General features: G+C 39.3%; 3 protein-coding genes and 3 pseudogenes across 3 annotated transcripts; 2 read left to right on the top strand and 4 right to left on the bottom strand.

Annotated features, from left to right (window-relative positions):
* Positions 1-23,644: 23,644 nt before the first annotated feature.
* Positions 23,645-25,781, bottom strand: LOC109154215 (annotated as a pseudogene).
* Positions 25,782-27,519: 1,738 nt separating this feature from the next.
* On the bottom strand, positions 27,520-28,104 carry LOC109154190 (GDSL esterase/lipase EXL1-like). The gene is made up of 2 exons (XM_019302038.1): positions 27,856-28,104; positions 27,520-27,744 (listed from the first exon to the last, which is right to left on the bottom strand). The coding sequence occupies exons 1-2, from the start codon at positions 28,079-28,081 to the stop codon at positions 27,578-27,580; spliced, it is 393 nt and encodes a 130-aa protein (XP_019157583.1). The 5' UTR covers positions 28,082-28,104; the 3' UTR covers positions 27,520-27,577.
* A 5,579-nt stretch (positions 28,105-33,683) lies between these two features.
* Positions 33,684-38,983, bottom strand: LOC109154214 (probable protein phosphatase 2C 14). Its single transcript, XM_019302051.1, has 3 exons — positions 38,871-38,983; positions 33,872-34,004; positions 33,684-33,776 (listed from the first exon to the last, which is right to left on the bottom strand). Exons 1-3 carry the CDS (start codon positions 38,981-38,983, stop codon positions 33,684-33,686), a joined length of 339 nt encoding a protein of 112 aa, XP_019157596.1.
* Positions 38,984-43,554: 4,571 nt separating this feature from the next.
* On the bottom strand, positions 43,555-50,231 carry LOC109154213 (annotated as a pseudogene).
* Positions 50,232-52,814: 2,583 nt separating this feature from the next.
* On the top strand, positions 52,815-54,014 carry LOC109154212. The gene has a single exon (XM_019302050.1). The coding sequence runs from the start codon at positions 52,815-52,817 to the stop codon at positions 54,012-54,014; it is 1,200 nt and encodes a 399-aa protein (XP_019157595.1).
* A 14,404-nt stretch (positions 54,015-68,418) lies between these two features.
* Positions 68,419-69,122, top strand: LOC109154186 (annotated as a pseudogene).
* The last annotated feature ends 2,967 nt before the right edge of the window (positions 69,123-72,089 follow it).

Raw genomic sequence — 72,089 nt, 5'->3', positions numbered from 1 at the left:
GAGGTACAGGTCTTTCCCAATTAGGAATATCCTCTAAAAAATGGCGTAGCCATTCAGCCTCTTCACAGCATTTGTCCAAGGCTATCAGCTCAGATTCCATCGTGGATCTAGTTATCACGGTCTGTTTAGAGGATTTCCATGCAACGGCTGCACCGGCTAGTGTAAACACGTAGCCACTCGTGGACTTGGAGTCCTTAATATCGGATATCCAGCTAGCATCGCTATACCCTTCAAGTACAGCAGGATATCTCCCATAGTGCAGTCCAAGGTCTCGAGTATACCTTAAGTATCTCAGAACCTTCACTATTGCCGTCCAGTGCATGGCACCGGGGTTACTCGTATATCTACTGAGTTTACTAACCGCAAAGGCAATATCCGGCCTAGTACAACTCATTAGATACATCAAACTACCAATAACCCGAGCATATTCTACTTGAGAAATACACTCCCCGTGGTTCTTGGTTAGGTGAACGCTTCGATCTAATGGCGTCCTAGTCCCTTGATGATTATCCTTGTTAAATTTTTCAAGGATTTTATCAATATAATGTGATTGACTTAACACCAGACCATCAGGTCTTCTAATGATTCTAATCCCGAGGATTAAATCAGCCAAACCCATATCCTTCATGTCAAATCTCGTATTTAACATGTTTTTGGTAGACTTGATCATTCGATCGTTACTGCCAATGATGAGCATGTCATCTACGTATAAACAAAGAATGACATAACCGTCTATCGTTTCCTTAACGTAGACACATTTGTCACTTTCGTTTATTTTAAACCCATTAGTTAGCATCGCATGGTCAAACTTCTCGTGCCATTGCTTAGGTGCTTGTTTTAAACCATATAGCGATTTAACCAACTTACACACTTTCCTTTCTTGGCCCGGAACCACGAACCCTTCGGGTTGTTCCATATAGATTTCCTCATCTTGTTCGCCATTTAGGAAAGCGGTTTTAACGTCCATTTGATGAACTTCTAAATTCCGCAGCGCGACTATAGCAAGTATCATTCTAATGGAGTTTATTCTCGTCACGGGAGAATACGTGTCGAAGTAATCAAGGCCCTCGCGTTGCCTGTAACCCTTGATTACAAGCCTAGCCTTATACTTCTCGATGGAACCATCGGGTTTCATCTTCCTTTTAAAGACCCACTTGGATCCTAAGGGTTTACTACCCGGAGGAAGATCAACAAGTTCCCAAGTGTGATTCTGTAAAATAGAATCCACTTCACTTTTAATAGCCTCTTTCCACATTGGTCCTTCTGTAGAAGTCACGGCTTCTCCGTACGTTCGAGGCTCGTTTTCTATCAAACAAGATAGAAAATCGGGTTCATTTTCTAATAAACAAGTTAGAGTACTCGAATCGTACTCCAACAAGTAAGTTAGAAAATCAGGACCAAATGATTTTCCAACTCTCGCCCGCTTACTGCGTCTCGGCTCGAGCTCGGGTTCTCTCCCGGATTCCCCACTATCATTATCCATAGCTTGGTCAAACGTTCGTTTTGACGAACTCGGTCCCTCGTTGGACCTACAAGGAAATACATTTTCAAAGAAAGATGCATCCCTTGATTCTATTATCGTGTTCTCGTGTACGTCCGGATTATGGGACTCGTGTACTAAGAACCGATAAGCACTACTATTATGTGCATAGCCAATAAAGATACAGTCCACCGTCTTAGGACCTATCTTTACTTTCTTAGGTGTTGGCACCAAAACTTTGGCAAGACACCCCCACACTTTCAGGTACTGGTAGGAAGGTTTCCTACCATTCCACAGCTCATAAGGAGTCTTATCAAGCTTCTTGTGGGGTACCTTATTTAAAAGGTAATTACTTGTCAAAATAGCCTCACCCCACACATCTTGAGGTAGGCCCGAACTTATAAGCATCGCATTCATCATATCTTTCAATGTACGATTCTTTCGTTCGGCAACACCGTTCGATTGAGGTGAGTAAGGTGCAGTACGCTCGTGTATGATACCTACACTAGCACAGAAGTCACCAATAGGTGCTTCGTACTCACCACCTCTATCGCTTCTAACTTTCTTAATCTTACGATTAAGTTGGTTTTCAACTTCATTCTTATAAAGAATGAATTTTTCCAAGGCTTCGTCTTTGCTTTTAAGCAAATACACATAGCAATAACGTGTGCTATCGTCGATAAACGTGATAAAATATTTATTACCACATCTCGTTTATATCGATCTAAAATCGCACAAATCACTATGGATTAATTCTAGTGGTTCAGTTTCCCTTTCAACCGATTTGAAGGGTATTTTCGCTAATTTTGCCTCAACACAAATTTCACATTTGTTATTTCTGTTAATTTGAAAATTAGGAATATGGTCCATGTTAATTAATCTACGTATAGAATTATAATTAACGTGAACTAGTCTACCATGCCACAAATTGGAAGACTCAAGCAAGTAAACGGAAGTAACTTTGCTCTTATTCATGATAATAGGCATTACATTGAGCTTAAAAAGCCCATCAGTTACATAACCTTTGCCTACAAACATTCCTAACTTAGACAAAACAACCTTGTCTGACTCGAACACCATGCGAAAGCCATGTTTGTTCAACAGTGAGCCAGACACCAGATTCTTCCTCAGCTCCGGAACATACAGTACGTTGTTCAACGTCAGTTCCTTCCCGGAAGTCATCTTCAGAACCACCTTGCCCACGCCTTCCACAGCAGACTGAGCAGAGTTTCCCATCCAAACCTTCTCGCCCTCAACGGTCTCAAAGGTGTTGAATATTTCTCGGTTGCAACACAAGTGCCTTGTTGCACCAGTATCGATGAACCACTCTCGTGGGTTAGAGTCCACGAGGTTCACCTCGGTCACCATAGCCGAAAGGCTAATCTCGACCTCCTTCTGATTGCTTTCCTCAACCATGTTGGCTTCAGAACTCTTGTTCTTCTTCTTTGGAACTTTGCACTCAGAGGACTTGTGGCCAGTCTTGCCACAATTGAAGCATTTTCCATGAAATTTCTTCTTGGTAATGCCTCCTTTCGGTCCTAGCTTTTGCTTGTCCTTCTTGTTCTTCTTGGAGCCTTTAGCATGCTCCACAACATTGGCCTTAGCGCCAACAGTGACAGAATTTCTGCCATCATTCGTCCTGTTCCCCTCCTCAATTCGGAGTCGCTGGATCAGGTCCTCCAAGTTCATTTCCTTTCGCTTATGCTTAAGGTAATTCTTGAAGTACTTCTACCCCGGAGGTAACAAGTGGACAACAGATCCCACTAGGAAGGCTTCACTCAACGTCATGCCCTCGTCACGAATTTAATCAAAGATTAGTTGTAAATCTTCAACCTGACTTAGCACGGTCTTGGAATCAGCCATTTTGAAGTCAAGGAATCGGCCAACCACAAATTTCTTTGCGCCGGCATCCTCACTTCGATATTTATGATCCAAGGCTTCCCACAGCGCTTTCGCTGTGCCAATCTTGCGATATACATCGTATAACGCATCACATAGTCCATTCAGGATGTAGTTTCGGCATAGGAAGTCCGAATCCTTCCAATAGCCAACTGTCATCACGGATTGGGCATCCTGTTCCCTTAGTTCAGGAACCTTCTCGGTCAAAAATCTCGCCAAGCCGAGAGTTGCTAGGTAGAACAACATCTTTTGTTGCCACCTTTTGAAATTCGATCCAATACCGGTGAATTTCTCCGGTCTTTCGGCCGAACCACTCGGTACCGTAGGTACCCGAGTCATGGGAATATATCCCTCGGTGCTCCCACCATCTTGTGAACCAACGTTCACTGGTGTAGCTTGGGAATTAGCAACATTATTGCCATTCCCACCATTGTTGTTCTCAACAACATTCTCCTCCCCGAGAGCTGGCAAAACTAGATTCTCCATTTCTTCTAGGAAATTAGAGATAAACAACAACAGGAAATGGATATAAGGTTTTAATATTGTTGGGTAATATGGTTGAAAATTCCCAAAAATAATAATCCTACGAAAAGATTAATTTTATATGGGAAAACAGAAAAGCTGGGAAGGAAAAGGTTGAGTGTTTGGGTATAGGTTTAGCACGAGTTCGAACACGAAGTTCTTTTCCTTAAAACCTTATTTGCTACCTCCCACAAGTGCTAGGAGCGTTGTAGCCTAGGTTTCCCAGGATAAAACGGGCTACAATTCCTTGTTTAAGCACCTAAACAAGGAACCCGGCAAACAAAGCAAAGTAGAGAACACTAGTTGGTAAAGAAGAGAGTAGAAGCAGAGTTTTGAGAAGCTGAAAGCTACTGGAATTCCTTTCGTTTTCGTACTGTGTAAAAAGCTACTGCTCTACCTCTCTTTATATAGGGATGTTGGAAGGGATAGCATTCAACATGGCCTTTAATTGGTATTAAACCAATTGTATAACACCTGTAACGGTCAGCCACTAAGTAGGATTAAACTCAAGAATTTAAAATTGGAATTAAAACAGTATTAATTCCGTAAAAGATGAGTTTAATCTAAACAACAGGCTGAACTTTCGGGTTTTATACCGTTGGGGTGCAGGTTCACACGAGAGCACACGGACCAGGCAACACGAGAGTACATCTCTCGTGCGCACTGTGGTGCAACCCGAGAGTGCACTACTCTCGTGGTCACAGATGCACGAGAGTTGTGCTCTCGGTGCACCACAACCTCTCTTGCTCCTCTGTAGCACGAGAGTAGGTGCTCTCGGTTCGATTCTGGCCGAACCAAGTGACTATACCAGATGGAAAATGATATCGAAGTTAGGCATAACTTGGCCCGCAAGGCCAGCCCATTTCCGGACGACAATCGTGCCCGCTAGGGGTGGGAATAGGCCAGGCCCCTTGTAGGGGCCTATGTCTTGGCCTAATTAAAGCCTAGTTAGGCCTAGCTCATTTAGTAAAAAAGCCAGGCTTGAACCAATTTCAAAGCCTATTAAACTAAACAGGCCAGGCCTATATATACCAGGCTCGGCCTTCAGGCCTACAGGCCTGGCCTATATATATATATATATATATATATATATATATATATATATATATATATATATATATATATATATATATATATATATATATATATATATATATATATATATATATATATAGAGAGAGAGAGAGAGAGAGATAGAGAGAGAGTGAGAGAGAGAGAGAGTTAATTCCAGCATTGGTCCTCCGATTATCGTGATTTTCCACAATTGGTCCTCGACTTTTAATTTGGACAATTTAGACACTTGACTATTAAAATGTTTCCAATGTTAGTCCTTCCGTCACAAGCTGGTTAAGTAGATGTTAAATGGAGGGGTAAAACCGTCTTCTAACATGCTCTGCATATAATACCATTAGTTCTCCTTCTCTCCATACGCGATAAATATATTCTTGCTAATTAAACATCACTTCTTATAATGGCAACAAAAAAGCTTGCATTTTTACGAGTTTTTAGGAGAATGGAATCACCAGAAAATGGGTTTCGTATGAAATGAAAATTTGGGCGATGAAGATATATAGATCGAAGGAGGAGCTAGGGTTTAGTGTGGCAAGTCGAACTGGAAGGAAGCTCAGCTCGAAAAAAATTAGAATGGGTACCCGAAATTCAGGCAGTGTTGCTTCTTATCTTAGTACTTTGCGAACTCCGACAATACTCTCTCAATGATTCACTTCCTTTAATTCAAAAGCCCAACCACAACAAACAAAACAACAATGAACAATTTTAATGGAATTGTAAAGCTAAATTGCTGTGGACAGTAATAATTTGTTGGAGGTTTTTATTTGGGTGTTTAATCTTGCCTTCTGCTAGTAATTAAGGTGCTAGGTTTCTGTGACTACTATCCCTAAAAGCTACTGTTTTGAATTACTTAATAAATATTTAGGTAAGATGAAAACCAAAACCCACAGCACATTCAACTCCAATCCAACAACACAGTGATGTACGAGGTTTACAGAAATTAGAACAAAAACCCATCGGACTTCAGAGCAATAATTAAACAGAAGAAAAAGGACAAGAAGAGAAGGTACTCGTCGTCAAACATAAGGTGGCGTTGGACAGCGTCCATTTAGCATCAGTGATGGTTTCCCCCATGACGGCGGCGGCGCGAACAGAGTGTGTTGAAGCTCCGCAGTGGGGGCGGATAGGCTTAATTGAAAGAGAAGAAGCTGCGAAGGAGGGTGATGAGAGGAATGAAAGAATTAGCAGAATAAATCGTTGTTCGCCGACCGGAATGAAGAACACCTTTGCCGAGAGGAATGATGTGAGGATAAATACGGATTATACTCTAAGCAGGTAAAAAGACTTCTTTACCCCTCTATAACGTCCATTTAACCAGCTTGTGACGGAAGGACTAACATTGGAAACATTTTAATAGTCAAGTGTCTAAATTGTCCAAATTAAAAGTCGAGGACTAATTGTGAAAAATTACGATAGTCAGAGGACCAATGCTGGAATTAACTATATATATATATATATATATATTCTATTTTATACTTAATATTTGTATATTTACAATAAACCCCAAGTATATATTATTTAAATATACTAAAGTTTTGTATACTTATGTAATTATGTATTAGTTTTATATTAGGTACATTTCTTATATTATTTAGATATACTAAAGTTTTTAAAAAGTCTTAACATGTAGGCTTTAATAGGCTAAGGTAGGACATATTTTGAAGCCTTTTTTAATGACCTAAATATTAGCCTGGCTAATTGCAGGCTCAGGCTTGAACCTAACAAAAAGCCTACATACAGGCTCAGGCCCAGGCTTTAGATTTTCGTAACAGGCCCAGGCCTAATTTTCCACCCCTAGTGCCCGCCAGGCTCAGGCCCAGGCTTTAGATTTTCGTAACAGGCCCAGGCCTAATTTTCCACCCCTAGTGCCCGCAGGTGCCGGCGCACGCGAGCTCGGGCTTGAATCAAGCCTTTTCGATCTCCTCTAGTTGAATTTTGATTTGCACCCCCCTCCCCCCGCGTGAGAGAGCCTCTATGCTATACAAGCTTGAAAAGAGCTCATGAATATAAGGGGGGCAAATCTTGTTTCCAAACCAATGTGGGACAAAGTCCTACATTTTCCCTTCATTTCCCAACTTAAATGGGTCTACTTTGAGAATCAATATCTCATTCACCCATTATCCGTTTTTGAGCGTACAATATATCAATCTCTTCGTCTTACTACGAAGAATTCGAATCCACTTTGACCTGACCCAAATCGGAAGTGGACCCCACTGATAATTGTACCACAAAATAGCCACTTAATATGCCATTTTAAGCTAATTTTTCCAACATCATTATTACCATACATCTATATTTAACATATCTTTTTCCTATTTTTTAATTATCATTTTATTAAAATCATTATATATTAATTTAATACTTAATTATATTTTAATTAAATTTCTATGAATGATAAAGTATATATGTGTGTACAAAATACATATATTATTTGTATATATAATTCAAATTACATTTCCAACAATCCCCCACCCATTCAAAAAGGAAGGCTACAATCAACTAATTAACAAAATTGTCTGAGCAATACAAATGAGTTGATCTTAATGTCAGTGTTCAACAACTTGAACAGACATGTAGTGACACTGAGTAATTTTCTTTCCGAGAGTGTTGTGAATCTTGAACTCACAGATTAGAGAAATTTTGAACTCTAATTCACACACCAACTCAAAAAGCAGGTTCTACGAAAGTCAAACTCTTTGACTTGTATGAATATCCTTAGTATTTAAGTGTGTTGTGTCTATCTTAATATAGCCTTCTCCTTGAATATATGAAGGATCATAATTTGTTGTTAATAGCTCAGAAAAATCTTTGCGTCTCAACTCAGAATTTGTGGAGAATTGTTGGAAAATTCTGAGAGAGAGAAATTTGTTTGGTCCAAATAAACCATACATATCCATCCTTTTGCCATGTGTTTACTCTTGCCTAATTCTAAGCAAAATGTAAGGCCACAAATCTCATAGATTTGTTAATTATTGCTGATGTGCGTTGACGAGGTGTGAAGCAGCGCAAACGTAGGTAGTCTTGTGGTTGTAAGCAACATTACTATATAAAGGCTTTCTACTTTGTTAACAAACACACTCAATAATCATCTTCATATCCTCCTTTCTTTAATCCCTCTGTGTCATCGTCTAAGCAAAGTCAGGTTCACCTGCGCTATAGTTGGTGCGAACTATTAAGGTAGTGTTATTATCAATGTTGCAAAAAACGTTAGGCGCCCCCTAGGTGCCAAGGGGGCGCATAGCGCTTAGGCGCCGATTTTTTTTATTTTTTTATTTTTATTTTTTTTAATTAAAAAAATTAAAATTAAAATTATTCAAAATTTAGTACTAAAACATAAGGTTTCCATAGTTATTTCTTAGAAACTATTTACAAAAGTGGTTGTAAAATTGTTCAAAAGATTCTTTAAACCATCTAAATACATAAAAAACTAAAATTAAGAGCTAAAGAAGCATTTTTTTGAGAAATTAGTGGACCAAACCGCCAAAACTTTTCGGACATTTTAAACAAAAAAAATCGCTAGGCGGCCGGCCGCGGAGGAGGCCGCCGAGGCCATTCCTCGCGGCGGCCTCCTAGCGTCTAGCGCCTAGGCGCGATTTTTTCAACAATGGTTATTATAACACGGCACAGACTTCCTTTCAATCATACACCCATAGTGTCCATGTTTATATATATATATAGGGGTGATCACATATGGCCATGTTATTAGGTGTGGTCATATGGTCAATTACAAGCCATTAGATTAGATAGATCCAATGAATCACATTAATTAAGATTCTTCCAGTATTTTCGCGCACATTCTCCTGCCCAGCGAACTGCAAGGGTAAACTCGTCATAAGGCACTGGAATAGGAAAAATCACATTGCTGTGTGTTTTATTTGTGTAATTGGTGCATTATTAGCATTACTATGGTGTATTTGTAGATTCCCATTGGTGCCAAGTTCAGGTGCGGCAACGCCTTCCCGTGTGGTCAGTGCGGCCACACCAATTTTTATACAAATATACACAATCCATGTTATGAAATGCAAAACAAAAAAACATACACAAATTAGGTACTCATCACCGAAAACGCGTCATTAGATATGAATAAATACACTATACAATGTTCGGGAATACACTATTGGTGTGTTTCACTGTGGTGTATTTTATTACACTATTGGTGCATATTGTCAACACTATTGGTGTATTTTAGAACCCGGCCGCTATAAATGGCCACTGTAATTATCATAACACCCCCACACGCGAAAATTCTCAAATCCTCAGAATTAGCCACTGCCGTTAGATTAAACTGATTCAACGATACTGATACGACCACACCGCCACACCTAATGACATGACCTCATATGAGCGCTCTTCTATATATATATATATATATATATATATATATATATATATATATATATATATATATATATATATATATATATATATATATATATATATATATATAAAGGATCAAATAAAAAGTCTCATTAGGTTAAAAAAAAATGCGGACAGTTTACAGCCAAAGATGAAATCCAAATCAACCGTCAAAATTGAATTTTAATTAAAAAATGCGCGGTGTCATATTTGTAATTTTGAGTAAATAAGTCAGCTTGTGTTTTGTTTTCGAGTGCACATTTGTCCTTCTTCGAGTGCACATTTTCTCTTCTTCAAGTGCATACTTTTTTTTCTTCTAATGCATCACTTTTATTCAGTACTTAGTTTCTATTTTGAGTGCACATCTTTGTGCCTTTGAGTGCAAATCTTTTGGCCTTCAAGTGCACGTTTTGTAGCCTTCAAGTACATGTTATCATTTCTAAGAGTGCATAATTAATTTCATTCAAATTTTTCCTTTTAGTGTCCTTTTTTTTCTCCCTTACCTTCAAGTGCTCAATTTAAGGCCTAAAAGTGTATGTGTGTCTTGTAATTTTTTTTTTTTTTGGACTAGTGCACAGCAGCAACACAGGATATGCGAAAAGAAGTCATCAACAGCACCTTCCTGAACAAGCAATCGTTATACCCTACACCACGACGCGCGTAGCACTGTGCGCCGCGCGCCTCCCAAAACGACGTCGTCTTGGGGTCGTTTTGGGAGGCGCTGTAGGAAGTTGTTGTGATTATGTATATTCGTTCACACAATTATGTATATTTGTTCATACAATTATGTATATTTGTTCATACAGTTAAGTACATTTTCTATACAATTATGTACATTCTTTTTATACAATTATGTACATCCGAATCAGAAAATTTGTGTGTATTATATTATGTTAAGAGTTGATGTGTATTATGTTAAAAGTTTATGTTTATTATGTATTATGTTAGATTATGTGATTTATCTTTTAAAAAGAGTACGTATATTTTGTTATTGGTAGGGAATACCCCGACCGACATGCCACGTGTTATATTCTTGTTTATGTAGGTTACAGGTCGGATATTCTTGGAAGAACCCGATCGTACCCGACCGGTGGAGCACCCGACCAGCGTCTTCAATTCCCGATCGATAGCCCTTAGTCGAGAGAGTTGAGAAGAGGCATGTGGCAGCGTTAGGCGCTGACAGGCAGGGCTCGCGGGGTGAAGACCCGTGGTTGCTACGTGGGCTACATGCCGGCCGGCCGGAGCTGTGTCTCTGGCCTAGCGGCTATAAATACCCACGGCGACAACAATGTGGAAGACTTTTGGAACGATCGATAGGCTATTTACAGAGTATCCCGACCGCAGTCAGTCGGCCCTCGGAATAACCACTTAGATTGTATTAGGTCCTCTTACACGAGCAATAAAAGATTTACTTGCTTTACTTGATCGTGTTGTTACTTTAATCGCATTACGTGGAATTAGTACTATCATTTTGGCGCCGTCTGTGAGGACCCGGGCAAGAAAGCTATCGTCTGGCGAGCACCGGTTCCATCTTTCACCATGTACCCATTGGCATACAACCTTTTAGGCGACGATCAAGCAGATACAACGAGCTCATCTGATCATCAGCCTATTCAGTATCAAGGTCAGACCGTTGACCTCAACCTCAACCTCTCACCACCTCATCCAGCAGCACAATACTCGGCCGCCCAGCAGCCGGTCAGTTATATCCAACCGAGATATCCACCACCATATCAACAGTTCCAGTATCCCGGGCAGTACCCTTACCCGGTCCCGCCTCCACAATATGGATATTGGCTCGGTCAACCGATGTTCTATACGCCACCGACCGGTTATCCCCCCTATACGCCTGCGTACACGGCTCCAGCCCTCGCTCCTCCGATTTACCCGATCGTCCAGACCGACCCGGAGCTTCAGCCCACTTCCCGAGCTAGGCGCTCGGCTCGTTCGAGGTTGGGATCGCAGGGTGCCGAGGCCATGGAAGTACCACGGCAGGCCCAGCAAGCACAACCGGAGATACATGCCCAGGCGGAGGACTCTGAGGTCGAAACCAACCGGGCAGTAGCATTTGAGCGGCTCCGTCCAGCAATGCGGCAACGATTGGGACCACAGGACCCGAGCCGGCGCTCAGTCGATTTGCCGATGCAAGAGGCTAGCCAGGAGGGTTCGTCTGCGCATAGTGGGTCGAAATCACACCGTCGACGACGCGCCCGGGAACTGACCCAAGCCCAAACGGCTGAGCTTAACGAGACCCGAGGACTGCTCAACAACCTCCAGGCGGAATTCGCTCGGTTTCGAAACGAGCACGCAGTGAGGCTCCCGGTCGATCAATCAGCCTCCTTATTGAGGACACCCTTCACGGCGGAGATAATGGCCCAGCCATACCCGCTCGATCTACAAGTCCCGGGGAACAAGGGTTATGATGTCGTAAGGACCCTGAGGTCCATGTCAATGCCTATTACGGCAACATGATGATGATGGGCGTGTCAGATGCCGTGATGTGTAGGGCTTTCTACTCCACGCTTTCCGGTCGGGCGGCGGAGTGGTTTCGAACGTTGCAACCGGGTTCCATCTCTGATTTTCCCACCCTGGCGATGAAGTTTATGCGGAAGTTTGTTACTTCCAAGATAGTGAGGAAGCCCTACATGTACTTGGAAAAGGCCAAGCAGCTGGAGGGGGAGAGCTTGTCCGAGTTTCTGGTCAAGTGGAAAGCAGCGGTCGGGGAGGTTGAACCGATGGATGATCTTACTGCCATCCATATGCTCCATATTTCCCTCCAGGCCGGCTACTTATGTAACACCCTGTGTTACGGCCCATAAACCAATTAATCATTTATCCAGAAAGAAGGATTAAATCTCATTAATTAATTAGGAAAGGTCCACCATAAGCCCATGGACCCTTATCCCTAAATCCAACCCTAAGTCCCATAGGAAATAGAATTAACTAAATCCATGCTATTTAGATCCTAAGTAGGATTATTAGATACATAAATAGGGACATAGGAGACACCTAGAGCTCACACCACAATAATCTCTCACCACACAAGAAGTTCCAAGAATTCCCTTAGGAGTAATCAAGAAAGAAGAAATCTTAAGGAAAAGACCCTTCATAGCCAAGGAAATTAATTAAGGCTAAGAGGTAACCCATGTCTCAACAAAACCTATTTTCTTCGCTATAATCTCCTTCCTTGGCTTCCTTCTATATGCTTGTGTCTTGATTAATTCCTCTATGCTATTTGTGTTATATTCTTGATGATTGATAAGATGATTTATGAGTATTCTTGATAATCTTGATGATCTTGATGTTGAAAAGAGGTTCTTGATATTGATGTGATGATTCTTGACAAATCTTGATAGTTCTTGATGTTAAAGATAAATTGTGATTTTGATGATTTGGGAGGGATTAGAGCCCTAGGATGAATTGGGAATTTGTGTTGTAATGTTCTTGATATATAATTGGGTGGGACTTCGCATGTACGGGTGTTGTTTATGTTTAGAAGTCGTAATAGGATGAGTTATACGTGATTCTTGCTTTTGATCCATTAATTGACTACGTTGTGTCATTAATTGCGTTTAAGAGTGTCTAAGCATGGTTCTGGGTTCCACAAAGGATCCCGGGGCGTAATTGTGATAAAAGAATCAGTGGGGGGTAGGAGGGGGTAGGGGTACCCGCCACCTACCCGCTGCCCGAAGATCACCGTCGGGCAGCGGGCAGGCGCCGGGCAGGTGTCCGCCCGCCGGCAACCCACTGCCGGGCAGTGATCTCCGGCGGGCAGCCGGCGGGTGACCCTCCACCCACCGGCTACCCGCTGGTCCGTACCCACCTCGGGTCGTTGGCTTCTTCGTTTGATGTTTCCCTGTTCCCCGTGGTGTCCCAACGGACCTCGTTTGTCGTGCTTGAGTCTAGTTTGATACTTTTGGAACCGTTCGTAGGATAAAAGAGTCTTAGGGATTGCATGCTAGTCGAATCGGTAACCCGTTGACCTAGGTGGAAGTCGTATGAACCCCTTAGGACAATTCTTAGAATGTGAATGATCACACGCAAGCTTAATTATATGTCTCCCCTTCCCAATGTGTTATTATGTGCTATTATATGCTATTGTGTGTTATGTGATGCATGATTCCCCAACTTGGTTGTGATCAAGTTGGCTATACGGGCAGTTGAATGGGCTGAGAACCATCCCAACTGTTAACCAGGCCGGTTAAGATCGGTCAGGTATATAAATATTATATAGGGCTGCGGTCCACTATACGGGCAGTTGAATGGGTTGAGAACCATCCCAACTGTTAACCAGGCCGGTTGAGATCGGTCAGGTATATAAAGATTATATAGGACTACAGGTCCACATGGGCCTCGGTGATATGAACCACTGACCTGGACGCGCCAGGCGGTGTGTAGGGCCAATAAGCCGAGGAAGGCTGTAGTCCACCGACCTGAGTAATCAGGTGGTGTGTAGGGCTACGGCTGGCTACGATCCACCGAGTAATGGGACAGCGGTGTGTAGGGTCGTAGTCTCCGAGGATCTTCGCCCACCGACTGAGTCCCTCAGCGGTGTGTAGGGCTTGATCCTCTACGGTCCACCGACTGTACGCATCAACGGTGTGTAGGGTCGTATGTCCCCCCTTGTAAAGGGGATCACGGTCCACCGACTGTGCGCGTCAGCGGTGTATAGGATTGTGGTCCGACGTTGAGTTCGTCAGCGGTCCTCTATGGGTTGGTTGCGATCAACTCCCTTCATGCCACGGTATGAGGTAGGGTGCTGCGAGGCCGTGTTAATGCTATACGCATTAACCCTCATGTTCGGGGCATGCGATTGGTCCCGTGGCGCCAGCGCAGTGTGATTGAGTGTCACAAATGATGATTGAATGATTATTGAATGATAATTGAATGATGATATGATTGATGTGGATATAGACTGTGATCTTAGTTGCATATTCCTTATGATGATCCTCCTTAACTATTATTATTGATTGTGTGCTCACCCTATTTGCTGAGTCCGTTCCTGCTTTTAAAACTAGTGTCTCTTAAGTATATATATCTTCCTGCTTCAAAACGATTTTCGTATATCTATATATATCTATCTATAATGTATTTCAACGCGTTGGAGTGGGTTACCGGCATCATTCGCTGAACAGATATATTTGCCTTTCAGGCACAGCTGATTAGTTCCCAGAGCGCGCTAGAAGAGCTTGGAGTAGATAGATAGTTTTCCTTTTTGGCTTGCGTGCCATAATGATGTATCGAGGATAATTAGTTAGTTTAGCCTGTGCATCTGAGTTCTCCAGCTCAGATGTGGCATAGAACCCCGCACCCTTATGTTTAGTAATACCCTATTTTGGGATTTAATGAGAATTTACCTTTATTATATAAGTCTTAAAAGTTTCAAAATTTCGGGGTGTTACAACTTATATCAGGATTTCATCCTCCACCCCCGACCACGTATGAAGAGGCCCTTCAAAGGGTAACAGATTACGCTAACGCTGGAGAAGCGAATGCCGTCAAGAGATCGCAAGAGGTCGGGACTTCATCCCGTAAACCCACCGGTCGGGCGGAGCATCGATCGGGTGATGATCATCCCCGACCCCGCACCCGGCCTGGCGAGTTTACGGCTTTGAACCGATCCGCGGGTGAAGCCATGCAGTACGCTCCGTCCTGCAATCTTATTCGCCTCCCTCATCCCGGACAAGACGGACCGGACAAGTCTAAGCACTGTGCTTATCACCGTTGCGCCGGGCATGACACGGAGGAGTGCACACACTTGAAGCAGCTATTGGAAGATTTGCTGAATCTGGGAAAGCTGAACAAGTGTGTGGGTAAGAGAGAAGAGACGAAGAAGGAGACCAATCGGAGAGATCATAGGCGTTCTCACCACCGCTCAGATCGCTCCGATCGATCAGATCGGTCGTGTCAGGACCGCAGAGACCCGGATCCTCCATCTAGCAGTCGACCGGCAGGAAAACCGACCATCCATGTAATCTTTGGCGGTTTGGACGATGCTTCCCGACCGAGGGAGAACTGCCCGGTGGCGATCGTAGACTCCCGTGATACCGGGAAAAGCCAAAAGATGGAGCCTATAACCTTCACCTTGGAGGACCAACCCAACAGTGGTGACCACGGATTGGAAGCCCTCGTGGTCACGATCGACGTTAACGGGACCGATGTCCAAAGAGTTATGGTGGACACAGGGAGTAGTGTTAACGTCCTTTATTTGGACGTGTTTGAAAAGTTACATCTGGACAAAAGCGAGCTGATTTCGGTCGGTGTACCATTGTCAGGATTCACCGGGGCTCTCGTTCGCCCCGAAGGAAAAATAACACTTCCGGTCGAGATTGGCACCCCGTCGAAATCTGTAAAGACCGAGTTGGAATTTGTTGTGGTAAATTTGCACTGCTTCTACAACCTCATCTTGGGCCGACCCACCATCATGAAGATCGGTGGGATAATTTCAATGTCTCATCTGTGCATGAAATTCCCCACCCCCAATGGGTTCGGTGTAGTTCGCGGAGATGTTCAATCCGCAAGGAAATGTTACACCTGGGCCGTCAACAAGCGTGGTACTGGCACGTCTTCCCGGGTGAACACGATCGTGAAAGAGGCTACCAGTGACCGGAAGGAACAACCCGAGCCTTCCGAAGAGATCGAAGAAGTTTCGCTGTCCGAGGACCGACCGGACAAGAAGATCAAAATTGGCCGGGCCATTACCCCCGAGCTACGATCAGAAGTGCTAGCAATTCTTCGTGAATTTGCTGATATCTTTGTGTGGGGGCCCGAGGACATGCCCTGGATCGACCGTACAGTAATCTGCCACAAACTTGCCGTAGATCCCGCGGCCAAGCCGGTCGTCCAGAAGACGCGGCACTTATCTTCCTATCGCCGAGAGTTCGTCAGAGAAGAGGTCAAGAAAATAACGGCGATCGAGCACATCCGACCGGTGATCTATCTCGAGTGGGTGGCTAACATTGTTTTGGTTCCCAAGCCCCCAACGTGGAGGATGTGCATTGACTTTACTGACCTCAACAAGGCCTGTCCGCTCGACCCGTACCCACTCCCGAGTATTCATCAAATGGTCGACGAGACGGCCGGGGCTGAGCTCATGAGCTTCGTGGATGCTTTTAAGGGTTATCACCAGATAATGATGCACCATAAAGATGAGAGTAAGACAGCCTTCGTGACCCCGGATGGGCTGTACTGCTACCGAGTGATGTCGTTCGGCCTTCGCAACGCATGAGCAACATATCAGAGGATGGTCAACATGCTCTTTGCGGATCTTCTAGGCCGAACGATGGAAGCGTATATAGATGATATGCTGGTCAAGAGTCGGGACCGATCCGACCACACTCGGGACCTCCGGGAATGCTTTCAGATTATGAGGAGGTACCAGTGGAGATTGAACCCGACCAAGTGCACATTTGCGGTTCAAACAGGGAAATTTCTAAGCTATATGATGACCAAAAGAGGGATCGAGCCCAACCCGGCCAAGGTCAAGGCTATTCTTGATATGCAACCACCCACCACTATTCGGGAGGTTCAACAGTTGACCGGCTGGTTGGCAGCTTTAAGCCGTTTCCTCTCCAAGCTAGCCGAGCGCGCTCTACCGTTCTTCAGGGTATTATGCAAGGTGAACGGATTCGTCTGGGACGATGAGTGCCGAGCAGCTTTCGATGAGTTGAAGGAATATCTCATGTCACCCATCGTACTATCGAAGCCAGAGCTCAGAGAAGAGCTAGACGTGTACCTCGCCGTATCCGATCGAGCAGTAAGCGCAGTCTTGTGCTGAACTGATCCGGAAGGGATCCAGCGACCAGTGTACTATGTGAGTCATGCGCTCCATGGTCCCGAGCTCCGGTACTCCCGGCTAGAGAAGGTCGTCTATGCTCTATACATAGCAGCAAAGAAGTTAGCTCCCTATTTCCAAGGTCGAGCCATTCGAGTGTTGACGGATCAGCCAATCGGCCCAGTTCTCCGAACCATTTCTTCTTCAGGGCGCTTAGTTAAGTGGGCGCTCATGTTGACTCAATATGCTATTGAGTACCAACCATGACCAGTGATAAAGGGTCAAGCGTTGGCAGACTTCTTGGTCGAGTGCACCGCTCGAGAGGCGCAACCCCCTGAGGTCGAGGACCCCGAGGCGGCGTGGTGGTCGTTGGCCACCGACGGATCAAGTAGCAAAAAGAGAGCAGGAGGAGGGGTCGTGGTAACGAGCCCGAAGGGTTTCAAAGTATATTTTGCGTTGATGTATCAGTTCCACCCGACCAACAACGAAGCCGAGTACGAGGCCTTTGTCAATGGCCTACAATGCGCTCGGGATTTTGGGGCTGAATACATCCGAGCTCAGACTGATTCTGCACTCGTGGTCGGGCAAGTCCTGGGTGATTATGAGGTAAATGGTGAGCGATTACAGGCTTACCGGGACCTTGCCATGGAAAAGCTCACTTTGTTCCGGGGGTACACCGTTCGACATGTTCCTCGACTAGATAATGCTGATGCGGACATCCTGTCCAAGTTGGCCCAAGATGCCCCGGAACATATGTCAAAGATTGCTCGGATCTTGGTGATCCCGAGGCACAGCATCCACCGATTGCCGGTCGCACCCATCCAACCTGCGGAGGACACATGGATCACGGATCTGATGGAATACCTCGAGCACGGTCGGCTCCAAGACGACCCCCAACGTGGTCGGAAGGCCAAGCTTAGAGCTCCAAGATGGTCGTATGGAGGCCCGCTCATGCGTTGCCTGACCGCGTTTGAAGCTGATCTGGTTATGAAGGAATTGCATTCGGGCATCTGCTCATCACATCAAGGAGGCCGATCGCTAGCTCGACGTATCATGTTGATCGGGTATTACTGGCCGTCTCTTCAGCTAGATTGTGAGAAATTAGCAAGGGAGTGCGAGACATGCCAGTTGTTCGCTCGGATGCCCGGACGACCGGCTACATTCTACCAGCCGGTCACGGCTGCAGTCCCTTTTGCAAGGTGGGGGGTGGATATTTTGGGGCCATTCCCGCAACTATCTGGACGAAGGAGATTCGTTATTGTCGCCATCGACTATTTTTCCAAGTGGATCGAGGCCGAGTCATTAGCCACGATCACTTCTCAACAATGTGCTAGGTTCCTTTGGCGCAATGTCATTTCCCGTTTCGGCGTGCCCGTGCATCTCATCAGCGACAACGGCCGCCAGTTTGTAAGCCAGTACTTCCAAAACTTTCTTGCCACGATCGGGACAACCTCTATCCGGTCGTCGGTGGCTTACCCTCAGGGAAATGGACAAGTCGAGAATGCTAATAGGACAATTCTGGAGGGTCTGAAGAAGAAGTTGCACTCTGCCGGTCGTAGCTGGGCCGACGAGCTCCCTTACGTACTATGGACTTATCGGACGACCCCGAGGGAGGCAACGTTGTAGATGCCGTTCGCGCTAGTTTATGGGGCTGAGGCTCGTCTCCCGATCGAGGCATGGATCCCGACCGATAGGGAGCGATCTTACAATGCCGAGGAAAACGAACACTCCATGGTCGTGGATCTCGACGGAGTCGAAGAGTAGAGAGAGCTAGCCGCTCGGCGTATGGCCGAGTACCAGAAAAGAGTGAAGAGCTCGAAAGATGTTCGGGTTAACCCTCGGTATTTCCAAGTTGGAGACTATGTTCTACGCCGTCGAGAGGCAAGTCAACCTTTGGAAGGGGGGAAGCTAGCTCAAAATTGGGAAGGTCCGTATATCATCACGGTCGTCGTGCGGCCGGGAACCTACCGGGAGACAGATCGAGGGCACGTGGAACTCTGAGAACCTCGTCCTGTTTAGGCATTAATCTATGTAATTTTAGATGGAGTAGGGGCTTAGACCTGCGAGTGGGCCCGTCCATCGTTTCTTGTTTATATATTTGTAATTTGTTAACCGTCTGCGAACGCGAGTTATTAATGTATATACGATCGGTGATTGCTAGACCGTTTGCATACGGCGGCCCGATCGGTTTTTCAAATTGTTCAAGCATGAAGTAGGTTGTTCTAAATCTGCTTCACCAACCAGTCGTGCTCGGAATCTACCCGATCGAAACTCGACATCAGCAGAAGAAGAGGGGCGTTTCGCCCCACACAACACCTCTCCCTCGGTCCCGATCGATAGGGGTGAACAGTTAATTGGCTCTAATAGCCATCTATCTAATGGGCTCTATTAGCCACCTACCGCTTGGCCGGTCGGAATCCTAACGACCGCCTATAGCGCTCATCTTCGGCGGACGCTCGGGTCACGCCATCGATCGGGGAAAACAGAGCTACAACAAAAACTCCCTGATCCGTCCAACTTCTTTACACTGTCGCACTCACTCGTGCCTTGTGTGCACAATAGTGTGGGGGCTAGGATGAAGGAATAAGGCCAGACGATCGGGAATCCCCTGAACGGACAGGCTAAAAAAGTTTTTTCGAAGTTTTCGAAAGGCCAAAAGGCCATTGGGTCGGGACACGTACGACCAGGCCATTAGGCCGAATGGTCGGGCAAAGGACGACCGGCGTACAACGAACAAAAGTAAATGCAGAGAAAGTAGACCGGACGAGACAAGTCAGAAGAAAAACTTAATTTTATAAAATTAAAAAAGCGGCCGGTACAAATCGGGACTGGGCTCCCGACGGAGTTTACTTACACAAAAACGAAGAAGTAAACCTAAATTACTTCTTCGCAGCATCGCTCGGCTCAGCCACGTCCTCTTCGGGGCCGGGGTCGGCGACTTCGTCCAGGAGGGTCGTCAAGACCAGCTGAAGATCCTCGCCCTCGAGGGCTTCTTCCATGAACGCCTGGGTCTTCGCACGCATCTTCCGCTGGCTGGATTTAAATGCCCAGCGCCCGAACGCCCAAATCAACGCTTCCCCGACAATGGTCTTCCGAGTCTCCTGGAGGAACTTCGTGCCGGACGCCTCGTCCCGGTAGAGGAACTGCGCCAAGTCGCTAAGATTAGGCAATCGGGCCTTGAGATCTGACGCTTCCCCAAGAGCCTCTCTAGCGGCCTTCTCGGCCAATTCCTGGGCCCCTTTCGCTTCCCGGACGGCCTTCTCCGCTGCTTCCCGACCCTCCTTGGCTTTCTTCAGTTCAGCCTGGAGCTTGGTAATCTCCCCCTGTCGCCGGTCGGCGACCTTCTTCAAGGCATCGGCCTCGTTGGCCAGCAATGCTCGACACTGGAGGAGCTAGGTCGCTCGGGATATCTGCAAAACAAAAGGCGCTCGGGATTAGCCCGAGCAAAGGCACTTATATGAAAATAAGAAGACGAGAGTTTTACCTCGGCCAGATCTTGGCCAATCTTCTCGGCCACCTGAGTCGGGGTCAGCTTGCTCATATCCTCCCTAACCGGACCGGAATTCCCGATCCGGGTGAGGATAGACGCGTCGCCTTTGATGGCCCCGACCGGGGGGCTCGGGCTCCACTGGTTCCTTCGGCGCTTCAGCGTGCCGCTTTCCTTGGCTTCCTTCCCGGTCGCTTTTTCTTTGCCCTTCTCAGTAGCCACCCAGGAGACCAGTACGTCGGAACCCTCGACCACGAAGCCTTCGGCTGTGGTGACGGTTGTAGATGCGCCAATGGGCCGGGCGGTCGGGATTTTTTGTTCCCCGGTTGGCTTGGCCTTCGTCTTCTTTTTCCCAAGCACGATCTTGGCTCGGGGGACTCGGGGTGCTTCTTCTTCTTCAAAGCCCGCCATTTCTGCAAAAGAAAAAATAAAATGATTAGTCCGAGGTCGAAGAGTGATCGGGGAGTTAGGGTCGGGGACGATCAGTTAGTGTTAGACCTTCGTTCGCTGGCTCGACCCGAGTAGCCGCCCTCGCAATCGTCACGCCCGTTGGCACAGGCACGTACTTCTCCTCGAGATCATATCGCGGCGGTGGCAGTTGGGCCTCGTCGTAGCTTTCCCTCGAGCGGAAGATCTTACCCTCGTGGACTTCGCTCGAGATTTTGGAGACGGCATCCTGTAGGGACTTCGTCTCGACCGGCACAACTTGCTTCCGGTAATGAGTTTTCCACGTCCTCTCGACCGGGAGGATCCATGGGTCGTACTCGACCGAGAAGATTCTGTTCTTCCAACCTCTATTGTTCCCGGGCAGGTGGTCGATGGCGCACATGTCCGCCCGGGACTGGATCATCAGAAACCCACCACCGTACTTGGCCGGTAGGGTCTTCACCTGGTAGATGAAGTTGAACAGCTCCATCGTGCACGCCACCTCGTGCCGAGCGCAGATTTGCGGAAAGCACTCTAAAATCCTATGCGCGTTCGGGCAGATCTGGGCCGGGACCACTCGGTAGTAGCCTAGAAACGCCGTCAAAAGGGCGGAGAAGGGGATCTGGATCGGTGCAAGGAGTGAGTCATAGTGCATCCCGATCCACTTGCCTTCGTGACGCTCGATGATATTCCCCAAACTCCGACGGGTGTCGAAGCGAACCCGACCGGTGAGTATGGCGGAGATCTTTGACGCTTCTCCCGTCGTCAACAGGCTTTCTTGTTGCTCGACACTTTCGCTGTTCAAAAACACGAACTCGCCGTTGGCTGGCGCGGGCGGGGCAGCCGGGTCTTCCTCGACCGGCTTGGGTGTGGCCTCCCGATCGCCGGTCGAAGGTGCTGCCTGAGGGTAATCCCCAATTACCCGGGTCGGCGTTTCCCAAGCAGCCTCGGTCGAGAAGCGCGGTTCGGTCGTTGTAGTCTCGCCGCTCCCACTGCTCGATCCGCTCGAGCTAGATGACCCCTCCGAGCTAGACGACCTTTGTCGCTCGGAGGCTCTTTGTGGTCGTTGGACGACCTCTGGTGAAGATGCTTCGACGTCAATCTCTTCGCTGAGCTACTCGACCGCGTCGTCGTAGTCCGCGCCCGAGATATTCTGGCTGTCTGTATCCGACATGCTGTCTTCCTAAAGGGTGGTCGGGACGTTGTTAGGGTCGGGTACGACCCGGTCGTGGTCACTTAAGGCCCGTAGTTGGCCACAACTAGATAACGGAAAGCAAAAGTAAAAAGTTAAAAGAAAGACAACTTACCGAGTGATTGCAGTTAGCTGAAAGTCCTGAGATTGTGGTTGCTCGACCAACTCTTACAGTTGCTCGCTCGGGATGCTCCGATCGACTGAGAGGGTTGGTAGAAGTTCAAATGAATGGCAGAAGGACCTATTTATAGGAGAACTTTTGGGCGGGAAACGGCCCACTTGCGCGAGGTGACCGTTCCGGACTCCGAGGTGCGCAGAGGCTGACACGTGGCACGACAGAATTACAGCTGTCCGGTCGGGTTGGCGGCGGACGTTTGGACTTCTTCATCCCGTCCCGTTTTTTCCCGGGCGGTTAAAAAGGCCCGGGCTGGGGGGACTCTTGGTAGGAAATACCCCGACCGACATGCCACGTGTTTTATTCTTGTTTATGCAGGTTACAGGTCGGATATTCTTGGAAGAACCCGGTCGTACCCGACCGGTGGAGCACCCGACCAGCGTCTTCAGTTCCTGATCGATAGCCCTTAGTGGAGAGTGTCGAGAAGAGGCACGTGGCAGCGTTAGGCGCTGACAGGCAGGGCTTGCGGGGTGAAGACACGTGGTTGCTACGTGGGCTACATGCCGGCCGGCCGGAGCTGTGTCTCCGGCCTAGCGGCTATAAATACCCACGGCGGCAACAGTGTGGAGGACTTTTGGAACGATCGATAGGCTATTTACAGAGTATCTCGACCGCAGTCAGTCGGCCCTCGGAATAGCCACTTAGATTTTATTAGGTCCTTTTACACGAGCAATAAAAGATTTACTTGCTTTACTTTATCGTGTTGTTACTTTAATCGCATTACGTGGAATTAGTACTATCAGTTATATAATTATGTACATTCATGTATACAATTATGTGTATTCTAGTATAACATTATGTACATTTTTGAACATGGTTTTTTTTTAAAGAAAAATTAACTGCTATACACTGGGGCGGGAAATTTCAAAAAAAAAAAAAAAAAAATTAAAACGACGTCGTTTTGCATCTGGGCCCACAGTGCAACGCGCGCCGTGGTGTAAGATATAAATTGCCCTGAACAAGTGCAGTGAAGGAAAACTGAGTTAGAACCCGACGAGTCTTGCAGGTCAAAATGCAGCAATACAAAATGAAACAATGTTCAGATTCGGGTAAATTATTTGTCTAACGGATTCACAAAACGAATAGCTACAATGGTTCTATGGAGTAAATTCAAATCTAGAACGCAGTACCCTTGTCATCAATTTGAAGCAGTAAACTATTTTTTGAAATTACAAAGGCAAGACAGTAAACCGGGTACATTTAGTTGCTTGCTTAAAGACTTCCCAGTTCAAATTGCTAATGTTGAGAACCCTACAGAGCTTTTACCGGATGCAGCATGTATAGCAGCAGCACGATAACACTAAAGAATAGGCCATCATTTCATTACAAGCTTCTGCTGAAGCTGCAACGATTAAAAGAACATATTTCTCGTAATTTGTAATTCATTTGTTTCGATTCTGAACAAGCTGAAGACATGAATGGGGAAGGGTCGAGATTCACTTACTGATTTGTTTTCCAGTAGCTACTGATGCAACTTTCGCAAAAGTTCCACATGGCCAAAAGAAAGTCTTCACACCTGAAAATATGATGAGGCAATCAATATATAGCGAATATCAGAGATCAATAAGTGGATACTGATTATCTCTGACTCACTACAACTTAATGGAAAGGTAATCTCGAAGTAGCTGCACCAACATACACAAGGAAGGCTTGGAACAGCATCCAAGTAGATCCGCTTGCCACTCTTCTTGCCAACTCGAGCTCTTAGTTGATCCAAGATTATGTCCCGGCCGACAGAACTCTAGGACACACACAAAATATGCCTACATAAGAATAATTATAAACTAACAACAACGGCAGCAGGTAGACCTAAGTAGTTTACGATATCTGTCAGAGTAAAGGCAAGTTTCCTGTAAGATAGTTTTCAGAAATCAGAAGGAAAGAACTAACAAAAGCTTACATATCTGAGAAAGTTAAGAGTACTGTTCTTGAAAACAATTTCATATTTTTTGATGGGCACTTCCAACATGTATTTAGATTGAGAACTAAAAACAAACCAACCGTTCAGTCTTATGACTCTCTGTTAGCTTAGAGTCATTCTCGACATTCACCTCCAATTTCTTTGCACTTCTCACGGGTGAACTCTCTGCTCGCCACGTCTTCTGTAACCTCAATCAGACGCTGAATCACTTCGAATTGACCTGCGTCCATATTAGCTTGTGACTGTTGTAATTCAACCCGGAGTTTCTTACTTTCACTCTTGAGCGCTGCATCGACTGGCAAATTGGGATAAGAACGAGATAGGTTCTTTATCAACACAATTCTGTCGTTTTTAGAAGGCTGTGGATTCAGAATCACAGCCTGCACTTTTCTGTCATCTTCATCCAACGTGTATTCGCGCTGATCCCTCTGAATATCTTCTAGCCTTCTCTGCAAATTTCACACAGAGTAAGATAACACTGCAGACCATAACACAAATGCAGCATCAAATTTTACAGCATCTACTGAATTTAACCTCTTTCAGGAGGGAGTAATATTCATATCTGCCTAGAAATTCTTTTAACAAAGAGGAAAGTGATCAATCAGAAAGGAACAGCCACAGCTAATGTACACAAAGAACATGAGAAACAGTCCCAAATCATAACGAGAAGGCAAAATTTACTGAGACCATCTCACATATCCTTATTCGGTGGTGAAAGGATTCGAGTTTTTCATAAGTATTACGCTTTCCCTCATAACTATTGCAATGTTTCTGTTAAGTAACTCTTCAACTTATAATATAAGTATTGATTTTAAAATATAACATTTTGCATCAAAAGTATGTCTACCTTGACTCTAGCATTGTCAAGAAGAGCAATGAGAGGGATGATCCTCAAGTAGCGATCAATCTCTTCCTGGGCCCTCCTGAACTGGTAAACAATGCTCCACCCCATGGCAATGAGGTAGAAATAGCTTATAGCTCCGCTCTTGGCAACTGTTTATGAGAAGGTAAGCCCTCCTCCGAGCATCCTCAAGCTGCTCCAATGGCTCTCTGGTTTCACGGTACTTCTCGAGCTCAGAAACCCTGAGCTGATCCAGAAGATTCCTGATCATCTTCACGTGCTGCGCGAACTGGTTGCAGTTGTGCTTGTGCATTCGTGCGGTGTTGGCTGCTCTCACTATTAGCCCGATCAGTGCGCCGGCGCTCAGCCCCGCTAGCTGCGCCACCGTCGCCGCCTCTCCCAGAGCCATGTTTTGCTTCCCGAGCTGTTGCGAACTGGAACGGATCCGAATCTGTGCAGATCAAAGATGCATTGTCGGGTTTTGACTTGAGCTTCTTTTGTGTTTGCTCGGAATTGGGGCAGAAATCAGAAGATTCAGCCGGAAAATGTAGTGGAATTCAGACGCATTGCCTTCAGAGACGACGAATGGTGAAGCACTGTCAAGATTAAAGTATGATTACTTTTTCAGAATGGAAATTCATCAAGCTCGTTTGGTTCGCGGAAAATATTTTAGGAGAAGTGAAATTGAAATTCTATGGAAAAACAATTACTAAGAAGATGAATTTCATTATTTGGTTGGTGGAAAAAAAATTACTGGGAATACTAATTCTATTGTTTGGTTAGATTTGGAATTGTATAAAGATATATATGCCCCTACAAATTAATAAAAGTAATATAATTAAAAAAAAAAGTTAACAAGGGTAAAATAGGTATTCTATCACACTTTTTTTCCATCTTTCATGGAAAAAAAATCCTTGGTCCAACCAAGGATTTTGTTTTCCTCAAATTTGAGGAATTCATTTTCCAATGGAAAATGAATTCCATGAACCAAACACAAGAAAACAACATTTTCCTCCACTTTAAAGAAAATGTTTTCCTTTGGAAAATATTTTTCATGAACCAAACATCCCCTCAGTGTGACAGTGTGACACGAGGGTTCCAACTTCCAAATAGTTCCACCACGCCCCAATAATAATATAGTATCAAATTGTTAACAATCTTTAGAGTGAATTTGTTGTACAATGTCTTTGTCCCCCGGTCTGACAGAAGCACACATGGCCAAATGCAAGTGCACCCACAACAGGGTCAAATTCTCACATTGTCACTGTCGAAATTCAAACATAGTCTACCAAGTTCGTCGCACAAGATCTACCCATTATAGTTTACCTTGATCTCCTATTTTATTTGCGGGATATTCAACAGAAACATGATTTACTCTGTAGACATTTTCGAACTGAGTATTGACAGTGAATTTTTCTTGCCACTTAAGAGAGAGAGATAGAGAGTGAATCTATCCTCTTAAGCCACTTGATCGCACAATTTGATTCTCATGACAACCGCGAAATCACAATAATCTCAATTCTCTACACCGTCGTCTCCCCAACTCATTCCCTAAAGATGCCCCTAACCACTATTATATTTGGTTGATCTCTAACAGTACACTTTCATTACATCCTATTATGAAATTTATTTACAAATTTTGAGTCATTCGTATATACAAAAAGTCTTATCAATAATCTACGGAGTATATTTTATCAAATAAGTGATATCATATGTATTTTTTATTTTTTTTGAAAGAAAAATTATTAAAATAAGTGCCCAATACAAGACGGAATTAAAGATAACCACATAAGGGACCAGGTTGAGAACGAGTGGCTCTTGCTAAAGCGTGAGCTAACTTATTCGCTGATTTCGAAAGAAACTGAATAGACACTGTTTCGGAGTGTAGTTAAAGTGTCCGGCACTCACTTGAGATGCAACCCGCATACGATAGATCATGTGTCATGCCAGAAAACCATCTGCAAACTAAGTGGCAATCAGAATAAATAGCCAATTCGTTATCACCTCTCTCTTTGGTTCAGGACAGTGCTTCTTTTACAGCCATAGTTTCAGTCAGAAAGGCATCCCCTAGACATCGAAGGGATCCCTTCTTTGCCGCCACATAACCAGCATTGCTATTCTTGATTCGCCGCATCAACAAAGATATCATATGCACATACTTTCATATAATCAAAGTCTTTATAAATTATCATAATACACCAAAAAATCAAATCCATACATTCTTTTTTCTTTTCTCCATCCTTCAATCAAATCTTGAAAAGAAAATTAAAGGGAATTCTTACAAACAAGAATATGAAGTTGTTCCTATGAACTATATATATATATATATATATATATATATATATATATATATATATATATATACACATCGTATTCAATGTTGTGGTAAACTTCTTGTTGACAATTTGTTCAGGTGAAACGACTAAGATACTTTTAGAGGATTTGATGTACAAGAATCCTGTAAGCGCTCCCCGTGGGAAGGAAATTATCCCAAAACACATATTTATTGTGGTCAGGACATGTACCGGTGTATTTGTTGCATAAAAACGTAACATCTATCACTCCAGTCCCGCAACATCCTTTGTCAGCAACCTCGAATCCTGACACCAATTCAATGACACAAGAATAAACAATTTAGTTCGTTGTTTACTATACGTTCTATCCGTTTAACGACTCAATTAAATTTAAACATGCAACGAAAGTAATCTAACCATAATTTTGAGGGTTTTGGATGAGGTCGAGAAAGGGATTATATATGTCTACGCAAACAATGATATATTGTGGCAATTTGTTGTTTAGATAATCAATCTCAGCTGAGAGCTTGGAGTTCACCAATTGTGAACATTCATTATACTCTTCTACACAAGCTCTTGATTTGCCTCCTGCTAATGTTCTCTGAGAGGGCACACACCCTGCAGGTCGGATACCAAAAACCATAGCCCGTCGCGCCCCCACGTCGTACAATTTCTTCCAAAAAAAAAATCAACGATAATGATAATTAATTTCGGGACATTCAATTTATCCAGCGCCAGGCAGAGTCCGTAGCATCGGTTGTGATTACCGATGGAGCAGTGGTCGGAGGCGAAGAGCATTGCTCAGCGGTTCCACCGCCGCTCTTCCTCTTCCTCCTCATCTTCCAGACCCATTCTCAAAATTGCGTCTTTCATCTTATCCGTCTCCGCTTGAAGATCATTCATCAGCTTCTTCCTCACGGCGGCAATCCCGTCTTCCACGTCAACCCTGAAATTCCGAACCTGCTCATTTGATCTGCACCGCGACAACCCAGAACTAGCCTCCGATGACGACCGCCGGTGAATGGGAACGATTTCCCTTCGGAATCGAACTCAGTGCACCTCAAGAACTTCTAGTTCCCCCACTTGAGACCTCAAGAACTTCGAATTTCTTTTTAGATGGCCATGGCTGTCTAGGGACGCGCTGGACAGCCATGGCCCTCTAGAACTAGGGCAGCGGCCATGGCTGCCGCCCTCATTCCACTCAGTTTGAGGTCCCAATTTGGACCTCATGTTTGAGCCTATCCTAGGCAATCGTTATATCCTACACCACGGCGCATATAGCACTGTGCGCCGCGCGTCTCCCAAAACGACGTCGTTTTGGGGTAGTGTTGGGAGGCGCGGTAGGAAGTTGCTGAGATTATGTGTATTTGTTCACAACGTTATGTGTATTTGTTCACAACGTTATGTGTATTGGTTCATACAGTTATGTGTATTTTTTATACAATTATGTACATTCTTTTTATACAATTATGTACATCCGAATCAGAAAATTTGTGTGTATTATGTTAAGAGTTGATGTGTATTATGTTAAAAGTTTATGTTTATTATGTATTATGTTAGATTATGTGTATTATCTTTTAAAAAGAGTATGTATATTTTGTTATATAATTATGTACATTCATGTATAACATTATGTGTATTCTAGTATAACATTATGTACATTCTTGAACAGCGGATTTTTTTTTAAGAAAAAACTACTGCCATTCACTGGGGCGGGAAATTTCAAAAAAAATAATAATAATTAAAACGACGTCGTTTTGCATCTGGGCGCATAGTGCAACGCGCGCCGTGGTGTAGGATATAAATTGCCTATCCTAGGCATATAGTTGGTGGCCAATTTTTTTTTTTTAATAATTTAATAAAGGGAAAATTGCACTTTTCATTCCTAAGTTATAGGGTAATTGTAGAATTCGTCCCTAAGTGTTGGTCATGCTCACTTTTTGTCCCTAAGTTATCATTGGCGTTGCACTTTTCGGCCCTGAGTTATAAGGTAATTGTAGGATTCGTCCCTAAGTGTTGGTCATGTTCACTTTCCATCCCTAAGTTATCATTGACGTTGCACTTTTCGTCCCTGAGTTATACTAAAATTGAAAATTTCGCCCATAATCACTACTACATAAATTATATACTATGTCACTTTTTAAATAACCGTTGTCTAATATATTGTGTTATACACTTATACTACGTCACTTAATAGACGACGGTTGTTTAAATAACTACCTATGTAGTTGACATACACGACAGTTTTTTAACCACCGTATATAGTTAACATACACGACGATTTCTAAAACCGTCGTAGAAAGTGTATATTTACAACGGCAGTCACTTACACGCGCGACACTTCGAAAATTGTCGTGTATGTGTAAAAAAATCGCCGATGGTTATTTAAAGTGTATGGCGTAAAAAATTAATTAAGTTATATACGACGGTTATTTAAAAACCCGTTGTCTATTAAATGGCGTAGTATAACAAAATATATAAGACGGTGGTTATTTAAAAAACATCTGTCTATTAAGTGACGTAGTATACCATTTATGTAGTAGTGATTAGGGACGAAAATTGCAATTTTAGTATAACTCAGGGACGAAAAGTGCAACGCAAATGATAACTTAGGGACGCAAAGTGAGCATAAACAACACTCGGGGACAAATTCTACAATTACTCTATAACTCAGGGACAAAAAGTGCAACACTAATAATAACTTAGGGACGAAAATTGAGCATGACCAACACTCAGGGACGAATTCTACAATTACCCTATAACTTAGGGACGTAAAATGCAATTTTCCCTTTAATAAATAAATAAATAAGTTTTTTTAAAGTATAAAATTTAAAAAATATTTAAAAAGTGACATGTATCAAACTTACGATGAATTAATCTATTATACATGTTTTTTTTTAATGCTACTGACTCTATTACAATGTAGTATCAGTTCATAAACATACTATACATGTTAATTTGGACTGAATTGAACTATTTTACAGGTTTAGGAGATCTGAATGAAGCTTTTTTTTTTTTTTTTTTTTTTTTTTTTTTTTTTTTTTTTTTTTTTACTTAAGGGACCTAATTGCACTATCGAATGACTTAAGGGACCAATTTAATTGATGTTTTTTTTCTTTTACATTTAACCCCTAATAGTAAAAAGCTAATTTTACCAAAAACTACTATTACGCAAAATCAGTATTCTGCGTGTTTAGAATTCGAATTATTATTATTGGTGTAAATAATAATTAATTCTCTCATTTATTGATGTAAATAATAATCAATTATTATTTCTGTATAAAATTACGCCGAATTTTCAAGAAATTTTCTCATCTATTACACATAATTTGTTTACATTATTCGATCTCACAATTATAATGGTTACATTATTGGTAACCATTTTTCATTTTAAAGTAAATATTTACTTTAATTTTTGGTAACAATTCATTAGATATTAGTTAATTTCGATATACATTTTTTGTTATCAATTAAGCTTTATTAAATTTTTTTACCAATTAATTAATATTCATATTAATTTGAAAGAGAAAGTTGAAGGGGAGAATTTTACTTTTATTAATAGTATAAATTTTACAGCGTCAATCTTGCGATCGATAAAAACAAAACAAATTACATTACATATTACCAAACAATTATATCTTGAGGTTTGAATTCGCAACTGTTCATATTGTCGTAGGATCTAAATTTAATTTATATGATTCTTAGGGGTGTTTGGTAAATAGTTGTTGGCTGATATGATTAATGAGTTTGATTAGTTGATAGTATTGGCTGATTGTAGAAAGATATTTGATAAATTATTTCTTAGTTGATAGCTGATTATATGCAAAATGACTTTCTCAACAATTTAATTGAAAAAAAAAAAAAAAAAAACTGTTTTGAGCAACTTTTTGAATTTTAACCTTTTGGAGCAATAAATTATTACAAAAAAGCTAATTGACCAAATATTTATATTGATTGTTTAACCAAGTCAAACAATTAATAGTGGTTAAACAAATCAAAATTGACTGATAAGCTAACTATTTTACCAAACAGGGCCATAATGTTTATGACATTGACATATTATCTCTATCCAACTCATACCATTTTACTTTGAAAAATGATATATGTACTCCATGGAGTATAACTCTCACCACGTGTACAGATTTTATTAGGTAAATAAAAGTAAATGAATAAAAACAGTGACCCACTTTGTTATTTAAATCGATCAAATAAAGGTTGACACCTCAACATGGAGTAAAAAATAGAGTAGAAAGTGGGAGTGCATGTAATATTACTTTTTACTTGTGTCAAAATTAAATTAATTATTTGGGTTCTAACTTTTTAAATAAATACCAGACTAATTTCGAACGTCATACGAAGTTGGTGTCATATTTGAGAAAAGAACGAACCCTTAATTGGTTGGCAAGTTAAACTAGTTTGCAGGATTAATAATGGTAATTGATTCATGTTCCTAGGCATTCCATTTCTGATTGTTAATTCTATATTTTAGTTCCGGGTGATTATATGTTTACATTCCAGAGTTTTTATTCAATTATTATGCATTTGAGTTAATCCTTATTTTTGATAGTCATTTTTAGCACTTTACTTTGTTAAGTTAATTATTTCCTGTTTATAAATTGCATTGTATAAATTTCCCTGTGAGTTTGACCCTTACTTTACTTGCAAGGACTATTTAAAATTGTCCATTAGTAGTTTGGGCTGGGAGTAGTAAAAGTAGGATTTTGTTTTTATTAGTAGTATAGATTATAAATGTTGTTATATTCTAAACAAAATAATTAAAATGTTTAATTACACAATTATATAATGTTGTGGAAATTGCTATAAACCCTAAACCATGATTTCTGAAATACACATTTACATACATCCAGATACACATATACATTGTGTGTGTATACTAGTCTACGAAATATGAGGATGCAGATTGAAGACTGGATTGAAGAAACTAGAGTATATCTCTTGCTTCGATGGAGTGCTCGGAGTTGGAGACGCATATAGGCGTCTGAGACAAGGTTCTGGCGGAGTTTATCACAAAAATGGGTCGCGATCGGAACTGCGAAACAGTGGAGGAGTTCGATGAAAACCTGAAGGAGAGTGGCCTTGAGATGCCGAATTACTTGTTCGGACGCTGCTCACGATAATCCACACAATTCTCCTCCAAGTCCGAGTTCGAGAAGGGGGTGAAAAGTTTTCTGCTTTAAAAATCAAGGATGATAGGGAAAGGATTAAGGATTTGGAGATAGTTTGTTTAAATGATTGTTTTAGCTTTGATAGTTTTACGGGTTGTGTTATTCTCATTTAGTTATAGAACAAGAGAGCTTTTTCATTGTAGATTATAGGGAAAATCAATGATTTGGTCCCTCAATTTTTAGCGAAATATCAATGTAGTCCCTTAATCGCGTAATCATCGATTTAGTCCCTGGAAATAACTGTTTTTCGTTGATTTAGCCCCTCCGGCCGTAGCCCGTCCAAAATCCGGCGATAGCTCCGATTTGCCATGGGTAATTTAGTCATTTTGCTTTTTAGTCTTCTTCCATTGTTTAGTTTCTTTAGTCTTCTTCTTCTTCAACTAAACTCCTCAAACACTCGGATTCAGTGGGCTTTCGTTTTCTCTGCTGAATTCATCGTCTGTTTCTTTCCAGGCATCAACACTTTTAGTAGAGCATGGAGAGCAGTCTGCCCTTATACTTGAATGGGCCAGTGAAATTCGTCGAGCCTTCAATGGAGTTTCGGTTTCTCTGCTGAATTCATCATCTATTTCTTTCCAGATATCAGGACTTCTCTAAGAGCAGGGAGAGTAGCCTGAGGCTCTACTACTTGACTTGGCCAATGAAATCCTCAGAGACTTTTGTGCAAGACTTCCATTTTCAGTGCCAAAATCGCATTCGTTTCCTTTGTTTGACTTCACTAGATAAATTCTCTTTAACTTTGAAGAGGGACTGGTGCTTATACAATCAGATTCAAACACATTTTCTTTTAAATCAGCATCTTTTGGTCCCGGTTGACATGATTGCATCACCATATCTATGGCTTCCTAGTTCTCAACCTACATCAACAAAATACTAAAAAGTTCAAAGGATTACTGCTACCTGTGATAGTGTGATATCATAATTTTTATTTTTATTTTTGAAAAAAAAGATTGGTTTGTTAATTCTACCAACCTTGTCCCAAAGTCCATCTGAAGCTAAAACAAGATATTGCATATCTGCAGTAAGGCACATTCTCTTTGTGTCAAACTCAGCCACTACCTAGTCCTTCAAATGAGCATCTCCAATGCTTATGGAAACCGAGAGTACACCATGAACTCTCCAAGCTCCTTTGTGAATCTCAACGTAGCCTCCCTATACCAGAAGCTCAAAGAAGTTGTGATCAGTAAACACTGCTCTCCTACATGTTATTAGTTCAAAGAACAGTTTTGATGCAAGAAAAGAGGTACCTTATCCTTGATCCTTCTCCGCTCATCCTCTTGTCCAGCTCTATGATCTCTCGTAAGGACTTCAGCTACTCCACTCCCACAAAGAACTGCTCTGCAGTCCCCTAAATTGGAAACTATGATCTTCAATCCTCTCCTTCAATCAAAGCAGCGACGCAACTGGCACCCAGACTAAAGAAACTAAAGAGAACAATGTAAGAAGAAGACTAAAAACGCGAAATGGCTAAATTACCCATGACAAATCGGAGCTATCGCCGGATTTTGGACGGGCTACGGCCCGAGGGGCTAAATCAACTAAAAACAGTTATTTCCAGGGACTAAATCGATGATTACGCGATTAAGGGACTACATTAATATTTCGCTAACAATTGAGGGACTAAATCGTTGATTTTCCCTAGATTATATGATCTTTAAATGTATCCCCAATTTATGTAGAGATACAAAAGTTGGTGCTGGAAACTTGTGTAGTAGTATGATGGGTTTGAATAAATTGATTAAAGAAATTATTCCTCACTATGTATGTTTTTAGATAATAATTTCAAGATTGGTATATGAAATTAAACAAAGATTATGCTAAATGATATTACATTTCTTTCTACTTGACTACCTCCGAAACAAAGGTTACCACTTTCTACTTCCTACTGTACACAATTTCAAAACCCTACTTGTCTTTCTCTTATAATATATTTTTCTCAACATGGAGGACAAGGTTGAAAATAAGTGTAGGGAAAGGATTCCTATTTCAAAATGTTTGTTATTCTTTAGAAAAAATCATAAACACGATTTTTTTTTTTAGAAAATTTTAAATTTTATGTGTGTTTTAGTTTTCTAAAAATCTTTTACTTAAGTCCCTCAACTTTAAAAATCTTAATCAATTTGGTCCTCTGTTTGTTTGACCGTTAGTCAACCGTTAACTTGGGACCAAATTGGTAATTCGCTATAGTCAATGGACCATTTTGGTAATTAACTTTAAGGGTAGATTCGATAATATACCAAACAACCGAACTGTTCGGTAAAAACTCAAACCGAACTGAGTTGTTCGATAAAATCGAACCGAACCGAATACCGTTTGAACTTTGGATTGCTATTTTGTTATATATTAGACTTTGGATTTGGACTATGTAAACACCATAACAAATAATATATAACTTTTGATAACAAACTATAAAGAAATCAAATAAAACATTTAAAAGAGATACCCGTGAGAATATGAGCTGAACAACAGAGCAAGCAGCAAGGGATATGGATTTACTTTTTATTTATTTATTTATTTATTTATTTATTTATTATTATTATTATTATTATTATTATTATTATTATTATTATTATTATTATTATTATTATTATTATATTTTAAAAAAATCAAACGGTATTTGGTACGGTTCAATTTTTTACCGAACAATTTGGATCGGTTCAGATCGTTTTTTTATCGAACCGTTCGGTATACAAGAATCCAATACCGTTCGGTTGTTCGGTATATTACCGAACCAAACTAGTTCGGTTCGGATCGAGAAAACTGAACCGAATTGCCCATCCCTAAAGTAAATTACCAAAATGGCCCCTTGACTATAGCAAAATTACCAATTTGTTCCCAAGTTAACGGTTGACTAATGGTCAAACAAACAGAGGACCAAATTGGTTAAGATTTTTAAAGTTGAGGGACTTAATTGGTCAAAAAAAAAAGTCAAGGACCAAATTGATAATTTCACTATAGTCAAGGGACCATTTCGGTAATTAACTCTTTATTTTATTTTAAATTTTTAAATAATTTAAAAAAAAAAAAAAAAACGACATAAACAAAAACCCTTTTATTTCTACATAATTTCTTTGATGGTTTATATGTCGATTTCGCTTTGTATAACTTTTTCAAATTTTTAAACAAACTTGAGTGCTATAAATTATGGTGAAAGTGTGCTTGTTTCAAAGATCACTTTTTAGCATAGTGAGGTGAAAAAATAATTTAAAAATGAGAGTGTTTTATTTAATTTTCAATAATTTGAAGATTCTACTCCGTTGAATCAATTCAACAACCTACATACACATGTACAATAAATAAATTGGGAAGAATGTACAATAAATAAATAATTACGGAGTAAGTGTTATGATCTAATTTATGAGTACACACGGAATTGAAAATCCAAACATGTTTACACCAATGTTGGTGTTCGCATAAAAAGACGAGGTGCTTGAGAAATTTTTTTTTTTTTTTTGGAAAAGTCATAGAATAAAAAATAATGAGTGAACTTTAAAAGAGACGATGATATACATTTTAATTTTAATAAATGCTTTCAATCCTTGATTTATGTGAAAACTTGTCATTATTATGTGAAGGTGTATTTTGAGTGAAGCCAATAAATAGCTTTCATACGAAGAGTTAATTTAAAACGTTAATTTGTGATTACAAAACAAACTATTCTAGCAATTTGCATAGGATTGACCCTAAAATAAAATGTCTTGTAGTGAAATATCATATGACTCCTAAGTATCTATAGAGTATAATTTTTATTTATTTATTTTATATAGGATGTGGTCGTACTCCTAATTAATTTGACCTATTTTAATTTTAATATGAAATTACTCCATATTGTTTAGGAAAAAATTGTTCTTTATATGTATAGTATAGTATTTTGAGATCGTCGTTTTACGTGAGATATAGTGTAATACGTTTTAGAACCTCTTTAAAAAGTATTATATTTTTATTAAAAAAATATTGTGTATCTCACTCAAATTTTAATTTTGTGTAATATCAAATATATTTCAAATTAAATGCATCTAGATCAATAGAGCTTTTATCCCATAATCCTGTACCTTGAGATATTAATTTAATAATTATCTTCCTCTAGGTAACCCTAACCAAGTTGGTTGACCTATTGATTTAGTAATATAAGGTTTTCAAGTTCGATTTCCTGATGGTACACATCTTCGGGTAGTGGTTAGTGTTTTCATCATAATCCAAAATTATTATCTTCTTCTTGTAGAAACTTTTTTTTTTTTTTTGGGGGGGGGGGGGGGGGATCACACGATCCTAAAAATTATCATTGTTGTTTGGTAGATGTCGGTGAAGGGCCAAGTTCAGCACAAGGTAACTAGGAGGATTGTTGAACTGAGATTTGAAGAGTCAATTTCACACCCTACCTCTTAGAATGTAGCGGTATAACGAAATAAAGTTATACATTTGCTATAAGCTAAAGTTTTTGTATTAATATTTTTTGTATCTTAGCATGGAAGATGATGATTTTGTGGAAAAGGCCAAAGACTTAACCGTTCATCACCTCAAACAAGCTCTACAACAAGAAATAGATCAAAACTTGGTCGAGCAGAGTAAAATTAAAGACTCATCGTGTAAAAGTTCAAGCTAATATACTTAATCATTTTTAAGTTAAAGATTTTTGGAAAATTAAAAAACACATAAAATTTAAAATTTTCTAAAAGTTTTTTCTAGTTTAGGATGTTTTTCAAAAATAACAAACATTTTGATATAAAAATCCCTTCCCCACACTTATTTTCAACAGTGTCGTTAATATTAAGAAAAATAAATTATAAGAGAAAGAGAAGTAGGGCAAGCTAACTAACAATTGAATGTAGAAACAAACAAATGGAAAACGAAATCATAAAAGCAAAATGGAGTGAATGAAGTATAGAAAAACACTAAATAATGCACTACATTAACATTAATGGCTAATTTGTGAACACATTATATTATTATAACAAAATCATTCAAAAAATTTTAAAGAACATATCAAGCACCCTTTTTACTCAACTGGCAAGACTTAGACTTGTGATATCTGTCATAAAGAGGTTCAATGTGCTCTTGTCTCTCTTGCATTTGCTTAATATAGTTGGGTCAACCACTTTAAAAATCGGGGTGTCAGCTTTACAAGACACTTGGGATCAATCACTGTGACCTCAAGCATATATTGCTTTGTTGTCATGACAAGCTCATAATCGAGCACTACTAGGATGTATATATACTGGTTATGTATATATATATATATATATATATATATATATATATATATATACTGGTTAGCTGGTTCTCAACCAGGGTTCTATAATTGATTTAAGACTGATGATGTTATGATTTATAATTGTTGATTTCAGATTATTACCCTAAATTATTTGGCAAAAAGATTAAATCCTAATCGTAAATGAAGACTGAAAAGTAATCATACAAAGTTCTAATCAAAATAGAATTTTCCAATCAAAATAGAACTTTCCAATAAAATTAAAAGTAATCATATAAAGCCACTAATGAGTAAATTAGGGAGGAAGGTGACCATAATTTTCAAGATTAAAACTTGTAATAATTATTAATCGCACAATTAGAAAAATGCTTGAAATGTGTGATTGCTTTCTATAATCTTCTTTCCTTTTTACTTGGTTATTTAGATACTTACAATGTTAAAAAGAAAAATAAATTATAAAAGAAAGACAAATTGGGCAGACTAACCAACAATTGAATGTAGAAACAAACAAATAGAAAACGAAATCAGAAAATTAAAGCAGGAGTATAGAAAAACACTAAATAATTAAAGCAGAATGGAGTGAATAAAGTATAGAAAAACACTAAATAATGCACTACATTAACTAACATTAGTGGCTCTCATTGGCATTGCATATATGAATACATTCTTTTGAATTATTCACACATTATATTATGACAAAATATAATCGTCCAAAATTGTAAGTGCATTATTGTTCAAAAAACATATATATCAAGCACGTGTTTTACTCAACCGCCAAGAATTAGACTCGTGATATCTGGCATAAAGAGGTTGGATGCGCTCCTGTCTCTTGTATTTGCTTAATTTAGTTGGGTGAGTGACTTTGAAAAATCGGAATCCCAGCTCTACAAGCCACTTGGGATCAATCACTGTGACCACACATATATTGCTTTGTTGTCATCACGAGCTCATGATAAATAACCCAATCAGGCTGTCTTCGGAATAGAGCACTACTAGGATGTATTTATACTGGCTGGTTCTCAACCAGGGTTCTATACCTTTTTTGTGAATCCTTCCTAGCAGCATTAAAAAAGAAACCTACAACTATGGCCTTGTTTATCTTGGTAACATCTTTTGCAGCACTTACAACATCCAGTTTGTATTTGTGCATGATGGAAATGAGCTGTTTTCTAACATCCTGAGTACGCCTTAAAGACTGTGTTTGCTATTAGTGTGTGAAAAATGAAATTAAAACAGAGTTTATACCATGGTCCATTTAAAAAGTTTACCTATTATATAAGAATGCGCATAGAATAAACTCTATTCATATTCAATAACGTACAAATCATTGGTAATAATTGGACCTATAATCTTTTGTTACCCGAAAAGGCTAGAATATGTCATTTTATGTTAATAATTGCTAGCCATATACAATTGGCTCAATCTGAAACCACCTATTAGGCTTCAAGCCTTCAAGGCAGCTGGAAGTGGCCCTCTACAATGCATCCAAAAACCACTACGTACGCAGTTCGAGAAGCCCTCGCGTGGATCAAAGATCGTGGCCTGACTGGTGTGCGAGTGGAGTCGCCGAGTCGGACTGTTTACTTCTTTGCACCAACCTTACGAACTATGTTATTATTGACCGTTATGTTGGCCTTGTGGTCTAAGATTTTATTCGTCTTTAACAACTCTACTAGTATTTTCACCCGTGCGATGCACGAAATAAATTTGTTGTAATAATATATTAAAAATATTCGAATAGATATATAATTATTTAAATTAGAACATCAAATATAATATAGTGCAATTAAATATATGGTTTGGATCGTTTATGTATTTTAATATTATCATTGCTTGAATCTGTGCAAATAATTGCTCAAATTAATAGCTAATGTATAGATGTACACATGTGGTGCTATAACTTTGAAGATTTTATTTATCATTGTTTGTAAAATATTTTCTTAAAAGGAAAACTAAAATAATAAGCCATTAAGCTAAGACTTCTCACGTTAGGCGCCCCCTAGGCGTCGATTTTCTTTTTAAATGTAAAAAAAATTAAAATTAAAAATTATCAAAATTCACTAATAACATAAGGTTCTCATCTTTTTTTCTTACAAACTATTTATTTAAGTGGCTATAAAATTGTTTGAAATATTGTTGAAACCATCAAAATACATAAAAAAAAAAAAAAAAAAAAAAACTAAAATTAAGAGCAAAAGAAGCATTATTTTTGAGAAATTGGTGGGACAAACCGCCTTTGGCTGTTTGCGTTGGGTAGATCTCGAAAAAATAAGCGATTTGAAAAAAAATTGCCCAAAACGGACAAAGGAGTCAAAAGTTATGCCTTCACAAAGTTTTTAACCATAACCCTAGAATGAGATATTTTTTAGGAATTGGGCGGGAAGTTAAAGTTTAGGATTTTGTTTTTATATATAATATAGATAGATTATAATATGAATTGTATTACACTATTTTATAATATTATAATATGAATTTTAACCTAGAATTAGAGTACGAATAGGAAAGTAGAGAACAATATATTTTTATCAGAGAGATTAAAGTTCAAGATTTTCTTTTTATATATAGTATATATAGATATAGATTAGAATAGGAATTATATTACACTATTTTATAATATTAGAATATGAATTTTAACCTAAATTTATACTACGAATAGGAAAGCAGAAAACAATATATATATATTTTATTAGAAAGAGATATTTTTTAGAAATTGGGCGAGAAGTTAAAGTTCAGGTTTTGTTTTTATTTTTATTTTTATATATAGTATAGAAGTATAGATTAGAATATAATTGTATTACACTATTTTATAATATTAGAATAGGAATTTTAACGCAGATTCCTTGTGCGCACAGGCATTTGGCCATGCCTACTAACCCATTGAGTCACCGTGATTTACATCCTCCCACATGCTCTGTCGGGTCGGAGTGTGGGGGCCCTTGGGGTGGGGGATTCAGCCTTTGGGGTAAGAATGTGAATTTTAACATAGAATTAGAGTACGAATGGGAAAGTAGAGAACAATATATTTTTATCAGAAAGAGAGATTTTTTAGGAATTGGGCAGGAAGTTAAAGTTCATGATTTTCTTTTTATATATAGTATAGATATAGATTAGAATAGGAATTATATTACACTATTTTATAATGTTAGAATATGAATTTTAACCTAAATTTATACTACGAATAGGAAAGCAGAAAACAATATATATATTTTTATTAGAAAGAGATATTTTTTAGGAATTGGGCGGGAAGTTAAAGTTCAGGATTTTGTTTTTATCTATAGTATATAGAAGTATAGATTGCATTCAAAAAAATATAGAAGTATAGATTAGAATATAATTGTATTACACTATTTTATAATATTAGAATAGGAATTTTAACCTAGAATTATAGTACGAATATGAAAATAGAAAACAATATATTTTTATCAGATATTTTTTAGGAATTGGGCGGGAAGTTAAAGTTCAGGATTTTGTTTTTATATATAGTATAGATTAGTGGTTACGAATTGAAGTCTAGTTTATTCGTAGGGACAGGAATTACGTGGCCCATTCTCTTGCCAAAACGAACAAGGTGTCTTTGTCTCACTTCGCAAGTTATGCCCTAGAAACGTGTTCACCATGAATTGTGAACACGGGTCCAAACATCGTCGTTTTTACAGGAATTTTTTTTTTTAAGTTAATGTGCTGTTAACGACGTTTTGCATTCTATGTTCAGATTATGAATTTACATTTATTAAATTATGAATTTTCTGTTATGAGATTATGAATTTTTTGTAAATTCATAATCTCATAACAGAAAATTCATAATATCATAAAAGAGATTATGAATTTTCTGTTATGAGATTATGAATTTACAGTTATGTAATTATGAATTTACAGTTATGTAATTATGAATTTTCTGTAGGTGTTAGGAAGGGTTGTGGTAGTTAAGGCTGATAGCCATTTGTACTTACCTCTTGTAACTCTCATTGGTGAACATCTATAGTGGATTGGGCAGACGTAAGAGAAGCGCTCCGAACTACGTAACAATTTACTTGTGTACTTGATTTATTTTATGCTTTTAATTTTCGTTATTTATAATTGATAAATAACCTAATTAATGGACATGATTATTATTTATAAAATCAAGTAGAATTCTAAGTTACATCTTGCATTCAAGATTCACAGTCCAATTTCATTAGGTAGTGTAACTACCTCTTAAGCATAATGGTCACAAACTAAGTCTTCATAACACCCCCTTGGACATTATCTTCCCGTGATCATGCCTCGTTAAAAACCTTGTGGAGAGGATATCGGGAATGAGCTCCACCTCGATTAAGGAGGCAGTGCAGCCGGTCGGAGTTTGAAGGGATTTGCTTGCGCAATCGGTGAGGACGAGTGTGACCTTTACGCTTTGGGTGGCTAAGACTCTAAGAGTGCAGAAATGGACCGTACCATTGGGTTTAGGTGGCCTTGCGCCGGGACTGAGACGACGAGTATGTTTATGCTTTCACTATAATTATACATAATATAATTTGACTTTTAGGTAAACGATCGAAACCGGCAGTCAATTATTCAATTACCTCTGTCAGTTACGAATGTCAAGAATCTAGGGCCTCCCACACCCCGGCCCGATAGAGTATTTGGGAGGATGTAAATCACGGTGACTCAATGGTTCAGCGGACAAAGCCAAATGTCGGTGCGCACAAATAATCTGTCCACTTTCAATTACCTTCAGTTGATTTCTGTCAGTTACGACTTTCAATTACCTTCAGTTGATTTCTGTCAGTTATGAATGTTAAGAATCTAGGGCCTCCCACACCCCGGCCCGATATTTGGGAGGATGCAATTACCTTCAGTTGATTTCTGTCAGTTACGACTTTCAATTACCTGATTTCTGTCAGTTACGACTTTCAATTACCTTCAGTTGATTTCTGTCAGTTATGAATGTTAAGAATCTAGGGCCTCCCACACCCCGGCCCGATATTTGGGAGGATGTAAATCACGGTGACTCAATGGTTCAGCGGACAAGGCCAAATGCCGGTGCGCACAAAGAATCTGTCCACTTTGAACATAATTCCCACACTGCCACCGCCGAGATTCGAACCTTGGTCTTTTCTCCCGAATACTGCCCACTGAACCATTAAGCTAAGCCCGTGCGGGTGATTTTTGGTTTTTTGGTCCGTTTGGGTTGTTGAGACAAGAAGGCTCGCCCAAGGTAATTTAATTAGTGTACAAATTAAATAACGTACCAAGAGTTGATATAATTAAAACAAACCACCAAGGAAAATGAATATTTTGTACGTTGCAGAAATCTTCAACAGTTTCATCGGAAGCTTTGTGTGGATATTAAAGAACTGTTAAGTTTATACAAAGCTTCGTACCTTAGCATATGGAAGATGAATATTTTTTGGAAAAGGCCAAAGACTTAACCTAGTTCATCACCTAAAACAAGCTCTCCAACAAGAAATTGCCTTTTACTCAAAAAATAACAAACATTTTGATAACCAACAATTGAATGTAGAAACAAACAAATGGAAAACGAAATCAGAAAAGCAGAATGGAGTGAATGAAGTATAGAAAAACACTAAATAATGCACTACATTAACATTAACATTAACATTAATGGCTCTCATTTGCATTGCATATATGAATACATTGTTTTGAATTGTTGACACATTATATTATGACAAAATATAATCGTCCAAAATTGAAAAGTTCATTATTGTTGAAAAAACATACATATCAACCACGTCTTTTACTCAACCGCCAAGAATTAGGCTCGTGATATCTGTCATAAAGAGGTTGAATGCGCTCGTGTCTCTTGCGTTTGTTTAATTTAGTTGGGTGAGCGACTTTGAAAAATCGAGGTGCCAGCTCTACAAGCCACTCGGGATCAATCACTGTGACCTCACGCATATATTTCTTTGTTGTCATCACAAGCTCATAATAAATAACCCAATCTGGCTGCCTTTGAAATAGAGCACTGCTAGGATGTATATATACTGGCTGGTTCTCAACCAGGGTTCTATACCCTTTTTCTTGTGGATCCTTCCTAGCAGCATTAAAAAAGAAACCTGCAACTATGGCCTTGTTATCTTGGTAAAATCTTTTGCAGCACTCACAACATCCAGTTTGTACTTGTGCATGATGGAAAGGAGCTGTTTTCTAACATCCTGAGCACGCCTTAAAGACCGTGATTGTACAAAGTTTTCAAAGCACCACGGTCCAGAAAATTTTTTGGCTTTCCATGCTTCATAAACTGCAAGCAGCGTGAGATGATCACCTTCTGGCCGAAAGAAGTTTGCCCTTTTCTGATCAGCTTGTGCTTGTTTCTCCTGAGGTCGGTAAAAAATATTACCCGTCTGAATCATTGCAATGATGGTCAAAATCTCATCACTGCATCCAATGTCTACACTAGCGAGGAGCATTTTGGACAGTGGAGGTTCCAAAGGAAATTCAGTCATTTTCTTACCCAACTTTGTTAAGAGCCCCTCTTCGTCAAGAGCTCCTAGAGTGAAGAGCTGGTCCATGGCGGATATTAGTGCTTGAGGGGAGGGAGGATCCATGAAATCAAAGGACAAAAGATCATTAATACCCATAGCTTTCATATTTAGCACTGTCATCCCAAGGTTAATGCGCTGAATTTCAGGGATTGTTGTAGGAGACATTTCGTTGTAAAATGCAGTCTCAGTATAAAGACGATAACACTTTCCTGGTCCCGTTCGTCCAGCATGCCCAGCTCTTTGCTTCGCTGAGGCTTGTGATATAGGCGTTATAACCAATGAATCAAGCCCCTGTTTTGGATTATATACATTTTGCTTAGCAAAACCTGGATCTATAACATAAAAAATGCCATCTATTGTTAAAGAAGCTTCGGCAATATTTGTAGCAACAACTATTTTTCTCTTTCCAGGAGGGGCAGGCTCGAAGATTCTAGACTGCATTTCACTAGGCAGGGCACTATAAACAGGTAAGATAATCAATTCAGGAACATTGTTACCCAGAGCTTTCATCCTTTGATAAAGAGAGTGGCAAGCATAATCAATCTCTTCCTGACCAGTCAAGAAAAGAAGGATATCACCTTGAGGTTGTGTTAAGTGAATCTGTAAGACTGTTATCAAAGCTGCATCAAGATAGTCGCTCTCTGGCTGCTTGGTGTAAAGTATCTCTACTGGAAAGGTTCTCCCTGGGATAGTAAAGATGTTACAGTTGAAAAAGTATCCAGAAAACTTTTCTGCATCTAAAGTTGCAGATGTGACGATCAACCGAAGCTCTGGTCTTCTCTTAAGTAATTGCTTCAAGAGACCAAAGAGAACATCAGTATGAATGGTTCTCTCATGAGCTTCATCAAGCATTATAACAGAATACTGACACAAATTCTCGTCCACCAGTATCTCTCTCAACACCATACCATCTGTCATATACTTTATCACAGTCTCTGGCCCAGTACAATCCTCGAAACGAATGGCGTAACCAACTTCTTCCCCTAACCGACAACCAAACTCCTCGGAAACCCTCTTTGCCACTGACATTGCAGCCACTCTACGTGGTTGAGTACATCCAATTTTACCTCTTGTAGTATATCCTGCCTCAGCTAGATACTGTGTCACCTGGGTTGTCTTGCCTGAACCTGTCTCTCCAATCACAACCAAAACCTGGTTATCATGTACAGCTTCAACCAATTCCTTCTTCAGCTTGTAAATGGGTAGACTCTGCCTCTGATCCTGAATGGAAAGCTTTGACCTCTGTCCAAAACCATAACCATCATCTAATTTCTTCCACTCTGGCATATCATATGCATAGGCATAGGCTGACAATGACAAACCAACACCCCTCAGCTCTTGGGCCAGATGCCTCTCACCTGTCTCAGGCATTGGATCCTCCCATGGTCTATTTAGATCTTTAGGAATGGAATCAAGCATGATTCTTTGTTGCTGCTCCCTTACTTCTCTCCTCTCCTTTATGAAAGCAGATTGGAGTGCAGCTGCTCGACTCAAACAACCTTCAGGATTTTTAAAAATCTTTACAGGAGACATATCCAGACTCTGGCCTTGGCCTTGGCCTTGCAAGAAAGCTGGTTTATCTTCATTCAACTCAATCTCAACCGCACCTTCAAAAATAATTAATTGATAATTTTCCTAAGAAAGTAAGAATTTTCCAAGCTCACAAGAATTAGAAAAGTAAGCCCGGTTCTATCATTTCATAGGTATGACACAAAATATATATAAGAGCCATCAATATATATGAAGTTAAAAGATTGTATGAGTTAATTAAAAAATAATTAATTGATAATTTTATTTATTATATCTATTATATCTATCTATATCTACTAATAAGAGCTCAAAAGAGTTAAGCATATAATGGGTAGAAAAAATGGCGGTCTAATTTTTTAATCAAATGAATGGCTGAGATTGATCAGATTTTAATTTTTCCTTAAGATTTCTTAATTTATTCTTAATGAATATGATTATCAGTTAACTTTTCCGTTAAATATTATCTTTTCCGTTAATTTCTGTTAGTTCACCGTTAACTTAATCATTAATCATTAATTTCAATAAGAAAGGTCTTAGCTTCGAACCTCATCCCAATCAAAGTTGACATAATTAGTACTCTATTTTACTCTTATTAAATTAAAATAATAATTTAGTAGCTACAACAAAAAATATACATATCCATTTCTTTAATTTAGAATTATGTGTCTACAATGTCTATATTCAAAAAAAAATTATTCATTATCAATAAATTAAATAAGAGAAATAATTTCATTAGTTATATTGTCTTTATTTTTCTCCAATATAAAAATTCTATACATTCAAATTCATCCATTGATTTTATTCGCTACATTGTCCCTACAATGTGTTTATTAAAAAAAAATTATTCATTATCAATAAATTAATTAAGAGAAATAATTTTATTAGTTATATTGTCTTTATTTTTCTCCAATGTAAAAATTCTTTACATTCAAATTCATCCATTGATTATATTCACTACATTGTCTATTATCTTTTTTCGTGCACTATTTTTTAATTAAATATCAAAGTTATAATACAAAATAATGCTATATATTTATTTACTAAGTATTTTATTAATACCATGAAAAAATTAAAAATATATATAATTAATAAAGTCAATCATATTAACTACTTGAGAGATTTGTTCACAGAGTATTCAAATCACACAACAAATTGAAGTGAGAACTACCTCGCAATGTCCTTGTTTGACAATCAGCAGTTAGCGGTTAGCGTTAGCGGATTATATTAGCGAATTTGATCAGCGAATTATATCAACGGTTGGTAAAAAGATATTTGAAAAAAAATTAGTTGTTTAGATTAACATGTAAAATGACATAAGGGTATAATAATAATAATAATAATAATAATAATAATAATAATAATAATAATAATAATAATAATAATAATAATAATAATAATAATAATTGTTTTCAAAAAAAATAATAATAATAAAAATTGTATAATTAAGTCAATCATATTAACTACTTGGGGGGTTTATTGACAAAAAAAAATATATTCAAACCATACAATAAATTGAAGTGGGAAACTACCTCGCAATGTCCTTGTTTGACAATCAACAGTTAGCTCTTCAATAGTATATATTTAATATTTTATGCCCTAATTTTTATTTGTTCTCCCTTATGTCCCGTATTTGGTTTCAACCATACCTATACAATTATTTTATTGACAATTATAATCAATCTTGACTATATTATCTTGCATTTGTAAACTTAGAATTACCTATTTAAATACGCAAATTCAACATTCAATTATCTATGCATGAACAATTCCAATATAATATTGTCTTGATATACTTTGAAGTACTTATTTAAAAAAAAAAATATTGGGCATTATCTCAATCGCGCAATGCGCGTAAAAAACTAGTATACTAATAAGAACCCAAGAGAGTTAGGCCTATAATGGGTAGAAAAAATGGCGGTCAAATTTTTTAATCAAATGAATGGCTCAGATTACTATGCTATATATATATATTATATTATTTGGCAACAAGATTAAATCCTAATCCTAGGAAATTAAAGTAGAATTTTCCAATCTCACAATGATTTGGAAAGTAGAATTTTCCAAGCTCCCAAGGATTAGGAAAGTAAGTCCGATCCTATCATTTTATAGGTATGGGACAGAATAAATACAAGAGCCCTCCCTCAATATATATGAAGTTAAAAGATTGTATGAGTTAATTCAAAAATAATTAATTGATAATTTTATTTATTGTTATGTTATAATAAGAGTTAATACCATAAATGATCCTCTGACTATTCGGCTAGTACTCATTTTAGTCATCGATTTTCAATTCGACCAAAACACGTACCTTGACTTTCATTTTTAATCATAAATAGTTCCCCGTTAAGATTTCTGTTAAATAAGTGTTAAATTTAAGCGTATTATCGTCAAATATATATATATATATATATATATATATATATATATATATATATATATATATATAATGGTCATAAAATAAAAATAATTAGAATTTTTTCACCAATAAGCTAAGCATAATTGAAACAATGAACGAATATAAATACTCCTAAATAAAAATAGTAAAAGGCAATGCAATTTATTCTCGTAATTATGCGTACAAAATTGATGAGTTACAACACATGGAGATTTACAAGCATAGGGCCATACCTAAATAACCTACAAAATATGCAATCCTTTGAAGAGAACCTTTGACACTATTACACATTTACAGTAAGCATATATATATATATATATATATATATATATATATATTTGTTTGGTTTAAATTCCAAATGCATTCGCATAACATTCTCGTTTAGTCGTTTAGATACAAAAGTACCACATTTTTGTTTACGCTGAATTCGCCAAATTACAAATTTGGTCCTTGACTATTTTTTTTTTACCAATTAAGTCGCTCAACTTTAAAATTTTTAATCAATTTGGTCCTCCGTTAGTTTTGCCGTTAGAAATCCATTAACTCATGATCAAATTGGTAATTTTACTATAGTTAAGTGACCATTTCGGTGCACAACTTTAGAATTTTTGAATTTTGGTGCTTAACTTTGTTGTTTTTTACCAATTTTGGTCTTTTTAACCAAATTGACATGAAAATATTACCGGATTTTTATATTTTTTGGGGTAAAATTGTGATCTCAAGGAAACGTCTTCAATATCTAAACAAAACCACTGTAAAATCATATCTATATGTGTTTGATCGATGAGAATAATAGGAAAGACGGGCTGAAACTAACCATAGATCTATGAGATTTATAACGTCGACGATTGGCAAACTCTTATTTTTCTCTTAATATGATTTTTCTTTTGTTTCGATATTGAAGATATTTCCTTGAGATGGCGATTTTGTCCTAAAATATAAAATCCAGCAACATTTCGCTGTTAGTTTGGCTTAAAACACCAAAACTAATAAAAATTACATAGTTAGGCACCAAAATTGAAAAAAATGTAATGTTGTGCACTAAAAGTGATAATACCTCAAAAATCATGGGACCAAAGTGAAATTAATTCAAAAGTTAATTTCCAATTTGGTCCTAAGTTAACAGAACCCTAACGGCAAAATAAACGGATGACCAAATTGGTTAAGATTTTTAAAGTTGAGGGACTTAATTGGTAAAAAAAAATCAATGACCAAATTAGTAATTGGTAGGATATATCTCGACCGACATGAGATGGGTTCTTCTTGTAGTTGGTGCAGGACCTTTTGGGTCGGGCGTCGTTCAGACATGGCGGTCGGACCCGACCGGTGGACTTCCCGACCGGCGTTACTTCGCGGTCATCGTGCCTTTACTTTAGCAAGAGATAGAGATGTTGGAGAGAGGCACGCGGCAATGTTATGTATTGACAGAGAAGGCTCGCCAGGTGAAGACGCGTGGACGCTACGTGGGATACATGCCGGTAGGCCAGAGGTTTGTCTCCGGCCAAAGGCTATAAATACCCACGGCGGCTACAGTGATGGGGACTTTTTTGGACGATCAATAGTCTATTTACAGAGCAGCCTGATCGCAGTCAGTCGGCCCTCGGGATAGCCATCTAGATTGTATTAGGTCACTTTCTGATCAATAAAATCCCCTTTTATTACTACTACTTATTCTCATTCAGTACTTAGACCGCATACACGTGGATATTAGTACTATCATTTTGGTGCCGTCTGTGGGGACCCAGTACGAAAAGTTATTGTAGACGCGTATCAGACTCCGATCATCATCATGTATCCGTTCATGTATCAAGCACCGGAGGATGAAGAAGCTAGCTATTCCGACCACAACTACACACAGCACCAGGGTCAGACAATTGACCTGAATCTCAATCTTTCACCCACTCAATCGGTGGCTCCCAACCCGATCAACTACATCCAACCAATGTATCCAACACCCGGTCAACAATACCCGTTTCCAGCAAACTATCCATATCCAGTACCACCTCCTCAATATGGTTGTTGGCCAGGGACTCCAATGTATTATCCACCGGCCAATTATCCGCCCTACATGCTTGCGTACACGGCTCCAGCTTCCGCTCCCCCGAACCAACCGACCATGCCGACCGAGCCCGGTCCCCGGACTAGGCGCTCGGCTCGCTCGAGGTTGGGATCGCAGGGGGCCGAGGTCATAGAGGAACCACGGCAGGAAACACATGCCCAGGCGGCAGAAGAACCCGAGCTAGAAGCCAATCGAGCAAGTGCGTTCGAGCGACTCCGATCAGCAATGCGGCAACGATTGGGACCGCAGGACCCAGGTAGGCGCTCAGTTGATTCTCCCATGCGAGCGGCTAGCCAAGCATGGGTCGTCAGGACATAGTGGGCGTCAAGCACATCGTCGACGTCGGGCTCGGGAACTAGCCCGTACGGTCGAGCAAGATGAGACCCGAGGAATGTTGAACGACCTCCACGCAGAGTTTACTCGGTGGCAGAACGAGCATGCCTTGAGGCCTCCTTCCGATCATATCGCTTCATTATTTCGGACACCCTTCACGGCAGAGATCATGGCTCAACCCTACCCCCTCGACTTGCGAATTCTTGGAAACAAAGAATATGGCGGGCGGACGGATCCGGAAGTCCATATCAACACTTATTGTGACACACCGAAATCCAAATTCGATTAAGGGATTAATTAAACAATTAATCCTATTTCAATTGGTAATTCAATTCCTAAAATCCTGAAAATTCAATAGTCGGGGACTAGTAATTGATTAGTCAACCCCAAAGTCAAGGTTGTACCTTAAGCTTTGTAAGGAGTTCCCTTGTTCTTTACACCTCTTCATGTTAGTAAGGGTATTCATGACTTTTCACCTTGTGTTAGTATTGTAAGCTAACCTAGTAGAACACCCCCATTTCTCTCCTTACACTTTCCAAATTCTAGCTCTACCTTCTCTCTAAAAAGGTAGATAGCTTTTCTTCCAAGCCAAGTGGTTCAGAACGTTACAACCGGGGTCCGTTTCTGATTTCACTAGCTTGGCGGCAAAATTCAATCGGAAGTTCATAACTTCCAAAGTCACCCGGAAGCCTTACATGTATCTTGAGAAGGCTAAGCAACTGGAAGGAGAGAGCTTGACTGGTTTCTTAGTCAAGTGGAAAGCGGCGGTGGGAGAGGTCGAACCCATGGATGACCTAACCCACCTGCAACCTATAAAGAAGCGCTCCGTAGAGTGACGGATTATGCCAAAGCTGGAGAGGCAAATGCCATTAAATGGTCCCAAGAGGTCAGAACTTCTCGGAAGCCCTCTGGTCGGTCGGATAACCGGTCGGTCGAAGGTCACCCACGACCCCGAGCCTGTCCAGGAGATTTCACGGCGTTGAACCGATCGGCTGCGGAAGCCATGCAATTTGCCCAGTCCTGCAACCTCATTCGTCTACCTCATCCCGGACCGGATGGGAAGGATAAGTCAAAACATTGCGCTTAATCTGTCAAAACGCAGATGGAATTTGTTGTGGTGAATCTTCATTGTGTCGACAACGTCATCCTAGGCCGCCCGGCCATCATGAAGGTCGGGGGAATCATATCTATGCCTCAATTGTGTATGAAATTCCTTACTCCGGCTGGGGTTGGAGTTCTACGCGGTGATGCTCAGTCGGCGAGGAAATGTTATACACGAGCGGTCAATCAGCGTGACGCAAGTTCTTCCCGAGTAAACACAATCGTCAAGGATGCCGTCAAGGACCGAAAAGAACAACCTGAGCCGTCTGAATAGATAGAGGAGGTTCCTTTGTCAAAGGACCAACCTGAGCGAAGAGTTAAGATCGGTCGGGGCCTTACTCATGAACTTCGATTGGAAGTATTAGCAATCCTCTGGGAATTTACTGATATGTTTGCATGAGGGCCCGAGGATATGCCCGGGATTGATCGAACTGTTATTTGCCATCGATTGGTTGTAGATCCTGCTGCTAAACCGATCAAACAGACGACAAGGCATTTATCCTCCGATAGCCGGGAGTTCGTTCGCGAAGAGGTGAAGAAGATGGCCGCGATTGGGCACATTCGCCCGGTCACCTATCCCGAATGGGTGGCCAATATAGTGCAGGTTCCTAAGCCTTCTTCCTGGAGAATGTGCATTGACTTCACCGATCTGAATAAGGTGCGCTCGTTGGATCCTTATCCCCTGCCCAGCATTCATTAGATGGTCGATGAAACCGCTGGGGTCGAGGTAATGAGTTTCATGGATGCCTTCAAGGGTTATCATCAGATCATGATGAGCCATGAAGATGAGAGCAAAACGGCGTTCGTCACGCCTGATGGTTTATATTGCTACCGGGTTATGTCGTTCGGCCTATGAAATGCAGGGGCGACATATCAGCGCATAATCAACATGCTCTTCGAGGACCTGCTAGGCTGGACCATGGAAGCTTATATTGATGACATGCTGGTGAAGAGTCGGGACCGAGCGGACCACACTCGAGATCTCCGAAAGTGCTTCCAGATAATGCGAACGTACCAGCTACGTTTGAACACGACCAAGTGCACGTTCGCTGTATAGACCGGGAAATTCTTGGGTTATATGATGACGAAGAGAGGGATTGAGCCCAATCCCGCCAAAGTCGAAGAAATTCTCGACATGCAACCACCCACAACCGTTCGGGAGGTACAACAATTGACCGGGAGATTGGCAGCCCTGAGCAGATTCCTGTCAAAGTTGGCAGAGCGCGCTTTACCTTTCTTTAAAGTGCTGCGCAAGGTTAATGGGTTTGTGTGGGACGATGAGTGTCGATCAGCTTTTGATGAGTTGAAGGAGTATTTAATGTCTCCGATCGTGCTATCTAAACCCGAGCCTGGGGAAGAGCTTGATGTTTACTTGGCCGTATCCGATCGGGCTGTCAGTGCGGTGCTATGTCGGATAAACCCGGAAGGGGTTCAGCGACCGATTTACTATGTGAGCCATGCGCTCCTTGGACCGGAGCTTCGCTACTCCCGATTGGAGAAGATTGTTTATGCCTTATATACGGCGGAGAAGAAATTAGCTCCTTATTTCCAAGGACGACTCACACGTGTTTTGACGGATCAACCAATCGGAGCAGTCCTCCACACCGTTTCTTCATCTAGACGCTTAGTCAAATGGGCGTTAATGTTAACACAATATGCTATGGACTACCGACCGCGACCGCCTATCAAAGGCCAGGCTTTGGCCGATTTTTTGGTCGAGTGCACCGCTCGGGATACCCAACCTTCAGACATGCAAGATCCCGAGGCGGCCTGGTGGTCGTTGGCCACTGATGGGTCGAGTAGCAAAAAGGGAGCAGGCGGTGGAGTTGTGATCACGAGCCCGGAGGGGTTTAAAGTCTATTATGTTCTAATGTATCAGTTTACCCCAACTAATAACGAAGCAGAGTATGAGGCGTTCGTCAATGGCCTACAGTGCGCTCGGGATTTGGGGGTTGATTATATCCAGGCCCAGACTGATTCCACGTTGGTGGTCGGGCAGGTCTTTGGCGAATATGAAGTCAATGGAGAACGGTTGCAAGCTTACGGTGACTTGGCAATGGAGAAACTGAACTTATTCCAGGCGTATACTGTTTGCCATGTTCCCCGATTGGATATTGCTGATGCGGATATCCTATCGAAGTTAGCACAAGACGCACCTGAGCATATGTTTAAGATTGCTCAGATTTTGATGATTCCGAGACATAGTATTCACCGTTTGTCGGTCGTCCCTATTCAACCGGCTGAGGAAACTTGGATCTCCGAGTTAATGGAATATCTATAGCATGACCGTTTACCGGATGATCCACAACGGGCTCGGAAGGCGAAATTAAGGGCACCAAGATTCCAAGTGCAAGATGGACGGTTATATATAGACGATCATATGGTGGTACTTTGCGGAGATGTCTGAATTCTTTTGAAGCGGACCTGGTCATGAACGAGTTACACTCGGGCATATGTTCGTCGCACCAAGGAGGGCGATCGCTTGCTCGGCGTATCATGGTGATCGGGTACTATTGGCCGTCCATTCAATTGGATTGTGAGAAGCTTGCTAGAAGTTGTGAAACATGCCAACTTTACGCTCGGATGCCTGGTCGTCCAACAACCTTTTATCAACCGGTCACGACTGTCATTCCATTCGCTCGATGGGGAGGGGGGGGGGGGGGGTGGATATCTTGGGGCATTTTCCGCAGTTGTCCGAGCGACTGCGCTTTGTTATTGTGGCAATTGTTTATTTCTCTAAATGGATTGAGGCCGAGCCCTTGGCCACGATCACTTCTCAGCAATGTGCTAGATTTTTATGACGGAATGTCATCTCTCGGTTTGGTGTTCCCGTTCACTTGATAAGTGATAACGGCCGACAATTTCTGAGCCAATAGTTTTAGAACTTCATGGCGACGATCGGGACAACTTCGATCCGATCATCAGTGGCTTACCCGCAGGGAAACGACCAAGTGGAAAATACCAATCGAACTATCTTGGAAGGATTGAAGAAGAAGCTGCACTCAGCTGGTCGTAGTTGGGCCGAGGAGCTCCCATATGTGCTTTGGACATATCGCACGACTCCTAGAGAGGCAATGATGGAAACACCATTCGCTCTAGTTTATGGAGCTGAAGCGCGCCTACCGATCGAGGCATGGATCCCGACGGCTCTAGAACGCTCATACAATGCAAAAGAGAACGAACATTCTATGGCCGTAGATCTAGATGGTGTGGATGAGAAAAGAGAAATCGCGGCTAGACGCATGGCCGAATACCAAAAAAGAGTGAAGAGTACTAAAAACGTCCGGGTTCATCCGCGATACTTCCAGGTCGGAGATTATGTGCTACGACGACAAGAGGCAAGTCAACCCCTGGAAGGAGGTAAACTAGCTCAGAATTGGGAGGGACCATATGTAATCACATCGGTCGTTCGCCCGGACACTTATGATTGGAAACAACGACCGGGAGAGTGATCGATGACACATGGAATTCTGAGAAGTTGGTCTTATTTCGACATTGATGTTATTGTGTAACTTCGGATGGGGTGGGGGCTCAACCTGCGAGGGGGCACGCCCATCTTTTGTTGTATATATACAATATGTATGAGTACGTCCGTCTGCGTACGGGAAAAAAGTTTGTAATGTCAATCGATGATTGCTCGCTCGTCTGTGCCCGACGGCTCGACCGACTATCAATATGTGTAAATAGCAAGTACTTCGGTTAAATCCATTACGAAAGTTCTTTCGATCGTGACTTATCTGATCAAGATTCGGCATCAACAATCGAGTCGGGCGAAAGCCCAACGACCACAATGTCGCTAGAACTTGCCCGATTATACCGGGATTAAAAAAAAATTCGGCTATAGCCGATACAGGTACACACCCCTCACTCGGCACCGACCAGTAGGGGTAAAAACCTAACGGATTATAAAATCCTCTACATCTCATCCGGGCGGATTGTAACGTCCGGAAGAAAACGCTCATCCTCGGCGGACGGTCGTGTCACGCCATCGATCGGGAACACAGAGCATCGAACATATGCCCGATCAGCCTACCTTCTCTACCACTGTCACACTCACTCGTGCCTCATGTGCACGGTAGTGTGGGGGCTAGGGTTAAGGATAACGGCCAACATTGGTCGAATACAAACTCGAACGAAAAGGTCGAGCTAAAAGCAACAAAAGTTTGCATATGCGTAAAAACGTAAAATGCAAAAACATAGAAGATAAGAAAAACGATCTGTTCATTCAAAATCAAAAGAGTTGCCCGGCACAAACGGGACTGGGCTCCCGAGTGAGTTAAGTTCACAAAAACTTAAAAGAAAAGTTACAAGATCGGTCGGAGACTACACGACCTTTCCTTCATCCTTGTCGCTGGCGCTTGGTTCGGCTGTGGCTTCGGAGGTAGACAACTCAGTGAAGGGCATCGGGCCTGGATCGATAATCTCGTCCGGGAGAGTGGTCAGCACCGCCTTCAGGTCGTCACCTTCGAAGACCTCTTCCATGATTGACCGGGTCTCTTCCCGCATGGCCCGTTGGCCGGACTTGTAGGCCCAATGGCTGAACGACCACACCTTTTTCTCCCCGAGCTAGTTCTTCATAAGCTCTCGGAAGAACTTGTCGGCTGTAGGCTCGTCCCGACACAGGAACTTGGCCAACCCTCCTAGGTTGCCCAACCGGGTTTTCAGCTCATCCGCCTCCCTCAGTGCAACCCGAGCGGCCTTCTCGGCGATCGCTTGAGTTTCCTTGGCCGCCTTCAGATCTTGTTGAAGATCGGCATTCTCCTTCCCACGCCGCTCGGCGACCTTCTTTAGGGCCTCGACTTCGTTGGCTAGCAAGGCCCGGTATTGGAAGCTTTGGATCGTTCGGGATACCTACAAAATTAACACGTTAGCTCGAACGACTAAAATTGTGAAAATAAAAGTTGAAAAGATAATAAGACAAACCTCGACTAGGTCTTGGGCACCCCTCTCGGCTATTTGCGCCGGTGTCCATTTGCTCCTATCCTCCCCGACTGGCTGTAGATTGTTCAGCCGGGTGACCAGCGACTGTTCCCCGCTGGAGACGACTCTGCTCGGAGGGCTTTGCATGCGACGACGCTTAAGAGCGCCCATCTCTTCTACGTCCTTCACGGACGCGTTTCCTTTGCCCTTTCGACCAAGGACCTGAGGGGCTAGTGGATCGGTCGTGGTATCGCTCGGCACAGTTGTGGAATCGCCGACTGGTTGTGCCGTCGGAATGGAAACCTAAGCAACCTCCTGCCCGGCCGATGCCTCGACCTCAGCAGCCTTCTTTCCGAGCGTCATCTTAGCTCGGGGGGCTCGGGGTGTATTGGTCGTTGGGAAACCACGAGTTGGACCCATTTCTGCAATAAAAAAGAACAAGGTTAAAAATAACAATCAATCGGCGGGAAACGGCCGGGAAAATATAGTTAGTGTTAGACCTTCGTCGGTCGACTCGGCTTGTGGGGCCGCTACAGCAATTTATATGCCCGTCGGTCGAGGTTTATACTTTCTCTCTTGGTCGTATCGAGGTGGCGGCATGGGTCGTACTTGACCGAGAAGATTCTGTTCTTCCATCCTCGGTTATTCCCGGGTAGATAATCAATCGAACACAAGTGATCCCGTGACTGAACCATTAGGAATCCGCCACCGTACTTAGCTGCTAAGGGCTTGACCATGTAGATATAATTGAACAGCTCCATTGAGCACGTGACGTCGTGCCGAGCGCAGATCTGCGGAAAGCACACTAATATGGAATGGGCGTTCGGGCATATCTGACCGGGCAAGACCTGGTAAAAGCCTAAGAAGGCGGTCAGTAAAGGAGAGAAGGGGAACGTGATCGGGGCCGGCAGTGAGTCAAAATGCGTCCCGATCCACTTCCCTTGGTGTGGTTCCTTAATCCCCTGAGGCTCCTACGGGTGTCGAATTTTACCTGGCTGCTTAGCCTTGCTGAAATTTTCGCCGCTTCGCGAGTCGTCAAGAGGCACTCTTGTTGCTCGACGCTCTCGCTGTTGAGGAAGACGAACTCCGGTTCTCCGGTTTCTGTTGTGGTCGGTTCTTCATCGATCGGATCGGGCGTAGCTTCTCGTTCGCGTGAAGGAGCGGGAGCTCCATGATCGGCCCCGATGGTTCTCGTAGGCGTCTCTCGAGCATGCTCGTTCAGAGATTCACGACCGCTCGTTGAGGTGTTGCTGCTGCTATCGCTATCGCTGCTTGAACTGCTCGAACCCGATGAGTTCTTTGAGCTAGAAGAACTTTCCGATCGGGAATTTTACTCGGTCGTTGAACGACCTCATTAACTTCGGGCGAAGACACCTCTATCTGTGTATCTTCGCTAGTGACTGTGTTGTCGTAGTCCGCCCCCGAGACGTTTTGGCTGTCCGAGTCTGACATGTCCCCTTCATAAAGGAGATGGTCGTTTCAGCGGAAGGGGTCAGTTACTTTTGGTCGGGGTTAGTGGGTCAACAGGACAGGTTGTGGGTAGATAGTAAGAAAATAAATAAAAAGAAGGAGAAGATGCGACTTACCGATAAGTGAAGCTTGTCGGGAGGAAAAAGTGCGCTGCTCGATCGATCTACAGTGCTGCTTGCTCGGGAAGCTCCGATCGATTCTCATGGGGTGGTAAAAGTTAAAATGAACCTCGGAGAGGCCTATTTATAGGAAAAGTTTTGGCGGGAAAATTCCCACTTGCGCGATTTGACCGTTACAGACCCCAAGACGCCTGCAGACCGACACGTGGCACGACTAGCGACAGCTGGCCGGTCGGGATTGAAGCCCGAGTGACAAGGACTTTCCATCCCGTCCCGTTTTTTCCCGGGCGGTCCAAAACGCCCTGGGCTGGGGGGCTCTTGGTAGGATATATCCCGACCGAAATGAGATGGGTTCTTCTTGTAGTTTGTGCAGGACCTTTTGGGTCGGGCGTCGTTCAGACAAGGCGGTCGGACTCGACCGGTGGACTTCCCTACCGGAGTTACTTCCCTGTCATCGTGCCTTTATTTTACGAAGAGACAGAGATTTCGGAGAGAGGCACGTGGCAATGTTATGTATTGACAGAGAAGGCTCGCCGGTAGGCCGGAGGTTTGTCTCCGCCCAAAGGCTATAAATACCCACGGCAGCTACAGTGAGGGGGACTTTTTTGGACGATCAATAGGCTATTTACAGAGCAGCCCGACCGCAGTTAGTCGGCCTTCGGGATAGCCATCTAGATTGTATTAGGTCACCTTCTGATCAATAAAACCCCCTTTTAATACTACTACTTATTCTCATTCAGTACTTAGACCGCATACACGTGGATATTAGTACTATCAGTAATTTTACTATAGTCAATCTTGTCAATGGACCATTTTAATAATTAACTATAAAAGCTATCTTTCACATGTAAAGAGAACATATCACACGACTAAAATTTGTTTACTTTTAATATTCAATAATTTCGCTTCAATTTTCAAACTTATTGGAATGACTAGTTTTTCACGTGCATTGCGCAAATGAGATAATGCTCAATATTTATTTATAAATAAATATTTCAAAGTATATCAATGCAAGATTATATAGGAGATGTTCATGCATATGTAATTTAGTATTGAATTTGTTTATTAAAATCAGTAATTCAAAGTATAGTATACAAAATAATATAGGAGAGACGGATTATTATATTGTCACTAAATATTTTTTTCATGGTATTAATAAAATACTTGGTAAATAAATATATAACATGTAACTTATTATAACTTTGATATTTAATTACAAGATAGTGTAAAAAGAAGACAATGGACAATGTAATGAATATAATTAATTAATGAATTTGAAGGTAATGAATCTTTGAATGGTAGAAAATAAATATAATATAACTAATGAAATTATATATCTTTTTATTTTTTGATAATGAATTTTTTTGTTTTTTTTTTGAATAAATGCATTATGAACATCTAACTCTAAATTGAAGAAATGCATATGTATTATTTTTTGTTGTAGCTACTAATTTATTTAATTTAATAAGAGTAATAAAGTGGGGTAATTACATTTTTCATCCACAAAAATGAAGTCATTGATTTTTTTATTTTATTTCTATTCGTTGTTGAGACAAATTATTTTGGGAGCTTGTAAATGAAATTGATACAATTGCTGTAAATAGAGGATGATAATAAATAATTCAAAATATATAATTACAATATGTATTGTTATAATGATATAGTAAAATTAACTTACAACTTTTTTAAAAAATTTAATTTCATGCACTGATAAAATTATGTGAATGATGTGTTAACTTGTTCAATTGGAGACAGTGAGATGTCAACATTGTCAATTCTTTAGACAATGACACTACCGTTTATAGTCCATGTAGATGTAGTTGTATTTCTGATCAATAACTTTGTAGTTATGTCGCACAGGTTTGACAATAATGTAAGAACAAATTTATTCGATAAAAAAAATAATAATACAATATTTGTAAATTAATAATGTACAGTTGTACCATTATAGAAATACATACAAAAAAATATTAATACAAAAACTTTAGCTTATAGCGAATTTATAACTTTATTTCGTTATACCGCTACATTTCTATGAGGCAGGGTGTGGACTTGACTCTTCAAACCTCAGTCCAACAATCCTCCTAGTTACCTGGTGCTGAACTTGGCCCTTCACCGACCACCACCCAACAACAATGATAATTTTTTGGATTGTGTGATCCCCAAAAAAAAAAAAATTGTTACAAGAAGAAGATAATAATTTTGGATTACGATGAAAACATACAACCACTACCCGAGGATATGTACCATTAGGAAATCGAACTTGAAAACCTTATATTACTAAAATTGTTATACTTACACACTCGGTTGTTTACAACCCAACACATCTCATGGACAAAGATTCTTGAGACGGTGTCACATAAGTTTTTTCTTAATTATATTTGTAGGGAAATAGGTTGAAAAAACCCAATAATAATCTTACGAAAAAGGATTATTATTTTATGGGAATGAAAGGATGAAGGGATATGGTTCGGGTTGGTGTAGGTGGTTAGCACGGGTCGAGCGTAAATACATCATTATGTGTGGTGTATTTTTTTTTTGTGGCGTATTTTTTTGCATTTCATTCTGGTGTATTTTCGAACACTGTATGGTGCACTTATGCATACCAAATGGTGTATGCCGCACTGACCGCACGGGAATACCTGACCTCACAGGAAAAAAAAAAAAAAAAAAATATATATATATATATATATATATATATATATATATATATATATATATATATATATATATATATATATATATATACATATATTCACAATAAAGAGTTTTATATAACAACATTGCAAGTGTATGTTCATATGCACAAACATAAAAGTAGTAGAAAAAAAACTATTATTTTTAACTCATTGCAATCATATTTAAAACTAAAGAATATAACTAAAGACAATCAAAATTGACCTAATAACAACAATTTCAAAAAAGAAATCACTAATTGGACGTAATAGCAATTAATTACAAATCAATATCTCCAATTGTGATATTTTCTACTCTTTTAGAAAGTTGATAATAACAGTAAACGAATATTCTTTATTTTCATTGTTTCCATTGAATTGCCTAACCCTCATAAGAAATTAATCGAAGAAATAAATATGTTTTTTTAGCTTGCAAATATATATTAATTCTAATGTTTAAATCCACTACACATTGAATTAAAATATTTATATTTATTATTTTTCAAGAATTGACCTAGCTACCACATGTGATAAAAAAAAATGAAACTAAAATAAGTAATTGCACGTCAAGATGATAATATTAAGAAGTAAATTTAAATTGAGAGCATTTTGCATCACTCTTAACATAGAATATAATTCTCTTCATCATTTAATAGTAAAAATCCAATAAAAAAACCATAATAAGTCATATAATGTATATTAGGAGGTGACAGGCTGTAACATTACTATAAAAAAAAAATCAATAATTTATTCAATTTTCCTTATATATGTGGCCCTATAAATATGGTATCATCACAGCATGCATAATAGCCCACACAAGATCGACAAAGAATAAAAAACCACAAATATAATCGATCTTGAGCACTTAGCTTCTCGTTCCTCTTTTTTCTTTTCCAATCAATATCATGGCAAGAAGGAGATTAAGTTTGGCATATATTGTCAATCAATCAAAACGAAAAGCATCCTTCCAGAAAAGAAAGAGAGGGGTGGTCAAAAAGCTTAACGAGCTCACCGTTCTTTGTGATGCGGATGCTGCCATGATAATGTATAGCTCGTTTGAGCAGGGCCAGTGATATGGCCTACCGGTGAAAGTGTTCAAGAGCTGATTGCTAGGTTCATGCAATTGCCGGACGTGCAACAAACGCGGCGAATGATGAGCCAAGACAGCTTTGTTGCAGAAAGGCTTGAAAAGTTGGGCACTCTGCTTCTAAAATTGAAGCGAGAAAACAGGGAAAAGGAGATGAATGCACTGATGCATAAGATTTTTAGGAGAGAACAGATAATAGATTATCTGAGTTTCGTAGAATTAAACGATCTGGGTTGGGTTTTAAACACGAATATCGCTGAAAGTGTTATGAGGTTTGAAAGAGATTCCCCAACTCCAGCTCCTTTTCTCCCTGTTGCTCCTTCTCTTGCAATAGCGTCACCTCCTGTTCTTGGGTTTGGGACTAGCAATGTGGTTGCTCCAGCGGATGTGTTTTCCGGGCAAAGCTATCAAGGCACGGTGGGTATACAAACTCCCATGTTTGCCAATCTTAATCCTGGAACCCTGTGGAGTTATCAGAATTGGGCTTTTATGAATGACAGTAATCAGAATGACCCAACTCAGGGGAGACCAGGTCCCGGCACTCAGTAATCAAAATCCTTAAAGATTTTGCAAACTTCAGTAATGATGTCTATGTTTTTTAATTTTATGCTGTTTTGTATTTTAATGCTGTTATTCATCCCCTTTTACATATATATTCTATATACTCATATACATACAATCTCCAAGCAATACCGGGCAAACACAGCGCGAGAACTAACGAGTTTGTAGGCCAAATTACAACAAAACATTCTTTGTATCTCTTTAATTTAGAATTAAATGTCCATAACGCCTTTATTCAACAAAATTTATTCATTATCAAAAAAATTAAAAATGGATATAATTTCATTAGTTATATTATCTTTATTTTAATTTTAATTTCTACAATGCGAAGAGTATATATTCCTTACCTTCAAATTCATTAAAATTAATTATATTCACTACATTGTTCATTGTCTTTTTTGCTCTATCTTGTAATTAAATATAAAAGTTATAATACAAAATACGTTATATATTTATTTACCAAATATTTTATTAATACCATGCAAAAAAAATATAAAATAGTTTGAACTAGGCCAGGGGATAGAAATGTGGATACGGAAAAATTCGGGGAATGAGGCCGGGAGATAGAAATACCCCACCCTACCCCGATTCTTATAACAACAACAACAATATTATAATAATTATTATTATTATTATTATTATTATTATTATTATTATTATTATTATTATTATTATTATTATTATTATTCACTACAAGAAAAATCACGAATAGTGACGGAAACATCGCGACGGAACGTAATCCGTTGTCGATTAGCGATGGTTTTTGCTACGGAATGTGTTCCGCCACGATTTTGCGTCGGAAATGGTGACGGAATTCAATTCTGTAGCGATTTTTGGCGCAAAGTGAGAAAAAACCTGGGAAATTTTGGCGCCCACATTTTGGTGACGGATTTTGCGACGGAATTAAGTTCTGTCACTACAACAGCGACGGAAAAGGCAACGACTAACAGTTCCATCGTGGTTTTGCGACAAAATCGACGACGATAATAAATTCCGTCGTGATATTTGGCGCAAATTGGAAAATATTCCAATGTAAACTTTGCACCAAGGATTTAACGACAGAAGTTGACAACGGAAATTGCGACGGGTATTTTCCCGTCGCGAAAATATTTAAAATTTGAAGTAAAGTTAATTTTTGCTACAGAAAAGGACGACAGAATCAATTTCGTCGCCAATATGTTGACACATTGGCGATAGAAAACGTTACGCCCTACATGTTTGTCGTACTATGGCGATGGAATCGGCAACAGAAATGAATTCTGTTGCGATGTTTGGCGCAAAGATAGATTTGACGTTTAAGGTTGTTGACGGAACTTGCGACGATCGTTCTTTCCGTCACTAAAATATTTAATTTTTTTACGGACAGAATGAAATGAAGAAATCAATTTTTTCGCCAATATGTTAACACATTGGCGATAGAGAACGCGACACCCTACATGTCCGTCGCGCTATGGCGATTAATTATGTTGCGATGTTTGGAGCAAAGATAGATTTGATATTTGAGGTTAGCGACGGAACTTGCGACGATCGTTCTTTCTGTCACAAAAATATTTATTTTTTAAAGTAAAGTTTTTTTTTTCGCTACAGAATGAGATGACGAAATCCATTATGTCGCCAATACGTTTACATATTTGCAACACCTCACATGTTCGTCGTGCTACGGCGATGGAATCAACAACGAAAATTAATAATGTTGCGATGTTTGGCGCAAAGTTAGATTTGTCGTTTGAGGTTGACGACGGAACGTACGACAATCGTTATTTCCATCACAAAATTATTTAATTTTTTAAGTAAAGTTTATTTTCGCTACCGAATGAAACGACGGAATCAATTCCGTCGCGAAATATGTAAACACATTGGCGAAATAACATGTGACGCCCCACATGTTCGTTGCACTACGCCGATGGAATCAACAACGAAAATTAATTTTGTTGTGATATTTGGCGCAAAGATAAATTTCACGTTTGAGTTTGGCGACAAAACTTGCGACGGTCGTTCTTTTCCGTCACCAGAATATTTAATATTTTAAGTAAAATTTATAACGTTTTAATGGTCGAATTTTGCACTATGTTTGGTATTACAAGTGAGAATATTTTTTTTAAAAAAATTAATGTAAAATTGATGTTGCATATGAATTATTAAAAATTATTAATGTTATTGAATTTTATATATAAAAATGAAGTATGAGGTGTAATTGTTTATAAAGTTTTTTTTTATTTAATAATTATGTTGATTTGTTAAGATAAAGTTATGAACATAAATATTTGATTGAAATTACAATAAGAATTGATATTTAAAGTGGGTAATTACTAAAAATAATAAAATATATTAAATGATTAATACAAAGTGTTTAAAATTACAAAATTTTAAGAATTTCTTAGTAAATAACATTAGTATTTGAATTACAATTTGTATAATCATCACAAATTAAAAATTTGACACTTTTTTTTGTCAAAATTTATAGAATAATAATATAACTAAAATTGAATTTGATCTCGCAAAATAATTATACTCGAGCAATGCATCATGCATGACACAATATTTTTTTTCATAATTTAATTAAAATTTAACCATGTTTAATATGATTAAGCACACATTATTACAATGCAATTATTTTTACAAATCTAAATTGAGCATAACTATTATTTCCAAAATTTGCCCTTTTGACTTGTTCAAATTTTTAGAAAATTAATGAGGTAAGTATAATTGTACTTTGTACAAATGACACATACTTTTGAACGACATAATTAAAAAATTAGAAAAATTTGTTTTGTTGCATTAAAAACCATGCAAAAAAGCAATTGTGACAATGAATTAGGGAGATGTGTAGTATTTCACAACATCAGTAAACTTATTACAATAATTTCACTTTTAATAAAAATTAAGTTAAGTTTTACTGTCTAATCAATATTGCATTAAAAAGATTTAAATTATTTTAATATGAAAAATTGTTAGGACGTCATTTTTATTATTGATTATAATTATGTACAATAATATTCATCTTTACTACTAGTTTTATTACAAGTTTAAAAAACATATTTTGATTATATCGAAACTAATCATTTTTATTTTATATTAATTATTTAATATTTTAAAATTATACTAAACATTTACCTATTTTGACTTGTGTGTTGGATATTAATTTTAACGCACAATATACGCATTATAACTATCTACATAATTGTGCAAAGAGAACCGACGTTGTAGAGGTTTTTAAATTATTTTAAATAAAATACATATAATATGCCGGGTTTTGTAACCTGACGTATTATTATTATTATTTTAAAAAATTTAAAATAATAAACATACGACGTCGACTCCTTAATGTAAAATTGAAATTGCATATGAATTCATATGCTATATCTAATTTGCATAACTTTTTTAATCAGTATTCCACCCGTCCTATTTTACTTATCTTACTTTCCTTTTTAGTTAGTCCCGAAATAGTGTCTTCTTTCTAAAATTGAACATAACTATCATTTTACATTTTCCAATTTACCATTTAACTTGTTCAAATTTCTAGGCAAGTAATGAGATAAGTAAAATTGTACTTTGTACAAATGAGGCCTACTTCTGAAGGGCATAATAAATTTCGCTTTTAACAAAATTGAGTTAAGTTTTACTGTTTAATCAATATTGACTTATTAATTTAATTTATTTTAATATAAAAATTGTCAGGACATCATTTTTATTGTCAATTATAACTGTCTACAACAATATTGATGTTTACTATTACATTTACTAGAAGTTTAAAATACCCATTTTGATTATATCGAAAATAAACATTTACCTATTTTAACTTAATCGATCTATTAATTTAGTTAACCAATACTTTATAACCAAACTATCGATAAATAAATTTTTTAAAAATCTTTTACTATAGACCGAACTGAAATATTTATTTTACAAATTTTTTAATTGAATTGTTGGTTCGATTATTTAACAAATTTTCATCAAATTGTACACCCTCCTAATGATAATAATTAAAATTTGTGTGACTATTTAAATATAATAAGATTTTGATCATACACAAATGTAAAAAATAATTAAATAATTAATTTTCTTTTTTTTTTTGAAAAAAAATAATTTTCTTAATTATTTAGGAACTATATTTATTATTAAATTCTTATATATTACATTTTATAACTAATATATATTTATATTTATAATATAATCCCAATATATATATATATATATATATATATATATATATATATATATATATATATATATATATATATATATATATATACTTATTTATTTATTTATTTGAGAAGCATTTGATTTCATGAGATCTAATGGTTGTTATTTATTTTGTAGTATTTTTTTTTTGACAGATTTTTAATGTTGGAGCATTTTGGTTATTCTGTTCATTACTTCTTTGTTAATAGTGCTTTACAATAGTAAGTTTCCGTTTTTTTAGCGTGTAACCGTGTAATTCCTCCTCTCCATATTCCCTTTCGTTACCGACATTCACGGTTTGCACGCTGTCGTCGCCGGCGACTCTTTATCCAATTTCCGGCGTGCAACTGCTCTCTCTAATGATGACTGGTATGTTTGTTTTTTTTTTTTTTTCCTTTTCACGTTTCCGTGTCTGTTTTCTCGTTTTTATTCGCCATTTTTCTCGGCTGCTTTGTGCTGTGCAATTATGGTTTGCGAATGCGACTCTGCGACTGCAAGGCGAGTTGTGACTTTGCGAATTGCGAGACCGTGACGGGCTGCGGCGAGGCGGCAATTGACCCGCGAGGAGGCAGTAACCGTTGTTTCCGATGTAATAAAAGCATGTTTATTTACATTTTACAGTGGTATTTAGTTGTAAATCTCTTCGTTTCATGCATATGTTTTGAGGTTCCCATAATACACACGTACAGGAATACAAGTATGTGTTTTTGTTTTTACCCAATTATTCTTTTTTTCATAAATTGTGTTTTCTTTATAAAACTAGTTGAAATGTTATGAAGTTGCTGTTAGAGACTTTCTAAACTTCTTTCATGGCTTTATTTATTTATTTTAAGAGTTTGATGAATTTTTCATTTGAATGCAAAGTTTTGATTTGTACATGAATTTTTCATATGATTTTCACACAGATACTCTATTTCTAGTGAATTTGCTGCTACTGCTGCTGTTATTCTAATGTGAAATGGAGTTTTATACTTTTATTTGATTTTCTGGAAATTAATTTTTGAAATTTAGGTGGAACTCTCTATGTAATGCAACTTTATTTGTTATTCTTTGAACTTATGTTTCATTCTTTTTTTTCAACAGTAGACTAAGAGCTACTTATATTATGGGGAAATTTAAGGTTTTAGTCACATATGAATGTTTCTGCAAAAATTAGTTGTTATATATATATATATATATATATATATATATATATATATATATAATGCAATTATACTTCTTCTTTTGTAGTTGGAATTGGAGGGTTTACAAAGGCTAGCGAATAGGAGATGGGAACGGGAGCAAGGGCGCAAAGATGTGACAGAGGGCATGTTTGAAGACTTGTCCGAAGGAGAGAAGGGTGATGTGTTGGGGGAGACGATATCGCTTGACGGTCTGAGGAAGAAGTTCCAGCGAAACTCATCCAATTTGAAAGTATGGTTGTCAGAGAGTAACAAGGAAAGAAAGCTTTATATTGTTCTTATTAGGTACGTAAATAGTTGCACTGAAATGAATGAACAATGATTTTTCAATTACTTAATTGCTAATCTGTGGAAGTATTACCATATGTTTGTATATAAAGATATGATCTATATTAATTTAAAATTCTTAATTGAACTAGAACTTATCTCCTTAATAAGCTTATTGCATGGCTTGGTTCGTGGTGAAAATATGGAACTTGGCCGAGATTCTGATACTGGTGATCAGGTAACTATAACTCACGCCTTTAGGGAATTATAACTTCCTCTAAGTCGTTCTTTATCTCCTGACAATGCAACTAATTTGTTCAACTTCTCATATTAAATATGTTGTGGAACTTGCCAAGGCACTTGCTAAGATGCTCGGTGTATACAGGGTGGATCTTTTCACTCGTCAAGTTTCCTCACCAGAAGTGGACTGGAGTTATGGTGAGCCTGCAGAAATGTTGAATACGTGTCCTAAATTACACATGGTGATGGTGGTTTTTTGGGTGAAACTAGCGGGGCATATATCATTAGAATACCCTTTCGTCCTCAGGATAAGTACAAAAGGAAAGAGATATTGTGGCCTCACATTCAGGAGTTTGTAGATGGAGCTCTAGCACACATCTTGAATATGTCCAAGACTTTAAGTGAAAAAATCGGTGATGGGCAACCCGTTTGGCCATATGTGATCCATTGTCATTATGTTGATGCCTGCTCTTCTTTCGGGTGCTTTAAATGTTCCGATGGTTCTAATTGGACACTCACTAGGTAGAAACAAGCTTGAACAGCTCTTGAAACAATGGAGGCAATCGAAGGAGGATATTAATTCAACCTATAAGATTATGCATTCATGCGGAGGATAGAGGTAGAAAAGCTGTCACTCGATGCAGCAGAACTTGTTATCATTAGCACTAGATAAGAAATTGATGAACAATGGGGCTATATGATGGGTTCGATGTCTGAATATATATGAATTTTGATTGAAAAAAAATCGTATCACTTTATAGTACAAATTATATTGTATTTTAGTTTGCATATTAACATTTTATATACAAATATTATAATTTTAACAAAATAATAATAAATACGAAAATCTTAAAAATAATAATTTAGCAGAATTGAGTCGAAATACAATTTTAGCAATGGAATATTCATTGTAATTATGACGACAAAATTGGTGACGGAAAAATTTTTGTCACCCAAAACGTGACGGAATCATGACAGTGATTAGTTATATTATTTTTTTACGACGAAATTTTGTGACGGAAATTTTTTTTTTACGATAGAATATCTGGCAATGGAATTACTACCGGAAATTTGTTCTGTCGTTTTCTTACGACGAATTTGTGCGACAAAAGATGAAATTTGTAATGAAAAAATTAGCAACGGAATCGCGACAATAATTATTTCCGTCGTTATATTTCATGACAGAAATATGCAACGGAATATGAGCTTTGCGATGAAATATTTTTTCACGCAATGGCGACAGAAAGAAACATTTCCGTTGCCAAAATCGCGACGGACTCGCAACGGAATGACTTCCGTCGCATATTTCACGACGGAAAATTCCGTCACCATTTTCCGTCGCCACCGCTCGCAATAGATTATTTCCGTCACAAAATGAAATACGACAAGCCTTGACACTACGGAATGGGTTCCGTCGCGAAAATGTAAATTTCCGTGGCAAAACACGATTTGCGACGGAATTTCGCGTTTTCGCGACGGAATTTTTCTGTCGCGAATCGCAATTTTTCTTGTAGTGATTATATCGTTGTAGAGTGCTTGTATTGTATTTATATAGTGACGGATCCAAAAAATTATCTGAGTAGGGGCGAAGTTTAAATGACGTTAGAAATGTCAATGACAAAATATCAAACAATCATAATAAGGTTAAAATACAAAATATATTATAAATTACAATAAAATGTTTTTGACACAAATATATAAAATCAAAGTTCATATCCCTTTGCATTGACACAAATTATAATAGAAAGATGATTAATGACATATCTATTGTTCCAAGAATTAAATTAGACACAATTAATTGCACATGAAAAATCCTTCTCAAAATACAAAAATATAAAAAATACAAAAATACAAAACACTTTGATAGTATCCAATTTTTTTGCCACAATAATTATCATTCATCATGGGTAGGGACACTATTACTGAGATAATCACTTCTATACGAAATGCTAATATGGATCGAAATAGAGTGGTTCGAATAGCATCCACCAATATTACTTAAAATATTGTAAGAATGCTTTTTCGAGAAGGTTTTATTGAAAATGTGAGAAAGCATCGAGAAAAAAAAATTGTTTTAACCCTGTGACATAGAAGGAATAGGAAAAGACCGTATAGAAACATTTTCAATTTAAAACGGAATAGTCGACCCAGTTTACGAATCTATTCTAACTATCAACGAATACCTAAATTTTTTTGTGGGATGGGAGTTGTAATTCTTTCTACTTCGCAAGGTATAATGATAGACTGAGAGGCTCGACTAGAAGGAATCAAGAGAGAAATTTTGTGTTATATATGGTAATATTCTGAATAGAATATAAAAATTGGATCCAAAACTTCTTATTTGTAAAATTTAATTGGAAAAGGAAACAAAATGGGGGAGTTATTGAATTTCGTTCTACCTCCATTAGTTGATACTTAGGGCATATAATTTATCAACCATAGGGCATATAATTTATCAACCATAGGGCATATAGTTTATCAACTACGCGATGCCACAAAGATTTGAAGCATTCGTTTTTCAACTTTAACAAACATGCCTTTCATAGAAATAGAATTCGCGACGTAAAATATCAAGAAACATTTTTGAAAAACGTAGATTTCAAATGAAGGTAAGGAATGAGAAATATGAAAATAAGAGTTACTTTTCGTAAAATTCGTGAAAAATCTTGATTGAAGGATGGTTCAACAATGCAAATTTGGTGTATCTTGATTGGAGAAAGAAAAGATTGAGTAATGGTGCAAGCAAGTATGAAATGACGCTAATCTTGGGAGAAAACGAGGCTTAAACGCACAAGGGAAGCACCCGAAGGCACACCGGGGAACGAAGGAGCAAAATGATAGCGTGGGGGTCTTTTGGAGGGACACATGCTGACACTCACACCGTGAGTGCCAGCATGAGTCCTTGGCTGACTCTCTGATCAGTCTCAACATGAGTGTGTTGATTAGATTCTAATCACAGAACTCATGGTGATAGTCACACCGTGAGTGTCAGCATGAGTCTCAATGATTAGTATCACTCATGACTCCTTGTCCAGTACATTGCGGTTTGGCGCGAACTTTAGAATATATATAAATTTTAGTAGTTAGTTTTTCAATTTCTGGTTTCTTCCTCTAGTCTTCTCTCCACATATCCATCTTAGAACCCTTCAGAACTTGTAATCCATGATCTAGTGGAAGATTGAAAGGAAGATTAACCCTTGCAATTGTAAATTCAATATCAATTTCCAGATTATGTCTTTCAATTTAATCATCAAGTTAAGTTCTCCGTTTTATATTTTTGCATTTATATTACTTGAACTTTTGAATTCCATGTCTATTACTTCAATTGATTATAGTTTAACATTTCAATTATGAGTAGTTGAATATATCTAGGGATTTGAATTGAACGTCATTGTATGGATGCCAATGCGACTTGAATTGCATACATTAGATTTTGTATTGCCTTCATGTTGAACTTGGTTATGAATTTGATGAAATTGAATGTAATCTTTCGTAGTTATGCCAGATTATGCAAGAGATACTTGGAATTGGTGAATCACCTATGATAATAGGGTTACACAATAGTCATATCTTTCATATTTCTTACTTTCCTTTGAGAAAAGGGAGTTTGAAGGAAATGAGCGCACAAAATGTTTGTTGAATTGCCTCATTTAG

Source organism: Ipomoea nil, unplaced genomic scaffold (genome assembly GCF_001879475.1).
Source record: "Ipomoea nil cultivar Tokyo-kokei standard unplaced genomic scaffold, Asagao_1.1 scaffold2610, whole genome shotgun sequence".
In the NCBI taxonomy this organism is placed as follows: domain Eukaryota; kingdom Viridiplantae; phylum Streptophyta; class Magnoliopsida; order Solanales; family Convolvulaceae; genus Ipomoea; species Ipomoea nil.
Note: the sequence above shows the minus strand (reverse complement) of the source record. Positions and strands in the feature narration are given on the sequence as shown.

What these genes read in the sequence shown, in the direction of transcription:
- LOC109154214 (XM_019302051.1), bottom strand. Translation starts at nt 38,983, where the DNA reads ATGCACAAATACAAACTGGATGTTGTAAGTGCTGCAAAAGATGTTACC. An exon ending in AGGAAGGATTCACAAAAAAG is followed by an intron (nt 34,005 to 38,870) that starts GTATAGAACCCT and finishes CTTTGATTGAAG; the next exon opens with GAGAGGATTGAAGATCATAG. An exon ending in GGAGAAGGATCAAGGATAAG is followed by an intron (nt 33,777 to 33,871) that starts GTACCTCTTTTC and finishes CTTCTGGTATAG; the next exon opens with GGAGGCTACGTTGAGATTCA.
- LOC109154212 (XM_019302050.1), top strand. Translation starts at nt 52,815, where the DNA reads ATGACGAAGAGAGGGATTGAGCCCAATCCCGCCAAAGTCGAAGAAATT.
- LOC109154190 (XM_019302038.1), bottom strand. Translation starts at nt 28,081, where the DNA reads ATGGTTTTTGGTATCCGACCTGCAGGGTGTGTGCCCTCTCAGAGAACA. An exon ending in CCAAAACCCTCAAAATTATG is followed by an intron (nt 27,745 to 27,855) that starts GTTAGATTACTT and finishes AATTGGTGTCAG; the next exon opens with GATTCGAGGTTGCTGACAAA.